Genomic DNA, 72,089 nt, shown 5'->3' with positions numbered 1-72,089 from the left:
CTGTCTTTTGGGAAGAGATGGTGATTTCCTTTTCTGAACAACCTTCATAACAGTGGTCTTTACAAAGCATACACTGCAATGATTGCTTACCAATGTCATGTCTGCTCTGCAACGTGGGACCAGAAGAAAAAATCCAACACTGTGCTCCAAGAATCAAAAGAAAAAAAGAATAGCCTGGAAATATTAGGCTGCTCTATTTTTATTTTTATGTGGGGTGGACTAGGATTTATTTGCCAGACACTTCTACCTGCCTGTAGTTTTGTCCTGGTTTGGGCCAGGATAAAGGTGGTTTTCTGTGTCTGTACTTTTGCTTTTAGCTAAGTCCCTTGTAAGTAGTCTCTCTGAAATTAACAGCAAGTTTCTCATGCAGTGTGTGTGCTTTTAGGATTGATAACACTTGATGTTTATAGTTACTGCTAGAGACTGGTATGCAGGCCAAGGACACTGCTCAGCTCTGCATGAAAACATCTTACCGTCCAGGAGGACACAGAGGCCCCACCTGAACCCTCCTTTAGGGAGGAACGGACAAGATAGATGCCAGAATTGACCAAACAGAGTATTCCATCCCATATACGTCACACTCAGTATAAATTTGAGGCATCACGTGGGCCGAGCCTGATCTTTTCCTGATTTCCTGCTTCCCTTCCTTCACCCGGCATCCTGGAAGGATCCTGTCTGTTCATCTGCCTGTGGTCCTGATCCGTGCCAGCCCATATCTGTGTGTTCCTGCCTCCAGTTCCCGACTGCTGCCGACTCCAGGAGTCCAGCCTGGACTTTCCCAGGGCTGCCCTACAGCCTCGGTGGTGACGTGAGAGTTATTGGGGGAAAGGGGGGAGGAATGTGGTTTCCATTTTCCTGTATATTTGTATATATTTAGTAATTTTTCCCTATTTACCATTACTGTTTCATTAAAGTTGTGTAGTTTAGTTTCCAACTCATAAGTCTCTCTCCCTTATTCTCTCTCCTTTCTTCATCGAGGGGAGAGAGAGATTAAAGAGAGCGTCTGTTATTCGGTTTAATTGCCGGGTCAGTGTTAAACCGTGACAAGTTTGGAAAAGGGTACGAAGATACTGCAGTATGGAGATGATGCCAGGACCAGCATAAAGTCTGATAACAGTAGTTTAAAAACCAAAGCTCCCTTGTTATGCAAAGCTGTAAGATCAGACAAGACTCATTGCTCTGCCACATTTCTGGATGGGACTTCTTCTGGGATGAGAATCTGGTCAGATTTGGTTTTCATAGCATCATAGAAAGTCAAGGGTCTAGTCCACCTAGTCCAACCGACCCCTGCCAGAGCAGGGTCACCTACAGCAGGTCACATAGGAACACATTCAGGTGGGTTTTGAATGTTTCCAGGGAAGGAGACTCCATACCCTCCCTGGGCAGCCTGTGCCACTGCCCTGTCACCCTCACAGTGAAAAAATTCTTCCCAATATTTATATGTTACCACCTATGCTCCAGTTTATAACCATTGCCCCTTGTCCTATTGTTAGTCACCCCTGAGAGACGCTTGACTTTTCATTGTAAATTTTTGAAATTTATTGTTTATGATAGACATTTAGTCCTTTTACTCATAACTTATTTTGCTTATGTCAGGGAGGGATGATTCCTTTCTGTGCATTTAAATATTTTTATGCCTAACCAGGTCACTAGACAGAAGCAAATTCTTTCTTGTTCTATGCTTATTCTTCCTTATGGGGAACTGGATGTATACTTGTTCTGTACTCACAGCAGTGACCTCTTCTTCCTATGTGCCCCATGTACAGTCTAGACTTTGAATTATGATAATCTTTGTCTTTATGTCAACATTTAAATAATGCTCTTTTAAAACTGCATAGAATGTTACAGAATACATTGTAAAGCTCTGTGAACTGGTACAGTGAGAGACCTGTCAGGTTTCCCACCACGAAAGCACAGCATTCCAGCAGGGCAACTGGATGGCTTTGTGTGTCATGTGGGGGGCAGTGGTGTCTCATACAAAACTCAGTAACTCTGGTGTTCTGCTTATTGAATGTCTAAGCATTCATAAATAATAGGCCATTATTTATCTATTTATTTATTATTCAAAAATAATAGGGCAATAAGTGACAGGCTGAGGTCACCACAGGTTCCAAGGATTTCAAAAGTTGTTTTAACTCCATTCATGTCACTGCAAACTTTGTGCATGTCTGCAGGGGGTAGAAAATTGCTGGGTTTTTTGTGCATAAAAGTACTCTGTTGTAGCTCCAGCATCAGAAGGAGAGTCACTATGTTTTTCATTTCAGAATAGGTCATTCTAGCCTTTCAAATGCAAAAGGATGCCAGGTGGGACTGTGCTGGTGAAGGACGTCAGTGTGTACCTCACTGTGCTCCCTTTAGGTCTTCTGAAATAGGCATTTGTTCTAATTCTTCACCAGTGATGTCTCTTCTGACATAAGGACTGTCTGCATAGGTATGAAAGTGTAACTGCTAAATGTTTCTGGCTCCCACCTCACTGCCCATCCTTTGTGGTGGTAACATGATCCTTATCAGGCATCCAGCGCCTAGTCATTTATAGGATTAGGGTGTAAATAGAGGAATATTTGGTGAGCTAAAAAGGACTGGATAGCACAGAAGTGGCTGAGAATTCTTAAGGCTGAGGAGAAGAGCAGGAAGGCATCACAACCACACTGATGCAAGGTTGGAAACAAGAAATTTGGCCCTGAAACAAACGGATATTATTGTGTCCTATGATCAACCAATTGTCTTATTTTTTTCTAGCCTTATTTTGATGTAATATAGGGAGAATAAGTGCATAGGGTGAGGACTTCTAGGGCATATTTCTAGGACTTGAACAGGACCTTAAGATTGCACAGGTGCTATGTAATTATTCACTTACCTGGGAAAATCTTAAATGGTAAGGGGCTATGCCATGGATTTCTTCTGGCATGAGAATCACTGCTAGCAAGAATTGATTACACTGTGGATCAGCTGCAGATGTTTGGAAGTAATAATAATTTTACTCAGCATTTTCCTGTACTAAGATGCAATGCAGATGCAAGCAGTTTTTCTTCCTTAAAAAAGTATTTGGAAATGGGCTGATATGCTTTTTGGGCAGATGATTTCCATTAAAAACATTTTGGCCAACATATGGATTAAGTCTTGCAGCTACAGAAGAACCCAGTTCAATTAAAGTAAATGGCAAGCACATTGATTTTAGTTGTGTAGGAACAAACCCAGGATGGTTGATAAAATGGTGACGTTTTAACCATCAGAGAGAACACAAAGATTGGAAACAGATGCTCACATATACAGTGGCCTTGAACTTTAGGATCATGGGTTTTTTTTTAATTTTGTAGGATGATCCTACAAGAAAAGGGTATATAATGATTTTCAATTGTGCCCAAACTCAAATCACTAGCATTTTACAATAGTTGTACCTGGCTATTTTCAACCAAATTTTAATGAAAATTGTAATGCATTTTATCAGTTCCTAGCCTCTTATTTTATTGGAACAGTTCTTAAAACAAAGCTTTTTCTGGCCTCAAAGAAAAGGAGTTAAATCTCTTTATGACTAAAAGTAGTATCGGAGACAGTCCAGGTTCACTAGGTGGCAGCATAGTTAGTAATTTTATGAAAAATCTACTTCATATTCCAGGTATGTTTAGGTATTTTGTCTCCAAGCTGTTAATAAATACTGGTAGAAAAAATAGCCTCTTAGAAAGCTATTATTAATAAAATAAAATTATTGTATTATGATATTATTTCAGAACATGGATTAATTTAAGGCTGTGTTCTATATCTGAGATAAATAAAATACATGTATTATGGTAAAGATTGAGAACAGAACAGAAAGTTGAAATTCCTAAAAAAGGAATAAAATCTGATAAAAGGATTTAATTAAGCCTAAAAAAAATTAAATCTGACTTGCAGCTTCAGAATGGTAAAAAAAAAGAAAGATAATATTCAGCTGTTAAAACGCATTAAAAGTAACCTGAGTTGGCCCTAAGCAAGGGAGAAATTTAGTCAAAATTGCATCTCAGGAGCTCTAATATCTACCAGGGCTTTCCAGAAGTGGATGTTGAGCAAGCAGAATGGAAGCTGAACAGAGAAGGAAGCTTACCTCCATGGCTTACCATTTTCCCAGCTGGACTGATGCTGTGAACTTGCAGCTGAAGTTGCCTGGCTGCATACGAGGCTGAAAATGGATCTTGTCTGGTTGCAAGATCCTCTCTGATTTCATGGTTTTATGGTAAATGACAGCTTTATTTTCTCCTCTTTAGAGGTAAACTAGGTTAAAACCTTCTCAGCAGGGAAAATGGGTATGAAAATACATTGGGAAATGAACTGAAATGATTCAGTCTTCTCAGCTTCAAAGATTAAGATGAACTGATTGTCCCTTCTCGGCTCCACACACACACCTTCCAATTGACAGTCATAAATTCAGAATGGATAATGATGATTTACTAAAATGTTCTGTAAGCAAGTTCTTTCCTGGTACAAATCAAATGTAATTATCCAATAATCTCTTGTTCTGTAATGCTGCTCTCAGCCAGTTCCACTTAATGTGTGTTTGCAAAGCGACTGCTGCCAACTCCTGGGGAGCCCAGCAGCACAGTGCTCAGTCAGACAACCTTTTCTTTGGCTGTCTCTTATCTCCTCATTAGTGACTGTGAGATCAGTTACTTTATATTCCAAACTTTAGGACTAATCCCTATCCTGCTAAATTGAGTCTTTTATCTTACCAGGTTCTCTGCAGTAACTTTGCTGTGTACTTTGGGATTGGGTTTTGTGTTTTTTTGCAACTTTCTTTCTCCTAAGAAAGAATAAGTGTGGTGGATGACAGACAAGCCATGCAGTCCTGAGCTAAATTCCAGTCCTGGTATTTCATCACAGGGACTGGCTACCATTCACAAATTGCTTGAGCTGTGCACTTGCTCTGTAGCATTTCAGCACCATCCTCTGCTGAAATTATAGTTGAGTTCAGTCAGAACTGACTCATGCTTTAAGACTTTTGGCAAGTAGATCTGTGGCTTAGAAACTGTGTGTAACATGTAGATGTTGCTGCTTGTAACAAAATGGAACAGATTTTTTTATGTTTATGGTGCTTGTGTATATTTGAGGGGACAGAAGTAACAAAATATAGTGTATTCAGAGAAACTCTGAAACAGAGTAAGAGTAACAGAGTAATTCAGATCAAAAATAACTAGAATGATTATTTCCTAAGAGCAGTAGAGCAAAGATAAAATAGAACACCTAAATATGAGTACTTATTTTTTATAAACTTTATTTTTTATAAACATGTTAGTGTATACAAACATCTATTAATTTGTTCAATTCCATTTTCTTGGGGAAAATTAGTACCATCTTCAACCTTTCTGCTGAGCATGGACTAGAGGAAGCACTGTCAAAATTTCAGGCCTTGATGATACTCTTACAGAAGTGTGTGGGAGTCTTGCTGCTGTTCCCACACTGGCATAGAGTTTCTCTATCTCTGAGTCTCCCCTCCATCATCAATCAGGAATTAGACACCACCTTGCCTTCTGCATCTCACAAGTTGATATTCTAAGATGTCAGTATTTTAGCCACAGAACTGATGTTTCCTTTCCAGCAAAGGTAACGGGGATTAGGACAGGGCTAGGAGTGCCCTTGTGTCAATCTTTGTTAAGCCAGGCTTGTCCATCAAGGCAGCAAACCCAGAGGGAAGTGGAAACTAGACAGGAACTGTACTGAGGTCTTTTCATAGAATCATAGAATTGGCTGGGTTGGAAGGGACCTCAGAGATCATCGAGTCCAACCCTTGATCCACTACCAGACCATGGCACTGAGTGCCACATTCAGTCTCTTTTTAAATATCTCCAGGGATGGAGAATCCACTACTTCCCTGTGCAGCCCATTCCAATCCCTGACCACCCTCTCGGTAAAGAAATTCTTTCTAATATCCAACTTAAAACTCCCCTGGCACAACTTGTTACTGAGAAGGAAAAAGAAAGGAAACTTCATCCCTCCATCAGCTGTTGAGAAAGCAGAATCACTGCATGGCCTCCACCTTGCAAAAGGCTTGCCAAAAGCTACAGTTCTAAAACTGTATAAACAATTTGGATTAAAAAACATTAAACACATTCACACCTGCTTTCAAGCTCTGAATCTTTAGCTGTGCAAAATGTCATCTATTTGGAAAAAAGCAAATATTTTTCTTTCAGTCAAAATCTGCTTGGAAGCAATGGACTTATTTTTCTGCTATTAACTTTCCCTTCTCCTTTAACCTTTTATCTTCCTATTAGTTGAAATACACATCACTGATTACCACTGCACTATAGCCATAGATGACAATACCAAGTTGTTCCCTTCTTTGCCTTCTCTCCTCTGCCTATAAGCTGAAGATTTTTCAAATAATTCTACATAAAATCACTGAACTTTAAAAAACAAATTAACTGAAAACTTGCAACACTCTTCTACTAAATATTGAGAGCTGGAAATGTATTATTCTGCTTTACTGTGAAATATGAGATTTTCATTTGAAAGCTAAAACTCAATGAAAGACAAATCCCTGTTTAAATTACTTACATGATTTAGAGACCAATGAAAACAATCCACTGGCCAAGAGTATTTGAAGTGAGATTTTATTTCATGATATATTCAGTTAGAGTTGAAGTATTACAGGCTTGTTTTGAATCAAACTATAATTCAGAAGTCTTAAAGATTATGAAAACGGAGTAATTAATTCAAATATTCACAGGAGGAAACTACCAGGTGTTTTGTTTTTTTTTCTAGAGAATGGACAGGGTAGGAAATCCACGAGACATTTAACAGTATAAACGGGTGTTAATATTTGACCCATCTTTCAATTCAAGTAATCTTTCTGAAGTCAAGGGAGTTGTTTGTATAAACAAAGGTACTTGATCATCTCTTTGGTTCTGTATTGTTATATGCAAAGCCATTGGGATTGGAAGCTGTAAGTTAAACCTTTACAAAGCATATTTAATGGAATGTAGAATTTCCCTCTTGAAGTTCCTTTAAAATCATCAGTGGTGTGGGAAGTGCTTGGCAGAGTTTCACAGTGTTCTTACACACACAGGTCTGCAGAAAGCCTGGCTATCACACAGTGAAAGTGGTGTGCAGGTTTTGAAGGAATCTGAGAAATAAAGGCAGAGACCACAGAAGAACAAGATGATATTCAAGTTTAAAAAATACTGGAAAGGCAAATGGGGGTATCAGTAAGGTAGCTCCAGCTGCATTATTATAAATGCAATATATATGGACAAAGTTCACTTAGGGAAGTCGGTGCATTCATTCTGATTACTTGCAATTAACTTCAATTGATATAAAAATGTGCATAGGCCAGTCTGATATCCTTTCTGTCTGGGCCAAGCCAGGATGCTTGAATCCTTCCTTTATCTAGGTCATGACTGCATGTCCTAAGGTAGGGAGCAAGAAATCATAGTCTACCATGTTCTTCCATCCATGTCAGTCCCTGACACCAGAGGATCACAGCCTAACCTCTCAGGGAAAGACACCAAGTTAGGAAACAATAAGAATCATGGCTGGTCAGCATATCTGGCATCAACCTCAGTGCTGTCAAGTGCTTTTAAAGACATCACATACAGCTAAGAGGATTTTAGTTGAATTAAACTGGTTACCAGCAAAGTTAGTAATGGAGCAGATGTTAAATTTTTAAAAATTTAATGCAAATCAGAAGTATTTTTTTTCCACTAAAGATCTGGATTTAAGCTTCCCTTGATGGGAGAAACTCTGGGGGAATACAAAAATGCTTCAGATCCCATGGTAAATGAACTGTACAGATGATGATTAAATGAAATATGGAGGTGCTCACATTTCAGTGAGCATTGTACAGTCATGCTATTTAACAGCTATTTGTGGCAACAGGAGTGCTCTGACAGCTGGAAACTACAGAGGGAATTTAAACTAAAAAAACACAAACAACTAAATATTCATGCTGTAATGTAACTGAGAGACCAAGGTTAACATTGGCAGTTTTCTTGGGATGGAAAAAATACCAGAAAGAGAATGTAATTTACATGATGGCTTTTATTGACAGATAAAATGAAAGTAAGTACTAGGAAATACCTCCTGCCATCCGGTGCACTAAATTCACACTGAAATCAATGAGAATTTGAGTGCAGATGGGTACATAATAAAAACTGTCTGGTTATATCTAAATAACTCTAGCAGATCTGCTCTCCTGAGGAAGATGATATTCAGCTTTGGTCAAGCTGTGAAGAAAAAATATATTTTCAGAAGAGACAGTAAAATAAACAACGAGGTACTGGCAAAAGTTCCTTGTGCTTCACTTCTACACACAGAGTGAATTCTTTGGCAAACTTCGTCAACGGAGGCTCCAAGCCAAGCTGCCTTGCGCTTGTCAGCAGATGTGCTGAGGCAATTAGCAACATGCTAAGGTAGTCAAGCTCATCCGACAGAGCATTTTGTTCCTGAGTATCTCCTTTGACTTAAATATGTTTGGAATATTGCTTTAAAATACCTTGAAAAACGACAGCTCTCCTGAAGCATTTTTCTCCTCAAAGCTGGTTAATGTTTCGACATGACCTCTTTCCGTCTTCAGCACTTCAGTGAAAGCACCAACACTTGTCTGAAAAGAATTCCCATGTATTTCAGATTTTTATATAATAAAGCCAGGGAGAAATAATAAATAACAGATTCCTCTTTATCCTCGTGTATGTTAGTTACCATTTAAGCAAATCTAATACTAATAAATAACTGTTCGTTCATATCCCATTCATAAATGAGAACTGAGACAAGTCTGTGATAAAATACACTGAATGATAGATTGATATGATTGTTATATAACTACTAATAATGGAAATTTTAGACATTAATTAATTACTCTTTTATTTTTCTGCATTGGCTCCTTAAGCATCTTTTATCAATAATTTACTGGAAATAAGCAACAGATTTTATATTCGTATCTAAATCATCCCTAACAAGCTTTTAGAATTGTTAAGCAAAACAGAGACAATTACCAAAAATATAAAATCCTTCAAAGGGTGTTTTGTATAGATGTTTGTCCTATCCCTCAATTTTTCCTTTTATTTTTAGCATAGAAGTTACCTCCACAGTCCCTTCTGAGAAAATTTTCTGACATAAAATGTGATCTAGGCTACTAGTTCAGAAACAAAAGTGTTGTTTATGGGCTTCACACTCATGATTACAAAGATGATAGGCAGTAGAATGCACTTTGTCTCAATTTTTTATTTATACTTTTTTCTGGAAAATCTTTCAGTTTTACTTGCTTTAGTATACAATCCTCTAAAAGTAATGTGTCTCCCAGTATACCACAGTCTTACTATGTTCTCACAGGAAACTTAATTCCCAAAGCAATGGAATTTTTTTGTGGAAGGAGGGAAACCTGAATGTAATATATTTTTCTGAAGAAATAATTATAATTTATACTTAATAAATGTTGGTATATATGTATAAAAATTTAAATATTTATAAGTACAAGTTCCATATCGGAAAGCAAACAAAACCTTTTCTCAGAGGTATGGAAAAAGAAGGATGTTATTACAGCATATTACCATGAATGTTGTTCATCGGGCATGTGAGTACAAAAATATCTGTAATGCAGATCCAAATGAAAAAGGTGTGAAGTCACTCTTTCATCTTTCCCTCAGGGCTCACAGTATTTCTCTACTGGTTCAGAGCACTTCCTGAGGAGAACAGGCAGAATACCTGGAGACCTCACTGCTGAACTAAATTCTGAAAATTACAACATAGTGATTTTTACCTAATACACATATTTTAGTATGACTTTAATATGAAGTAAGACTCCAATGTTATTATTTTTAAGCAAAGAAGACTCCGTAATGATCACTGAGTCCATTTAGAAGGACACAGAGAACACTGTTCAACAGTAGCATATGGGGGTTTTAGGTGCATTATTAATGGTTTAAGTTAAATTTGTATTGAAATTATCTATTTTATAGTGGCAGAATACTCTGCATCTTGAGGATGCTCAGGCTACACTTCAGTAAAAAAAATACCTGGGGTACTGAATTTAAAGAGAGTATTGCTATCAGTTGCAACAGAAACAGGATTATTCCCTTAAAGTTTACTGTATTTACTCTTAGTTTTACCCTGTTTCCTCAGTTTTAATCAACCCACATTACTCTCTGACTCCATACTCTAGCTTAACACCCCTGAAAAGTGAAAACCAAAACCAGAGCAATTCCTCTTCCACAGAAATCTGCCTTAAGATTTAAGCAGTAAGCTGTCAATCTCTTCTTAAATCTTCACTGGAATGAAAAAAAAAAAAAGCCAAATAACAGAGGGTGTTGACTAAAACTGGATGACAAGAGCACTGCCATGACAAAATCTTTTATATAGGATTATACATTTTTTAATATATACAGGGATTAATCTTTTATAGATTTAAGTCCTCAAAATACCTGGTAACGCAGACTATAAGTTTGTGTTTTGTTGAAACCAGAACACTGAGTTAGACACAAACACCATTTTGATAATTATTCTCATAGTAAATATTACTTTCCTGATGTCATCAATTAATCTACTTTAATTGCTACGTTTTTAGTCTTTGGTACCAGAGTTATTCAGCATTTGCCTCTTAGAAATAGGTATAAAAAGGAAAATAACACCAAATCACAATCTGTTTTTCATAAAGCTCAGAAATGATGACTGACATTTTGCAGTACATTTCCATGAAGACCTAATGCTGAAGATTTTGCACACCTTCTTAGATTATTTGAATAAAAGCCAACTTCTGTCTAGACTCTCAGCAGGACTCAGTTATTTGGGGACTTTAATAATTATGTCACACAGCAAGACCCTCACAATATCAGATTTGACATAATATAAATGCATTTTTTCCCTCCAGAATATGTTCTAGCACTCCACTATTATGCAGCAACCTAAAAATCCATTTTGACAATCTTTAAGTATGATGGGAGTGTATAAAGATGATTTTGTCCCAGATTTCTATGCTGAAGGTGTTTTACCTATTTTCCCCAGAACATCAATATTTTTCTTAAGTATTTCTATAATTTAAGCATTAAGATCTGGCTCATTAATTAAGGATATGTAGTAAGAGCACATGGAGGTGCACTTTTTTTTGAGACACCTGTAACTTTGCAAAATTCATTCTTTAGCAAGACATGAGTATCTCTTCATATTGCAGGAGTCTTTTAGAACCCTCATGATTTCTTTAGCAAGCTGTTGTTCAGTTCTAGATTCTTTTTTTTTTTCTAGAAACAATAATATTTAGGAAGCTCATGGGTACCACTTGTAAGTAATTAATTAAATGTTTTAATAATAAGACTGAATTTTAGAGATGGACGTGTCTTTTTTTTCTACATAAGTTGGCAACTGAAGGAATAATTGTTATTTCCCTTAATGATGCATTTTAATAGGAATATATGTAGTCAAATAATCTATTCCCTTTTCCGGGTGCTTCATAGTTGTTTTTTTTCCACAATGAACACAAAATTACTGAATTGTTGTGGTTGGAAAGGACCTCTGAGACCACAAGAGTCCAACCATACACAGACACAACAAGCAAATAACCAAACCCCCTACAATCTCTGCCACCAGAGCATACCCTGAAGTTCTTAAATACTTTCACGGATGGTGACTAAAACATCTCTCTGGGCAGGCTGTTCCAGTGCCTGACCACTCTTTCAGTAAAGAAATCCTTCCTAGTATCTAATCTAAACCTCCCCTGACACAGCTTCAAGCCATTTCCACCGTTCCTGTCATAATTCACTTGGGAGAAGAGGCCAACACACCCTTCCCTACAACATCTCCTTTCAGGTAGCTGTAGAGGGCAATGAGGTCTCCACTCAGACTTCTCCAAACTAAACATGCTCAGTTCCCTCAGCTGCTCCCTCTATGACTTCTTCTCTAGCCCCTCACCAGCTTGGTAGCTCTGCTCTGGACATGTCCCACCACCTCGATGACCTTCTTGTAGTGAGGGGCCCAGAACTGAATACAGATAGTGATAAGAATTTGAGATAGCATGGAATGACATGAAGTCTCAACTCATCACCACAATTGCAATGATCACGCATAATTACCATGTGCCATGTAAAATACTTGTGACACTGATCAAAATTGTGAAAAAAATATTTTTTTCTCCATTATTTAGATTTTTATTCAGAAGAGCAACAATACTTTTCTCAAAGACAGTTCTGCTTCACTGGCTCCTAATTTCCTATAAGTCCCCTGTGGTATTTTATACAGAGACAGTATGACTACTGCTCACGACAGCACTTGCATGGGAAGCTTGTTACAAAACTAGCACATTAAATCACACAGCATGTTGCTTTTTGTTATCTTCCTGGAATCGTATGATGAAAAGATGGCCAGTTTCTGTAAGCCATCTTCCCTTTTTTCTGGCACTACTGTTGGCATTTAAAATGCAGAGACAAGTTCTTACACAAAAAAAGGAAATATGCTACCTGCAGTTATAGCATCCCACCTACCTGTCTAGAAACAACCCAAACAGAAGAGCTGTGGCTTTTGATTAATGATGGAGCATTAGGAAACCCAACCTGCAGAGAAGAAAAAGTGTCTGCTGCAAACAATTCAGTATCCTGAGAAAATATTACATTTTATATATATTTGTTCATTAAAAAAAAATTCCACTAGTATCTTATTTATTGAGGGCTTCTGCTATACTCAACATGAAAGATACATATTATTTTACAGGTTCTTTTCAAAATGGTGCTGCTATTTAAAGATGCCAGCTCAAGGAAGTCTGTTAGACATTGGCCAAAGCTCTTAAATTAAATAATAAAATGAGAGGAACAAGACATCCCTTTCTGGAAAAATTTTGCTTTATTATCATATGCATTAAACAGGAGTTTCAGTTCATACACACTTAACTTCCTTTACTTATATCAGTGTATTGATCAGAGTCTCTTGACCTAGGTGAGGATTTATGTGGCTTTTATTAAATACCAACACTATACATTCCTAAATATCCAGGGATTCCTAACATACAACACTTTCTTCAGACAAAAATCTCAAATAAAAGCACACTAAAAAGCATTCTCAAGAAAGCCTGATTTCTTAAACTACTTCAAGACAGACTGAAACCCACTAAACTCAAACACGTGTTTGCGTGGCAGTTGTTAATAAGAGAATAGATATTTCAGCCAGTTCTTTATATACAAAAAGCCATATATACACTCAATGCTGAGCAGAGAGAAGTAGACTTTTTATTTACAGAAACTACCAACACCTAATTTTCAAAGGATTATTTTTAATATATATATATATATACACACACACGTTTTCATCATACTTGGAGAGCTTAGTACCTATTGCTTTTTAAAAACTTAGATATAGGAAAGTATGAAAGGAATAAGTTAAATCAGCATGTTAAGTATTGTTGGCAGCTTGCAAATCATTTGGAAGCAGGCATTTTTATCTCTATTCTCACTGGCTTCAGAAACTGCTCAAAGTAAAGCTCAAGCCAATAAATGGTAAATTACACAGTATTCCACGGTGTTTAACCATTGTTAAGATAGACAGTGACACATACCAGGATCCTTTTATACGAGTCTGACATTTTCTTGGCCCTGTATCTCTTGGCTTACTTTGCTGTTACCAAATATTTGCACTAGAAATCTGCTGAACAGGATCTCACTGATCACTCCTGGTGGCGTACAGATGCAAAGCAAAAAGATTCTATCTGCCACGAAAAGCATCCAGCTGAGCAAAGACAGTGTGTAACAGATAAATAGCAAAAACTAAACTGGTCAGCTGAAAGTCAGTAATTTCTGCATTGCAGCAGCCTAACAGCTTTCAAGATTTTTCTAGGTGAGTTTCACACTGGTATAATAAGGAGACCAGTGAACTAGCTCTATTGAAACTTATTATGAGCTCCCTGGTACTACTAATATCCCAGGCACCATAGAAAAAAGAATTAATTGCTCGTTAAACATCATGGCAGTTAGCTAATGGATGCTGGCATAAGTAGGTAGGAGCTGACCTATCAATATAGCATGGGATAAGAACAGAAGGTAAAGGCACTTGTAGTCCTCTGATGGTGAGGAAAGGTGGCTTTGTTTGAAGGGACAGTGGGAGGCAGCAACACTCACAAATTAGAACTCCCTTGGTGACATCATTTCTCTCTAATAACAACTTCAGGGTCAGTGCAAGGGAAAATGAAGTACAGCATACAAGGCCATTATGTGTGCTTTGGAAGTATATTATAGAACTACCTACAATACTAACACCATTCCCTGCTGGAAAACATTAGGGTATTTCAGCCCTTTTATGACTGAATTTTGGTTATTAGCTTGTACCTCCTGATTGTATGTAACAGGCTTGTGATTTTATACTTAGACACTATTTAGGCCTTTGATTGCTTATGCACTTTCACCTGTACAGATTAAAGATCTCCAATTTTGTACTTTTAGGGGCAGAAAACAGCCATTAGGACAGAGACCTAGCCTTATTTTGCAGTAACACATTTATGATTTATTGACTAACACATAATTTATTACCATCAAGAAACTCTTGATACTCTTATTCACTCCTTATGGAGACCAAACTCAAACTGATTATGCTGTAAAAAGATTGAGTATGAACAAATCAATATGAACAAATGACAGTTGAAGATTTATGTCTTAATCAGAATTAAAGGGATAACAGCTTTAGGTATGATTTTCAGTTTAATATGTGGAAAGTAAGCTATGAAAGATAAGAGATTCACAGTACTTAATTCACATTAAGTCTTAGCAAAAATAAAGAAGTGGGGTTTATTCTCACTGTAATGGTCTGGATTTGGCTACAGCTCTTCATCTCTAGTGGGGATCCTTTAAACCTTCAATTTAATTTGTGTTCCAAATTCACAATATTTCACCTTTATTTTCCAATAGCACAGGACAGGTAAGAGTCAAAAATTCTAGCCAGATTCTAGCCAAAGTCAATGTAGAACTTAGTCTGGATCTTATAATTTTCTGTCTAAAGGCAAAAACTTAAAAAATGCCAGTCTTCTTTTTCATTGCATTAAATTTGCAGAAGATATGTTTATAGTTTAATCCACCCATTGCCTTGCTTATTACAGCCAATGAATGACTTTTCTAGCTCCAACTGAAAGGCTGGAAGGCAAACTAACATACTGCTAACATCCTAACTTAGTACACCATGCCTCACTTTTAAACAAATTGAAATGGAGTATCTCACTCATGAGGCTAATTACTGCTTCTTCCTATACTCTCAGAGGCCACCACCTTCATAATTAATGCATTAAAATGTTTGTTTTACTTGGCATTAGCAGTATCAGTGTTGACTTTTAAAGCCTGGAATATTGGTGTTGACACTGGCTGACTCTCCAGAGAGGTGAGGATGACTGAAATGTGAAGAGACTCAGGGCCTTATTCTTTTCTTTCTTTTCTACTGTGGACCAGGAGTAAATTCCTTAGTCAGTGGTCTTAAGAGAAGTATAAAACTGTTGTAAGTTGGAAAAGAAGCAGGCACTACCCTTCTTTAAGGGATAGAATTTTAGAAGAATCCAGGCAACACAGGTAAGAAGAAAAGCCAAAGGTTACCTCCTTGCAAGACATTTCTCCCAAATATGTCACTAGGATGGGAAGCTCTTGGGCTATAGTCCATAGCATTTTCCCACAAATTGTGTTTTCCACAGTCACTTAAACTGACTGCTGCATTTTCCTACATATGAGCCATGTGTAAAAACAATCCTGTGGTTCAGTAGCAGTGTGACTTTAACACCTTCAGCAAATGTAAGGGAAGGCTCTCATTTTCACCTAGCTGCACCACTGCAATTAGTCCTCCAAGATGGAAGACTCACTTACTGTCTCTTACTGTCACCTACTTAGGATCCTTTTTATGGGGGGCCTGTTTAAAAGCATAAATCACCTAAGGGTTTATATTAAATGGAAACACTTACAAAGATACAAAAGGTATCTGAGAAACAATTTATGGCATGGAAATATGAATCGAGAAGAAAGATATGGTGATACTGTACCTGGTCCAGTGTTGGAGGGAAAACAGAAGTTACTTGAAAGAACTAATCAGATCATTTGCCTGGTACATTGCAATCTCCAGCCCTTCCAGAGAGTACAAGAGCAGTGCTGAAACCACTGCTGGTTCGCATCACACCCTTGGTCCACATTTAATCATCTACTGACAGTACACAAGGGTGAAATTTCTGCATCTCTCCCACATCAACATTTTCCAACAAAATTCTGCAAATTTTATTTGTAGATACATTGCAATCTAGAAGGGATTTGGTGGGCATATATAATCCTTTCATTCACTGCCTCTGTAATGCACAGCTGGGTCTCAGAATTTGAGGTCTCTGAAGTATGCACCTGCTTGCAAACCTGTCTTTTCAATAGTTGACATAAAATATGTTACATTATGCACAAACCAAACGATAGCTCTAGTAATGTCTGAATGAACAGACAAAAATCTGACACTTCACAGTGATTCTTTGCTTCTTAAATCAAAACACACTGAACAACTGGAAATGCAATGTTTCAAACTTATGTGGAATATTACTCTTCTCTTTGCTAGTCCAGAGTTGCTGGCATGTGTGTCTCCTTGCTAGAATAAGTTGATAATGGAGGATATATTTAATGTGGAAGGCATTGCATCCACAAGACAGGAGTATAATCATTATCAAGCGTACACTGAGACCTGACAACACACTGAACAACCACAAGGAAAGTGTACACACTTGGGATTTGAATATTTGAAGCCCTATTGCAAGGTGTATGGAAGTTCCTAATACACTACCTGTCTTTAGAAAGCACTGCCTTAGTTGAATACAGGTGTGCTTATGCCAGGTTCAGCATTTTTCCCTCTTTTTGGGAGATGCGTTAGGTAGAATTATGGTAAATCTCATAATAGGCAACAGCAACGTTGCGATTAGTTTTTGAAAAGGAAATGAAACCAGCTATCAACTCAAAACAAGTAAACAAGTACAAATGTTATGTTTATCTAGGAGTCTCCCTCTCCCCAAAACCTATCTGCCTGGTTACCTGGCCTGACTAGAAGGTGTGAGCAGCAGGCAGCTCAATTCTGCCGTCCCTGGCTGGACACAAGGAGTGGGCGAGCCGGAACATTAAAAAAAGGAGCTGAATCACAAAAACGCAATTGCCTTTGAGGTGAAAAAAAACCCCCAACAACCAAAATCACATTCCGGAATGCCTCCTTGCTCCCACGGTTCCCGTCCGGCTCCCATCCCACACGGAGGCAGGGAGTGCTGGTCCCCAGACCCTCATCCCGACTCCCCCGCCGCCCTCTGACCCGAGGGGGAGTCTCCTCCGGGCTCCGCACGCCGGCACTTCCCTCCCCTTCTGACTCCCTGACTCCCCCGGCCACCCCCGCCGATGACTCCTCCCTCGCGGTCGCGGCCCCTCAGCCCTCCGGGGCGGAACCGGGCACCCTACAAATCCGCCGCTCCAGCGGGGCCACCGGCAGAGCGGGGCGATCCTGTGGCAGGGTGCTCCATCGGCGGGCGCTGCCGGTGGGACGCGGCTCCCGGCGACTCGCCGCGCCCTCCCCTGGGGAGCGGGGAAACTTTCCCGGGAGGCAGGGAAGGAGCCGCTTCCCCATCCCGCTGTTCCTCCTGCCTCTTCCCCCGGCTGCCGTCCCGTCCCGGGCTTCCCCGTCCCGGGCTGCCGCCTGCAGCTAGACCTGCCTAGCGCCCGCCTGGTCCTGCCGGGCTCCTCCAGGCAGCTCCTCAGGGCTTTGGTTGCTGCCTCCGCATCCGCCCCGCGGACGAGGAAGCCGCCCCGGCTGCCGCCCGCTGCCCTCCTTCTCCTCCTCTTCCTCCTCCTCTTCTGGGGTCCCGTGGGGAGCGGCGGGAAATGGGGGGGGCGTTTCCATGGAGACGGGGCCGCAGCCGGGAGGTTTCGGAGTGAAAGTTTGCCGCGGGTGGGCGGTGAGGACCGGGCGCGGGACGGCGACAGCCCTGAGCGCTGAGGGGAGTGGGCGGGCCGGTGGGGCCACCGTGAGGGCCGGGGTCGCGCCCGGGGCGGCACCGGGGACGAGCGGCGCCCGAGAACCTCACTGAGAAGCCGGGAAAGTTTGGAGCCGAGGAGCCACCGCCCACCCACGCCCCCCTCGGCGGCTCCGGGCGGTCGTTCCCCCTCCGCAGCTCCCGGCGGCCCGCGGAGCCGCTGCCATGGCATCCGCCCGTCGCCGCGGGGCGAGCAGGGGGCGGCCGCCTCCGGGTGTCCGTGTGGCGGCGGGGGGGCGCGCAGTCCCCGGTCGGCGGGCGTCCTCCTCCGGCCGGCAGTGACCGCCCCGGCCGCGCTCCCTGCCTGCTCGCCATGCCTCCTCTCGCCTGCGTCTCGCCGAGGACAGTGCCGGTGAAGGGCGAGGGGAGCCGCCGCCCTGTCACTCCCTGAGCCAGCCGCCGCCTCACCGGAGAAGCCCCATGTCCTCCGGGAGCCGCGCAGCCCCGCAGCTCGCTGCGCTGTGAGGGCGGACGACGCCTCGCACCTCCCCACAGGTAAGCGGTGGAGCAGAGGGGGTGCGTGTGGCGGGAGGGTCTCCCTTTCGCCCCCAAACTTCAAGGCGCCTGCAGCCGATACACCTCCCCGGGAGCGGCCGGGCCGTGGCCGCTCCGCTCGGCGGGGGGACTTGCTCCTGCCCTGGGCATTGAGAGGCAGGATGGGAGCGGGGACGGAGGTGGGGTTTTTTTTTTCCTGCTAGAAATGGACTTTCTGCCCGCCGAGGGAAGCGGGGTGGCGCGCCGGCGACCGCAGCTCCGTGCGGCTGCTACACACCCTCTTTTGTCTGCTCTCCGGTCCGAAATACTTTACGTGCTGCCATCGCCTGCCCCGCCGGTCGGGAGCCCAGCCCTGCCCTGCTGAGCGGCTCTACCCGGGCTTCGCTCCCCTCGCCGCTCCCGCCCCGGCAAGTTTCCCCTTTGCCTTTATTTTTACAGAAGTTGGGTTTTCCTTAACCTTTGTTTGAGGGAAAAAATGGTGGTGTGCTGGTTATCTGGAAAGATGAGAGGGAGATGGGGACGACAAGGGGATTGCCCTGTTCCCCTGCCTGCAAACAGAACTCGCTGCTTAAATAAAATCCCTCATCGGGTAGACGTATGATTACCGGCGAGGTAGACTTTGAAACAAAAGTACTGCAGACGGCTTGGGTGCGTGGTAGATATTCCTCATATTTTATTAACATAACCATTGTTGGTGTCTGCGCTTGCATTCAGTACGCGTGCAGCTGTTCTGCAGATCTGGAATTGCAATCGCTGGATCTCCTGTATCTACTTGGCACTTAAGACTAGTTGTCATTAATCACTGCTAGTCTATTGTAGGCGGAGGTTATGAAAAATAAAACGGGTTTTACCGTTTAAAGGCAAAAGTATTCAGGCAAAAGTATCCTGTGTAACTTGAACTACAAAATAACCTGTAGCAAGGTAGTGGAATTGCTGTTCTTAATGCTTTTGGGACATGAGGACTATATTGCTGAATACAATTCTGCCAGCAAAGGTTTTATCTTCTCTGGTGTACCCTGGTTCTAGATCAAAATCACTAGCAACTGTTCTGTTATTTTCCTATAAGCAGATGATGTTTCCAGTCTCTGTAATAGAAACTAAGTAAATGTCTTGATAGAAAAAAATGTATTTTTTTCCTTTCTTTGTTTCTGTGCTGCTTTGTAGAAAGTGGGGAAAACCAGCCCATTTAAAATGGAAAATTATATCCACTGAATGTGACTTAAATTACTTGATAATGAAGCCAAGGGGTCTTTCAAGTTTGGAACATTTTAACATACTTTTCATGTTGACAGTAAATGTACTTCTAGCAAAATACTTGTTAGGAGATCATTATAAGATAATTTTTAGTAATTTGGTACATGAGTTGCAATTAGATTTTTGTCCTGAGCACAGAAAAACACCCTAGTGGAGAAATATGCAGTGGTTAAACAGTAATTTGGAAAGCATCTTTCCTTTGTTGCTTCTTTGTTGAATGACAACAAAGATGCAGATTAAAGTTGGAGAAGGAGTACTGATGCAAAAGGTCACTCTACTTGAATTATTTTGTTCTGTGTATAGAAATGGTTTTGCCCAATACAATCACGCTGGAAGTGGATCAGAGCTTAGTTTTTATAGTAACTCTGTAATCAGATTATAAAAAGTGGGCTGTCAGAATTTAATCCTCCTGAAGTATGGACTAAGCAAGCCCTGCTCTTACCAAGCACTGAGATGTATGCTGACCCTCCAGCATGTAAGTAGTTCCAACCTCCATCCTTAATGATCACCCATGGTCTGAAGTCATTGCACACAGCAATAGGTCCAGTAACTTCAACAAAACTGTTCACTGCTTTAGCTGCATTGCTCGACCATTCCTGGACCACACACTCTGTCTTTGTGTTCTGCTTCCACCTCCTTGAATGCTGGGCATGGGATACAAAATACCTGTACCATACACAAGTGCTCCCATCTCTCCACACCACATCTCACAGGTTCTGTATTCTTTATTGACTTACACCTGTCGGAAAAAGGGAAAGGGAAAATTGAAAATTGGTTAAGAAGTGAAGTATGTGTATGGAACAGCAGGAGGAGACTGCTACTTCTTGTGCCTTGTTTAGTGTATTTTAGGAGCCAAAAATTTGAAATGCTGAAAATCTCTGAGAACACCCACAAAATTTCTGGAAGTAGCCTAAGTTATGATAAAAAACCAAGGAAACCCAAAAGCTATTGTCATAAATAATTTCCTAAATTAATTCTTGCTCTTCTTCTTGCTCTTCTTGCTCTTCTTTCCCTCTTTGTCTCTCCTTTTTTTTAAAAAAAAAAAAAACAAAAACCAAACCAAAAAAACCCCCAGAAGAATTCTGCCAGTTTTGTCTCTGCTAGTGGTAGAGAATGTAATGGAAATAAGAGGAACTTGATATTCTTGCTAGTGATGATGCCTTCCTCCGTTTGATTTGGTGTCATTATTCTTTATAAACAGGTCAATTATTTGTGGTGTTATGGAATCAGAAAGGTTAGGGTTGGAAGGGACTTGAGATCACCAAGATCCAACCCTCCTACATGGTTAGAGACACCTCCCACTAGACCAGGCTGCACAAGGATTCATCCAGCCTGGCCTTAAACAGTTCCAGGGATGGGGCATCAACAGCCTCCCTAGGCAACCCATTCCAGTGTCTTATTACCCTCATCTTGAAGATTTTTTTTCCTAATATCTAACCTAAATCTACCCTCTTTCAATTTCAAACCATTACCCCTTGTCCTGACACTATCCTCTCTGGTGAAAAGCCCCATCCCAGCTTTCCTGCAGGCCCCCTTCATGTACTGGAAGGCTGCTATAAGGTCTCCCTGGAGCTTTCTCTTCTCCAGGCTGAATAGCCCCAGCTCTCCCAGCCTGTCTTCATACAGGAGTACTTCAGCCCTTTGATAATCTTTATGGCCCTTCTCTGGACCCTCTTGAACAGGTCTGTGTCTTTCCTGTGCTGGGACCTCTGAAGCTGTATGCAGTATTCCAGGTGGGGGTCTCACAAGAGCAGAGTAGAGGGGCAGAATCACCTCCCTCATCCTGCCCTTCTTCTGATGCAGCCCAGAATGCAGTTGGCCCTCTGGGCTGCAAGTGTGCACTGGTGGCTCATATTCAGCTTCTCATCTACTACAGCCCTCAAGTCCTCAGGGTTGCTCTCCTCCTGGCCTGTATTTGTGCCTGGGGTTGTGCCAACCCAGGTGCAGAACCTTGCACATGGCCACAATAAATTCATTAGGTTGACATGGGCTCGTGTGTTGGCTCTTGTTACATTGGAACAAAGGAGAAATTGCAAATAATTTTCTAGCATGCAAGACTGGGGATTTAAAGTAGGATTAATTTTGTGAAAACATTGTCATTTTATGGCAGTTTAGACACCCTTACGTGCTTCAGACCTCTGTATGAGGCTGGCAATCAGTGCTTAAGGAGAGGTTAAACACTTCTAGAAAGGCAGCTGAAGGCCAAGTGCAATAAATATCCTAATAGTTGATTATGCTTGTACTACAGTTCTACATGAAAGCCTTTAAAAAGGACTTGAATCTGTTATCAGAAATCCTTATTATGATTTCTGATGCTGCAGGTGATAGATGTGGGAAAACATCCCCCAAATCACCTTACTATCAGGATTTAGAGAGATTCATTCTGGATACCCATTTATCAGCATAATTCTTCTCCTACTTTGTGTGCTGCAACTGGTGACTGCAAGCTATTCAGAGATACTAATCAATAATTTAAGAATTAGGAATGTTCTTAGAGAAGTTTGATACATATTTTAAAAGAGCTGTGTACACTCCTCAAGCCCACTAGAAAGAAAATGTAATTTGAGACTAGTGCATTAGTTTTAGCTAGTACTTTAGTTTTAACATAAACTGTAAGGAAGAGTTTCTGGTTTTCTTCTTCACTGGGTAACACATCACCCACACAATCTCTGCGTAGTTAACTTTTTAATAAGCAGACTGTAGATTGCATGGACAGGTGAGATGTTGGCAACACCAGTGAATTAAGCTACTGAATGGATGTTTTGCATAGCTTTTATCCTACCCACCAGTTTTACTAGCTGCTGGTTGTCCACCTTTTGTGTGGAGCTTTTAAAAATAAGTGCTGTTCTATGATTTCCCGTGTTGGGACTTCAGTCTGACTGTATAGCAAGAAATCATTACTCTGTTCCACCATTAATCATTGCCACACAACACAATTCAGTACTGGGTGTATAGATGTAACTGCTTTTCATATAGGTGAATCTTGCCGGGAGCAGCTGAAGTAGACCTGATGACTGAACTTAGTACTGAAATACTCAGATTTTACTGGTCTCTTAGTATAAATGTAATTACCTTCTCTTTCTAGAAATTTATTACAGCATCAATGACTTTAAACTTCATGATTTCACTTGGGTGCCTTTTCTTTAAAAAAAAAAAATCAAGGTTTTCTTTTTTGCACAGCTAGCCAATTGGGATGGATATCCTGTAGAAAGAAGCTACTTGAATGCTTTTATATGTAACATTAGAAGAATGTTTGTACTGCTCTGTATTCTTAGTCTGGTCTTTTGGTGACAGAAATATTGCAAAGAGCAGTTGTTTTTTTTTGAAAATTAAGTGGCTAGAAGACTTAAGAAAGAAGGTTTTTTCTCATTTGTCTTCTCTGTTCTTCTGTTTTTCATGTTGGGAAAGGTTATTGTTCTTTTTTTCTCCATGTTTCAGTACTTAAAAAAGAGTGACAGAGAGCTGCGGAGCCACCTAAGCAAAACTGGGCGTCTGAGGAACACTGTCAATCAGATGTAATGATGTAGCAGAGATTTCAGGAAAGGTATTATCAAACCAGGCTTTTGGAAAATGAAGCAGTTAAACACCTTCTTGTGCATAAAGTCTCTGAAAAGCCTTATGCGGACTGTAGGACAGTTGACTTGTCATTCTCTTGTGTCCATTTATATCAACTACTTTTTATTATTTATACCCCCTGGAATTTTAGTCAATTGTTTCTTTTATTGGAAGTGCGACCATTTTCATCCAATTAAAATTAGTAGAAACAAAGGACATGTTTGTCTACAGGGTTTTTAAATTCTACCCCACTGAGCTAAATTATGAAACTTACTGAATCAGAGATGCTATGATTTTGTCACTTCAACAAAGTATGCTTCACATACATACAATTTTTAAAATTACAAGAGATGTAAAATATAATGTAGGTTACTTTTCATACTGGCTTAAAGAAAAAGAACTAGATAAGAACAGAAGATGTATTTTAAAATGAATTTGTTTTTTCTTCTTTGCTGTTTCATAATGGCAGCTGGACTGAGAATCCCAGTCCTGTGGTTTTAAAAAACATCAATAAAAAGTGCTAAAACTTTATCCTGTAGAAACTGCATATTTCCATAATTCACTCTGGGTGTAAAATGGAAAGCATTTTCAATGCAGCCTTGCTACAGTTAAGTGCTAATTGCCCCTCAGTCCTGGCATCTGGTTAGTGGCACTTAATTCTTTAACTCAAAGAAGTAGGGGTTTGTGCTTTGATGCCTGTGACCTGTGCTGGGATCAGTAACATGAGCTCAGAGAGTGGATGTGAAATCAAAGCAAGCTTTTTTGAGCTTTCCCATGATAGTCACACTACCTTCTTCTAATAAAGTAGAGAATTCTGAAAGTAATTTTAATTTTCGTCTATTTAAACCAGGATCAAAGCAGATTAATGAGGAGAGAGTTAAAAAACTTCACTTACTCTATTAAATTTGGTGTAATAGTGGTAACAGTAATAGAATTTGATTTTTTTTTCACATTAGCTTAATGTGCCTGGGTAAATGGCTCTGCTTATCTGTAGTCTGTTGCCTATTGTTGAAGAAGTTTATATCTAATTAATTTTATCACTTACATTTTTGCCATGTATTAAATTAAAAAAAAGTACTTTTATGTGTACTATAACTTGTCTGTCCACCTAGTTGCTGGTGTAAAATTGCATCTCAGTGACTGGAGTTTTCTTTCTCCTTTGTGTAACTCAAAGTAACAAAGGCATATCACATATATGAAATATACTAAAAAGTATGGTGTAAATAAAAACGGTTTCAGTTACTCAATTTTTGTTTGCCATTACTGAAAAGCCTCTTCTTATGCTTTGTTAAGATTCAGTCTGTGAGAAACTACAGATCAGTGAATAGCTCTCAGAGGTGTTAGGATATTAAAAGAGTTTGCTATGTACTTGAAAACTCATAATCAAGAGCCACATTGTATCAGTACTGCTTGCCCTTTTTTGTAAAGAGTTGTCAGGATTGTCAATGAAGCATAATCTAGCCTAGGAAGCAACTTGATTCCATTACTTATATTTTTAGATACATTCCTCTCTCTACATGTGTACATGCACAGGACAAGATCTATTTCTCTTGCTCAAATATGAAATTTGGCATGTATTGATATTGCAATGAGATACGTGTTTAACATCTGTCTTAATGAAGAGAGCTGAGACCAGGATTCTGCAACAGAAAACAAGTTTTCCTAAAGAAGAGTTCCTTGGAGCTGCTGTAGCTTCTCTCTTTTGTGTGATCTTGTGCTTGCTACACTTGGCATACAAGTTGTGAGGCAACCTGCTGAACCCAGGAAAGAAGATGCAGCATGGAACTCAGCTGTTCTGGTGATCTGGGTGTCAGAGTAGGGTTGATGGAGGTCAACTGAATAAACCTGATATAGTGTGAGAGGCTCAACAACTATGTACTTCTTGCTGTAAATTACTGTATATTTAACAGCTGGCTTGTTTCACCTGAGGTGAATGATTGTATTTCTGTAGGAAGGAGAAGTTAAGTGGCAGATAACAGGCAAAACAAGAAGAAGGGGAGAAGGGAAGTGGAAAAAAGAGCTATTGACAAAAGAGAATAATGAAGAAAGAAAAAAATGAAGTCAGAGAAAGGACGAGATATAGTAAGTTGCATATTTAAAGAGGAATGATGCTACATTCAGTTTTATAAACTGAAATAAAGAATGAATAGAATAGTAAGACCAGATGATGCAGTGTTTTTCTATTGAAGCATTCCCACCTTTTCACTCTAGAAAATGAGGAGATTAATTCTTGTCTCCCTAGGACATATTTTAAATCATTTGTCTTTGTTGTGTATCAAAGTAATATGCTCTGCAAAAAGGATGTTAAACACTTCTTACAGAAGGTAAACTGTAAGCAAGTAATTTCAAACAGACATGAAAGGGTACCATGGAGTATATGTAGTTTGCTTATGAAGATAGAAACTTCATTTTGAAATATCTGCAGTTTAGGTGAACTGCTGTTTCTTTTGCAGACTAATATTCTGGACCACTGTACAGATTTATGTAACCTGTCATTATCTCAGAAGTCTAGTAAGCACAATAAGCACAATGGAGACTTCCTTGGGTGGGTAATTAAATTGTATTTATTAAATTAATAGTTAGCCACCATAGGAGCACAGATTTTTCTTTCTGGTAAGATTTTGATATGTCTATGTTAGGAAATCAATGAGGCAAAGGCCTGGTTGGTGGCCATGAGATCAGCCAGAGTGGCCTGGCAATGCACCTGGCTGGAAGGAGCTTCTGGCCTGAACTTTGCTAAATATCTGAGAAGGTTCTAGCTGGTCTCAAGCACAAATGCCCCTGGCACTCTTTTGGTAGACTAAAAGAGACATGGGCACAACATACAGCAGTCCTAACATACATGGATTGGAAAGAGAAGCAAGATATTTAAAGTTACTTTAGAGGCTAATTACATTAAAAAAAAAATTGCAGTCAGTGTGCTATATCAGTAGTAACTAATAGTATGGAAACTGGAATTTGGAACATTATGCTTATGTACACAAACTATGTGGAGCTGTTGGAACATACTGGGACACTGTACTCCTAAATGGGTTACAAGTGGTTACCAAACAAGTGTGGATTTACACACATAATAAATCTCTAGCTGCTAGTTCCTTAATGTCACAATTATTGGCCTGGTAATAATAGCCTGACATAAAAATGGCTAGCAAATATTAATAATAAACACCCAGATGCCTAACAGATGCTTCTTGGGAAGCAATGGCTTGTCTGTTAAAACTGTTTATAGACTAAAGAGCAGTAGAATCACTTTGCATTAATTCAGTACCACAATGCTTTCCACAAACCCTTCTTATGATCCCTACAAAATATTTTCTTTGATCTTTGCCAGGAAGAAATTTTTTTTCAAATTATTTGCAGATGCCTGTTCTGAATCTATTGCCATTCTTTTTCTAATTCAATTTCAGTCTCCTTGGACACGGCCTCATTAACTGTTGTCCATGGTGGAATATCTGCAAGGTCCTACATATGTTGCTGGAACATAGTCCAATAATCTATATTATATTAGAAAGACACAAATCTGTGTTTTTCAATCCAAGCTTGCAGGCAATACACAAACCATTTACTGACTAAGGACAAGCAATGTTGTGTTTTGCAGAACTCTTGTTTGTAGTTTTTCATTGTCCCATTGACTGTAGAGTTGTAATGATAATGGGAAATAGGTTATAGCTGAGACTGTTATCTTTTATTATAGTTCTTGTGTTGTGTTGGTTTTTTTTTTTTATTCCATTAGATTTTGTTTTTCTGTGGAATTTAGAGATTACGACTAGACGGCATTGCATTTGTTATGTAAGTCCTGTAAAAGAAAATTATCAGAGTCAGAATTAAACTATGAGATGGTGAGCCCAGATGTAGTGTCTCTTTTTTTAATATTTTCTAGATAATTTTACCAGTTCTTATTAGATTATTGTGCTGCCTTAATAGCATAGAAATGCATTGTTACTGTGCTTTGAAACGTGATTTCATAATGTGTGAAGTTAATTGTTATTCCTGCTGTCTCTGAAGCATTTTGGGAGAACTTAATTCTTGCTTTTACAACCATTTTTCTCAGTGTACATGTTACTAGGTATTTACCCTGTGTTGGGGAAGGCAAAGTCCGAAGAGAGAACCAGTAGAAAGTGAGATTTGTGATTCTTCAGTTTCTATAGGTAGTGCTTTCCTCTAGAGTTTAGACCTAGTCCCAGGGAAAATTCTGTCTCTAGTACAGAATACCTTCATTTGATTCAATTGCACACATTCAGTATTTCTGAGCTGCAGAGAAAACTTAAAGAAGCTCTGACAGCTTATTACGCTTAAAAAATTGTAGGTGAACACAATTCACTCCTTGACAACTGCTGGACTGTGGGTACAATGATACTATGAAGGCAGGGTATAGATGGAGATGTAGGTAGGTCAGTAGTACAGCAGCAACCACAGACTGATTATTTTGTAGGAGCAAGTCTATTTTTTTGCAAATGCCATCTTAGACTTTGTCGGGAGACTTGAATAATTGGAAATATGAGAGAAGTGGGAAGTATGAGAGAGCAACTAAAAATAATGTGCAGCATTAATACCGTAACACTGTTCCTTCTTGTCTTTCAGTAAATCCACAAGAAATGATGAGGCCAAGTGCTAGCATTTGCCATGGTTAGCAATCTTGAAAAGACATGGTAGGGATAACTCTTGGGTCTTCAGCAGTGGCAGCAGAGACTGGCAAAAGTGGATCTGATCTGCTTTTGTTCTACTATTCTCTCCAAAAGCGTGTGGCCTTTGAAGTCTTTGTTAAAACTTTTCTAGCAACAACTGTATTGCACTGAAAGATTGCCCTTAGTTTGGTCATATAGGTGTGTGTAATGCTTCTTGTCTGGCTGCTGACCATACTTCTGCCTTTTAAACAATGCTGTATTTGGTGATGTGCTATGGATCACTGTCCTGGGAGTATATGCCAGCCAAGCTCCAGCCTCTATATGGTGCTTCACAGTATGGAAGGTAGACACAGGAGGAAGGGGTATTAGCAGAGGTTGTTGAGATGACCACAGAAAATATGAGCCACAGCAGAGATCTGAAAAACAGCCAGGGAAACCATTCTGGATTTCATCAAAGACCAAAAGATTATACAGCTAGATGCCATGGCTTTGGCAGAATGATAAAATTGAAGCTGATGTATGGTTTGTGTTAATTATTTTATATTTGGCTTGCATTTCAGTTTTCAGGATAATTTATTGTCAAACTTTTATTGCCCATTCTTAGTATGAATTTTGTTTATTTTACTGAGGCAAGCTCTGTGTATTTATAGCATAGCAACTTTCTCTATTCTGTCCAGATAGTTCATGAAGAAGGAACACAAAAAAAAGCATAGCTATGTAGCCAAGCTAGTAGTGCATTATTTGAATGGTTATCTGAATCTACTGTGGTTCTGGCTGATCTGACAGTAATTCCTGTTCTTTTGTATCAAACCATCTTTTTTCATGTATCCCTCTCTATGTGTTTATATGTAATCTTGGGAGGGGAATGGGGAGTTTATGAAACTATTTCCTCCTTTTTTATAAAAGAAAAAAAAAAATAATAATCAGGTAGCTGATTTGCCACATATGCTTGTAGGCTTGAGTTTTGTTGAGTGCTTCGGAGAATGGCAGTAAAAGCCCCTTAATTTTGTAGCCCTAATTTGTGATGTAAACCCAAGCCACCCCTATATTGTATCAATGTAGACAAGATACCAGAGTGTATTACAACATATAAGAATCTCATGGACGTGATACTGTGTGAAGGGTTTGATAACAGCTGATTTACTCTGGTCCTTTCTTAAATAGTCCTTTAAATCTTTCAGGTTTCTGTGTCCCTGCAATGCTCCCTTTTCTGTTGTGGGAGAGCCATTTGTTCCTCCTTGTTTCACTTCTCCCTTTTTGCTTTTTCCCTTTTATTAAAGCAGCAAATGCTTCAGGAAGCAAACATTACTTAGATTTTACTTATATCTAGGGAACTGCATTCTGGGCCACTGAATACCTCCTGAAAATTAATTTCTAGTGTTGTATAAATTACACAGGTTGGCAGAGGCAATAATTTGGATTCTCTGCTATCATTACTCACATTTTACTTCAATATAAATCCTTGATTTTAATGGAAGTTTTAGTGTCTGTTACAAAACTGATGGAGGGCTAGATATTGCAGACTGAGACTTGGTTGGGGCAAGTAAAAAATTGTCTTTTCCTGCTGTGCTCTCAAGAACACTGCATAAAGACTGAATGGTTCTTGTTTGCTTACTGTTGCACTCGTTGTGTGATGAGATCCTGACCATGTGAAATCAAAGGAAGAATTTCTAAGTATTTCAACAAGGTTGGGGCTTCATTCAGTGTGTTAGCTAGTCCCGCACCTGGTGTTGGTTCTCACATTGATCAAAAATGTCAGATATTTTCTGTGAAACATGCCTTTATGACACAAGCCAGCCAAAACATTTCTCAGGAGCTAGAAGGCTTTTAGTTCAAAGCCATGACAATCAGTTTCAGCTAATAAGCTGGCATCCTGCAAAGCCCCAAAGCCTTCCAGAATGTGTGTTCTGCAAAGATGACTTTCTAGTTTCTCTAAGCTGAGTTAAGGTGGTATTTTGTTATTACTTGAATGTCCCTGAACATAGGCTTTTATAAGCTGAATTTTAAAGTGGCTATCTTCTAAATTTCTAAATGATTTATCCAACATACCTGAGGAGAATGAGCTTTGGAAGTGGGAGATATTTTTTCCATCTAATTTCTTTGATTGTAATAGAATATTATGAAAGCATATTAAATAAGCTACTAATCAAGATATGGAGCAGGTGTTTGGTTTTCTTATTAGTGATATTCAGACTGTTAAATGGAAGCATAGTGGGGAAGGTATTTCTTCCAGTTTAGGATAAATACCTTTTAAAGAACTTTTAGAAATGCCTAAACAGATATGAAAGACTTTCTGAGGCCAGTAAATCCCAGGTCAGGTGTCATTCTGCAAAGAGCTGGCTGTTCATGAATAGCCATATCCCTCACTTCAAAAATAGTAGGGAAGACTCAGTAGCCTTTGCAGCCCAGTGTGCTTGAGCTATAAGCTTGGAGATGTCAGAAAAGCTATATAAATGTGCTGAGAATTTACTTGTTTCTGCTTCTTCAATCCCATCTGGGGGAATTGAATGATGGGATGGGAAACACTAGTTTTAGGTCCCATATTGTGATCTGACCTGCTGCCTTGCATGACATGAGGCTGTGAGAGTAAGAGGTCTGTGCCTGAGAAGGCTCCTCAACATATGCTCTGATAGTTATTAGCTGCATTTTGTAGTAAACCTATTAATTTCTTTCATCAGTGATGTTCTTTGACTCTGAAAAAAAACCTTCTTCCCAGCTTCAGATATGAAAAGAAGTGACTAAGCTTGCACACTTCCACTGGCACAGCATCACTGGGGACCAGTCTGCCAGGCTGACGTCTTCATTGCCTCTGCCATGGGTCAGAGTTTCAGCAGCTGCCAAGGTGAAGTTGGGCTTGCTGTGATTATTGGTGTTCTTGATTCATTAAACAGAAAGTGTCCTGTTTTATGAAACAGGGTGAGAACAGTCAGTTGCTTAAGCAGTGTAAAAACTTGCATTCCTGTGCTGGAGAGTTTGTACCGTTACTGTAATTGAAACATCAGTATTAAATTTTAAGTGCATTTCTCAGCTGTTTTAAATGCAGAATTGTACGTGTAACCTTCAACAGTATCTGGAAATAATGTATTCAGATCATAATGATTTTGTGATAGAAGCACAGCCATAAGAATCTGATGATAAGGGCTTTGTTCTTGGCTTTGCTAGAGGTAGTCTGTGACTTTAGAGAGCTTTTCTAATTCTGCCTTCCCAGAAATGCATAGATACCTTGTTCGTATGTTATTTTCACCCCTGTGGAGAATATGATCTTTAGTGTCTTTTCTTCTAGTTTGACTATCTGCAAAATAGGGATATTTCTATAGGAGCCTTAACACTCATAAATACTCATGAAGGTTTTTTGAGATATTTGAATGAAAGATGCTATGCAAAATCAAATCAGTATTATATACCTTGACTGAAAAGAGCTCTAGGACTATTGATGCTTGAGCATAATTATTAATGGTAGAAGGCATCTTGATGCAGCAAAATACATTGGAAATTAAAATGCTGAAACTGAAAATAACAATTGAAATTGGAAACATTTCTAACAGGGAGAAGAATGGATTCTTAAAGTACCTTTAAGAGCTGAGTAGTCTTTCTTTCTGAAATATCTAACTCTAGGATAAGTTATAGGCTTGATACAGAAATCAGAGGTAATTTTCCTTGGTTATGTATGCAGCATGCAGATGACAGCAATCTTTTCTGGCCTATAATATCTATGAATAGATATTTCTTTAGTGGAACAGTTATATGTTTGTGGTTAAATACTGTTTTTTCTCTAGGGGGATTTAAATTCCATCAAAGCTATTACTTTGAAATGTATAATATGAAATTGTTACTTAGACAAACATAATGACCTTGGTGCTTGTTTTAGGCAACTCTTCTCCGGCTTTATTGATAGATACAGTTGGAGAGATTTGATGTGGTTCTCCAGCACGCAGCTCCCTGGATAAAGTTTAGATTGCACATGGTCAGTGTACTGAATGGAACAAAGGTGTTTAGGTAGGATTCTGTTCTGCTAACAGAACCATGCCTTTAGTTGTTGTGTGTGGCAACAGAAGGTTTGAAACCGGAGCTACTGCAGACACCAGACACGGAATGGCTATTACATGTGTGCTCTAGATGAGGTGCTCTGGTCTCTAGGTAGGACTGAATGATTTACACAAAACCTGTGAGTCCAGGAGAAATTGTCATGCTATGAGTTGTATTGGGCAAGGTTTAATGTGCCATACTGCATACAAGCAATTTGGTAATGATTTTGATGGCTTGAAAAAAGATTTGAATCAAGTCTCATATGGCACATGACTTGATCATTTCAACACTTTCTGAACTCTTTCTGAATTGAAACATCAGTCTTTATTTTGTCTCCCTTTGCAGCCTGTAGGGAAACTAACATGAATTGCTTGCTTTGCTAACTTTGGAGTTAGTGATGAAAGTCTCTTGAATCTGTGATTCAAGAATAAGTGGGTTTGATTTTTATGCATGTAGGAATGAATCTGCAAACTTCAGGGCTGTGTAGTTGGGCAGATATATGTGTAGTTGGAGCCATTCCAAATATGTAGGAGTCTATAAACACCCTTACTGGCTGGAGATGAGGTCCACTGTCTGTATCACAGTTCTGTGAGGATTATGACTTCTGCCTGAATTTCTGATTATGGTCTGGCTCAGCTTTCATCAGGAAAGACTGAGTCTTGCTTCTTCTGGGAGTTGAGGGAACAGTAGCCAAAAGGTGGGCACTCATTTTGTATCTTAAAACCACTTGTTAGTGGAGTATGATTTTTTTCATGCCCAGTGTTACCTAACATTGCAAGAAGTCCATCAAGGCTACCCTTCTGATATATTTTTCACAGATGGAGCATCATGTGTGGTCTTTTATTAATTCCATATCCTGGCTTGACTTCTGACTATCAAGAGACGTCTGCCAGTAAGAGGCAATCGCTAACTGCTTGTCTTTTTTAGAAAAAAGTATTGGTCAGAAAAAACATTTGGTTACTAGTGCTGGGGCCATTGTATGACTAAGTGCCAGGCTACCTTTTAATTGAATAAATTTGTGATGAAATAGTTAAAAGTATATTTTATCATCACACCATCAACAAAAATTCCATAAAAGCCCCAAGGCATTAAGTTCTGGCAAAATCACAAAAAATTTACAAGAAATTACCAGGCATCTGGTTAACATGGCAGCATTTTAAATGGACTTTGGACAAGTAAGTCAGTTCCTTTGCAATGATACAGAATATGATGCATGACAAAAGATCAGACAGGATGGGCCACTGACAATGGTGATTTTGTAATTTCCTGTGATCCTTGGCAGAATCAGCTGGAACTTCTGGACCAGAATAATCTGTCAAGCTGTCATGTCAGATTCTCATACCCAGCACACAGTTAAAACACTGGTGCAGTTTTAAACATTATAAATTGCAGGCTTACTTTATATTTTAAAGCAAAATACTTGAAAATACTTTACACCTACAGATAACTGGTTAGCTCTAAATTTCACCTTCCCTGTAAACCAAAGTTGTCGTTGCAGATTGAGGCACAAGGAAAATACTATCTGTGGTGGATAATCTTGAAAAATATGTCAGCAGGGAGAAGGCAGGAATTGTCAAAGAGTGACACATTTTCATAACTTTATTGCCATGCTCAGGGGGAGGTGAGTTATAACTTGTATGAATTTTTTTTCAGTGAACTGGGGAAGGTTTCATTATACTTACTTCGTCTTTAACTGCAAAAGTTCTTCATCTGGAGTATATCTAACTGTAGTAATCATTATCAATAGTAATATTTTAAATTGTTATCAATAGTAACATTTTAAATTGAGATGCTGATAGAAGAGGAAGCAGGAGATTTTACATAGAGGTCATCAAGCAGTCTTAATATAGAGACTTAACTTCTGCATAATAATTAAAAAATATACAGCTGAGGTCTACATCTCTGTAAGTTTCCTGAAAATCTAAGAATTTATGTTTAATACTCATAATTTAAATATTTTGGCAATTGTATTGTCTAGTCCCTCATTTATCTGTTAGTGAATTACGAGAGTTTGCAGTAAGACGTAGTTTGAATACAGTTTTCTAAAATCTAAGTTAATATAAAATCATTAGAAAGTAGCAAGCAACCTGCAGTGGACCTTGTATAAAGAGCTTCCCCTAAAACTGTTTATTTCATATTCAACTTGATCCTATGTATTCATAAGGAATTAGCTGCTGTCAATCATACAAAGCCATGCTAAAAGATAACTCCCTTGGGATGGATGTGGAGAATCAGAAGCACTGGCTCTTGAAATACGAGGACAGACATAAGGACTGATGTTCTCTTGTGCTTTCTTTAGGATGCAGCTTCCTCATACAAATGGCAAACCTTGATACCCGTGTATGCAGGGCAGGGCTATTAGTTTCCATGAGAGCCCTTCAGATAATAGCTGGCTGTTTAAAGTTGTATCTACACATTGCTAGGTCATAATTTCATTTGTGGGCTTAACCAGCATTATGCCATTGGGAGGAAGAAGAACCTCTGCAAAAAGAAATAGAAAAGTGATACTGCATCGGAGGCAGTAGGATCTGCTTCTCTACATTCAGCACCCAAGCTAGCACTGTGGCACAGTGCTTTGTTTTGGATCTTGTTAGCTGTAGCTCAGAGTTCAGTTCACTTCATTGCATGGTGTAAGTTTGCCCAGTGGCTGGAATTCTGGCTGCTAAGAAAAGTGGAAAAACTCTTTATGATGTGTGCAGAAGATCCTGCATCTCTGTTCAAAGGGCAGATAACAAAGAGTATCTGATAATTGTTTTAAAAGTGCCATTTATGTTGTGAAACGAAATATTTTGTAGTATATGTTGGCTTTATCTATAAGGCTTATGGTTTTATCTGAAAGTAATAATTTAGTATATTTATGTATTTATTAAGATCTCCACACCCACTGAATATTAATACATTTGTACTAATGTACACACTATACATTAGTGCATGTATACTAAGCATGAAGTACATTTATTTCCACATTCCACTATACCAAGCATATATTAATTCAATGTAATTAATTCATGTCTTCTTTATGATTTAAAGGTACTGGTGATTATGATTTATCTTTACCAAAAAAAATCTGTTCAGTGCTACACTGAGTGAAACTCTTAAGGTCTTAGGACAGATGAGTTGTGAAGTAACAGACAAAGAGAAGCAGGGAGGGAGGGCTAAGGAGAACAGTGAGAATCCAAGGAGAACAGTGAGAATCCAATGTGAGCTGGTATTTTTATTAAGTCCTGGTTCTTCCTGTAGTGTAATCTCCTTTTATTCAGTCCTTTTTTTTTTTCATGTTATCTACTTTATACTGCACACATGTAGTAGACTTCAGTGGTTGCTTTTGCCTGTGGTTGCTTTTGCCTATGGTTCCTTTGAATGAATACTATTGTCACCCTGAAACAGTGTTTTTGAAGGAAGAGGCTATGGTCAACATTCACTGGAAATATCAGAATAGCATCATAATAGTTGGTGTTTTAGGGTGATTTTGGTAAAAAACTAGTACATGAGTTTTCATGGTTCCTCCATAGAAGCAAGAAAATAACCATGCATGCTAACATATTGACAAGTAATCTATCAAAGAGAAACCAGGCTTTGTTTCAGGAGAGACCTGGGAGCAAGCCAAAATAAAGCTTTGATTGTACAGAAGTACATGACAAACCTAGATTACAAAGATATTCAGAGACAATATTTTCTCTGTGGTTAAACCATATTTAACTTCAGTCAGCTTGCTGAGCATAAAAATATGCTGCTGAATGCACCTATCAATTAATGTTCATATTATAAAGAATTTCTCAAGATAGTTGATTCACTATAGTAGAAAGTGAAAATCTAGAGGGAGTTCAGGGGAGCTACAGTAATATTATATTTGGTGGAAGCATATACACAGAAATGCTTTCAGCAGGGAAGGGGCTTATTCTCTGCAGTCACCAGTTAGGTGAGGTAAAGGCAATGGGGAAGTCATAATATTTTTATTTTTTTTTTTAAATCCACCTTTCTTAGGAAAATAAAAAGTGTAAAGATGTGAAGAAAATTAATGCATTTAGGGTGAAAGAAACAAATAGTTCTCTTTGAGACACGGACTACTGCTGTGTTTTATTTTTATAGCACGTACTGCTGAAAGGTCTTGTTTGGTGAAAGAACTTATAGGTGTGGTTGTTACTGTATATGACTTGGTGCTAATAACTTAAAAGCTGAAGTATTTTTGTAAGTTAAAAAAAGAAGAAACTTACAAAGCAGGGCTACTTTTGAAAATAGTATTTCAACTTTTTTTGCCATATGTCTCCTATTAGTTAATTCTGATTGGCTGTCAATCCTGCAAATTAAACTAAAATACAAGCTTAGAAAAATGAAGCAGCTAATGTATTTTGCTGATAAGCAAAACCGTATGAAATTATACATGTGATTAAGGTCTGCCAATTTCTGTGGAATGACTGAATTTTTCCCCACCTGCCAAACACCAGAGTGAAAAGCTGTTATACTTTAGCCTCAGCTCTACAAATTCTTGCCAGTTCTAGCAGCCATTAGTCACATGAAAAATCACACTGACTTTAATAGAGGGAATTCCAGGATTTTGTTGCACTAAAGGCATTTTCTTTCTGAACAAATTCCGCATTCAACTTGAATGATTATAATGTTATTTCACATACATGGTGAATAACTCTGAAGAATTTTCTGTAAAAGTTTTATGACTTTCAAATGAAGAAGAAAGTTATGACAAACCAGGCTGCCTGTGGAAGTTAATGCTAAATTTTTAAACATTAGGCATACTTTTGCCACTATAGAAATAATTATTTAAGTTCCCATAATTACTGCGAGTACATTAAAATAAGCCTTTTTCTTTTTAGGGTTATGAAAAGATCAGCATTTTTAAGTTCACAATAATTATCATTATGTTGTTTAATAAGCCAGTACAATACTGAAGCATGAATGCTTAAGAATAAATAACAAGATCAGATCTCTTAAGATTTGAGATGGACAGCCTCCAAAGACTCCTAAGCATATAAATAATAAACCATAGAAGTAATTATTTTTAAAAGGCAGAAAGGCACACATCAAGAATTACTGAGAAGGAAAAAATAATTCTGAATCACATATAACATTCTGATCCTATTTAAACTGATGGAGAACTCCTGTTGCTTGAACCTGAGTTTTAACCTTTTGTCTTGTTATGTGCTTTCAAAGCACATATGTGAACATTCAGATATTTAAGACAAATTACTTGAAAATTATGCAGAGCTGGCTTCCATCCCTCTTCCTCACTAAGATTTTTTTTCTCAGCTGAAGATTGATGCATGTAATTGTCTATGACTAGAAGGCTAAACAAAGTGTGGACTTATTAAAGGTATGCCATAAAGATGAAGATTACTGCTGTTTTTCTGCTTGGATGGATGAAATTAATTGCTTTTGTATTCTATTCCAAAATCCTCAGCAGTCTTCCAGGAGCACTGAGCTAAGGCCTATCGGCATGGATTAATTTTTATTTTTACAGTCGAGGTTGTATTATGGAGCATGTAAAGAAGACCTTGCTGTTACTTAAGAAATGTTGATATGACTGTAGGAGTGAAGGGAATTTATACATCAATTTCAAGCCAACAGTTAAGGGATCTTTTAAGCAGCTGCTGCCTCCACCAGCTCCAGAGCCTCGCGGTTCCTCCTATGTGGCTTCTGGAGCCCAGCCTAGGGTGCCCTGAAACCTAGAGGTCTCTATCCCAGACTGATGAACATGGTTTCTGCCTTCCTATTTACATATTCACCCAGTAGCAAGGCTAAACTTGTATGCCAGACACACACACAAAAAGGATAGGTACACAGGCTGGCATAGTACATCATACATTTCCCCTGTACTCAGTGCTGGTGAGGCCACACCTCGAGTCCTGTGTCCAGTTCTGGGCCCCTCAGTTCAGGAAGGAGATTGAGGTCCTGGAGCGGGTCCAAAGGAGGGCAACTAGGCTGGTGAAGGGACTCCAGCACAGACCCTATGAGGAGAGGCTGAGGGAGCTGGGGCTGTTCATCCTGGAGAAGAGGAGGCTCAGGGGAGACCTCATCACTCTCTACAACTGAAAGGAGGGTGTAGCCGGGGGGGGTTGGTCTCTTTTCCCGGGCAACTATCAGCAAGATAAGAGAGCACGGTCTCAAGTTGTGCCAGTGGAGGTTTAGGTTGGACATTAGAAAGAATTTCTTTGCAGAGAGGGTGATCAGACATTGCCCAGGTTTGTCCAGGGAGGTGGTGGATTCTCCGTCCCTGGAGATATTTAAAAAGAGACTGGATGTGGCACTCAGTGCCATGGTCTGGTAACCACAGAGGTAGTGGATCAAGGATTGGACTTGATGATCTCTGAGGTCCCTTCCAACCCAGCCAGTTCTATGATTCTATGATTCTATAGGCAAGGAGCTCCCTTCAGCAGCACCCACGTGTAACGCTTCCAGAAGTGACAAAACAGCCAAGTCCACGTCCTGCTGGTTGGTAAGGATTGACCTTGTTTAGTGAAAGCACACACACATCTGTGGATTCTCCCAAGCACTGGTTTACCCCTTGAGCCCCTCCAAACCTCTGCCTGAATCCCTGAACCCTTTACTTGTCCCGTGGGTCCCCCATGCCTGCTGGTCCAACTCAGCACCTTCTGCAAACAAACACAGGTACTCACACACTTGTCCCACAGGCACGCTGGACTCAGGGGTTCCCCCAGACACCAGCATGAACCCTCTGCCCACCTGGTACTTGGACCCCACTACTTACTGGCTAGTGCAGCTTGAGCTTAGTGAGTGAATATTCAGGAACACCTTCTGCATGCCCTGTTAGTTTCTTAAGGACTCATCTAGCAACTGGAGGTCTTTGGCATTGTTGCTGTTTGTCTCTTGCCTATCAGTTTGTATGCTTCTGTTTCTCGCTTCTCTCTTTTCTTATTATCCCCTTCTGTATTTAAAAGGTCCTTGATTGGATAAAGAGCAGATACTCTCACCTTCCAAACGCCCTTACACTAACAGGCTTTGGCATTGGTAGGGGTGACAGATGGAGCTCAGTAACCCATACTCCACCTACCTCAAGACTGTACAGGTATCAGGCTGGTTAGACAATGCTTCTGGCCTCTGACCCCAGTTCAGTGGCAGGTTTAGCTGTGGTGGTTTAAGGTATTACTCCTGCAACTGTCCATCCCTGTGCTTATCAAAGGCTTCTTCCATGGCCAAACAGCAGATGTGAATAGGTGGCAATACATCAGGATATTAGCATGAGTCACTAATAAGATTAACAAAATGTTTGTATATTCTATTGTTACTTGCAGTAACTTTGGTCCTGGCACATGTGATTCTGCTGTTTTGCAAGGGCATTTACTACAAAACTGAGCTGCAATTTTCAGAGGTTGGATGCAGCAGGGGAAAGCACTTGATCCATAAGAATTTTGTCCATGAGCTGAAGGTGTCTGGGTTTAATTGATAACAAATACAGCCACTAGTTTTAGTAGCCTTCTAAATACACCCTGTGTGTATATTGTTCAGTCTTCATTAGAGCTTCATCTTGCTAAATTTTGATTTTTGTTAAATGTTGTTGTCTTGTTTCCCAAATCTCCGCTTGCCCATTGTGCATGGATCAGAGTGTGGTAAACATTACAGTAGAGTAAAGGGCTGGCTGGCGCCAGTTCCCTAGTATTTTTTGTGTAGCAGATCTCTATCTCAGATTTTACAATCCTTCCAGTAAAACTGACATCCTGAAGGGTTCCTCTAAACAGGAAAAAAAAAGGGGGACAGTTGAATAAAATTAATGAAGAAAGCATGCAGCGCAGATAGGATGGAGAAGAGCTGGAGACACACAGATCAACATACAGAGATTTATGGGGAAAATGGGAGAGGTGTAGACCTCCAGCTCTCCTGCAAGGGGAGAGCAAGGAAGCAATATTATTGGAGGGGTGCTTGGTGTCCCAGAGAGGGACAGTCGTGTCCTGCCTGAGGAAGCAGAGAGGTGTTGGCAGGTCCTAATGAGAAACTGACACATAGGAAAGTTTAGGACTGGGAATGGAGTAAGTATAGAAGGCATCTGCAGAAGCACCAAAATGCATGCAAAGGAAACATTGGAAATTTGCTAGTTGTATGACCTATTCTTAAGTCTCCTCAAGGATTTCATAATCTGCATTATTAGTAGTAATAACATGTATTAATAAGTACATGTTTCTTAAGAAATGTAAAGGCTCAGCTCTTGCATCTGCACCATCAGTAAATAAAATCTTACTCAAATGAGTAGCCCCAGATGGTTCCACTTGGACTGTTTGTAACATAAGAAGTAAGGTATACTATTTGACATCTGTAATGGCCCCAAAATGCTTTCTGTGAGCTACTGTAATACTCCCACGTTGAACAGACTGTAGATCACAGCAGGATTTCTCCTGTGGTGTGGTGATATCCCAGATGAGTCACAGCAACAGCATTTGGCCCCAGCCAGCAAACTACTGGTCGTGGCAAGAATGGCTTTAAATGTAGGCAGCAAATCTCTATCGTGTGTTCAAGAATATGGCTGAATTTCAGCTCTGTGTTGATGCTGTTAATATATTTATTACAGGGAGAAGATTTTTAAGCCCCTCTTTCTTTTTTGTGTTCGGGTTCATTTCCCCCATCTCAGCAGGTATCCTGAGAGAATGTGTGTGGTCTGTAATGCAGCTGTGGGTTTTTATAACAACAGGATGGCAGATGTTCTGTATTTGTGTTCATGTGCAGATGTTACTGCTTTGATAAACAGCATTCAGGGACTTTTTACTTTGTTGCCTAAGTGTTTTTCCATTCAGCATTTGCAGGGTGGAAAACTGATTTCTGAGACTACTGAAAATGATGATTCGGTTATGACAGATTAATCACCAACACAAATGAATTGAGTAATATGTGACCAATGTGAGGATTTGTGCAAAAGTAACTGTATATTCATATATTTCAAAAATTCCATGAGCACCAGGAAAATAAGTTTTTTTAGAATCAGACATCTATTTTTTCCTACTCTTTAGGGCTAATCCAAGGCTAATGCATAGATGCTTTCTTCCTATGAGTAAAAAGTTGAACACAGCTTTTTGTTTCTTCTAATTTCTTTTCTCATCTTCTTATTGGGTATACTTACTGTTATATTGCAGAAATCGTACTTAATTTGTCATGGTGTTCTCCACATTTACATGTCCACGAAACACCTTCTGACTGAGGGGTATCAGCTACCTCAGAAACTGCTGAAGTTTCCCTAGCAGGGCGTATAGAGAGCACATGATTCAGTCAGAGTCAGCACCAAGGACCTAGATCTATCCCTGTGGAAGATCTTCATAGCACATAGGTTCCTGTTGAAGACATCTGGCTGTTAAAATAACAGTGTGCCATTAAAATTTAAAGAGTTAACATGGTGGAGACATCACAGGCATGGAGAGGGAGATTTGATCACTCCTCAGTTCTGCCATCTGTAAGTCAAATAGCACAAGACTTGGCCATTGGTTTTCAGTAGCAGTCCATTAGGGACCTGAGTGATTTGGAGATCTGAACAAGGATTTGGAGACCTGAACTGATTTGGAGACCTGAACAAGGATTTGGGAAGTTAGAAAGGCAAGAAGTTCGCTGTGATATCTGGACACCTCTATGGAATCGTTTTGACCTATGAAACAGAAACTTGTTTTGTTTTATTTTGTTCCCTGTAATTTTGGCTCACAAATTTGTCTTCTAAAGCTGCAATTACAGGTGCTAAAGCTTATCCTGTTCTTTGCTTTTAGCCTTTCTTAGGCATTTTGGTTCTGGAAACTGCAATTTGTTATTTGCCTTTTGGCTGCCAGTATCCTGGAGCTATTTTGAAGCCTTTTCCTGGAAGACATACTCATTTTATTTTTCATTGCCATTTTTTGTGGCTGGGTGCTAGGACTGGTACAAATAAAGTACTTCTAGCTTAAATGTGTTTTATCTGTGTATTAAAGAATATTAAAGAAAACAACATGCATTAGAAATTAGTACCTAATATGAGTTTCCAATGCTAGACTTCTGAGTGCTCCTAGAAATTTTAAGGTTTTGTTTTCTGTTATCTATATTGCCATGTAAAAAACTTACAAGTACCTGTCTAAGTGACCACACAAGAAAGAGAAGCTAGCTGTTATAAAATACTGTCAAATACACAAAACTAAGAAAAGGTAAAAAATGTCCTTTTTCCAGTTGCTCTCAACTGTTCTGCAACAAGTAAAACAATTAGTAGATAATATTTTGGTTTTATTTTAATTAGCTATGTTTAAATTTTGAGAGTGGAGTCAAGGCCTCATCAGGGCCTTGTCCTTTGTCTAAACTGGAGGATTCCTGTGTGGGTCTGAGGATGCAGCATAAACCAGCTTCCTCTCCTGGTGATGTGTCTCAGGCTAAAAAAGTTATTTCAGAGCACTTAGAGCCAGAGTGCTCAATACTTTGCAGTATTGATTCATGGTAACTTTTAGACTGATCTGCACCAAAGATTATAGGAATTTTGCTAGTGCATTCAGTTGCATGTATTTAAATACAGTATTTATCCAGTGACTATTAGAGACAGCTACACACACGATACTTTATGCACATTGAGTCAAAGTCATTTTAATGTTGAAGTTAATCATGTAGCTGGATATTTTAACTGGTGTCAAAGTTGGGAAATGGGACTGCCTGAAAGTTAGCAGTTGCAGCTGGGGTGGGTACAGAGGATTGGTGCCAAAGGGTATTTGTGACAATTTGTGAGGTGGAGGTGGCTGAGGGAAAGCTAAGAGTTGTGTGATCATGAATTTAACCATGGCCTTTTTCACCTGTGTGGAGAGGGGACATCTGTTACCACCATCTGTTCTCTCTACTTATCTTCCCAAGTGGGATACTGGGCTGGGAGCCCAAAGAAAGGGGACAAAGGGGACACTTTAAGGGAAGTTGGGTCAATGCTGCTCTGAAGTCCCCAGACAGCAATCAGAGCTTCTGTGGATGCCTATGGTCTTCTGCGTAGCAGAGAGGAAGATGTAGAGAAACAAGATAAACCAAGTGCCTCGAGTTGCCAGTGAGTGGGTGTGAGTCCACCTGTGCCTGGTTAGGGCAGGCCCCCCTCTTACCAGGGGGCCAATAAAGGTGGGACACACACCCACAGAGAGGAAGCTCTCTCTGGTGCAAGGCAATGGAGAAGCCAGCAGCTCGTCGAGCCTCAGGAGCAAGAAAGGCTCCTCCCGCTACAGGAAGATGCAGCAGGGCTGCCACAAACATGATTTACGTCCTGTGAGGAAGTTTTCCTGACAAAGCTTCCATTTAGGATAAGGAGTATTATGTCTGACAAAAAATTATAGTGAAAATAAAGTTCAGAAAGTCAACCATCCTTAAAGGGTATCCTTTTGGTGGAACTTTCTGATTTAAAGTAGCTCTGGAGCTACTGTTTAAAAGTCCATTCTTCATGAAACACAGCAAGCTGGAACATGTGAAAAATTGGGCAGCCAACAGTAGCTTTCATCATAAGAACAATGGGATATATTAAGGAAAAATAAGTGTTGGTTGTCATAAACATCTTCAGGACTTCTAAAAATCTTCTATATTTGGGCAGCAACTTTTCAGCTCTTGGCAAGCTTGTATGATGTTCCATAGCAAACACAAGAATTTTGAAAACCTCAGAGGGCTGGCCTGGCTGCAATCTGTGATAGCTGGTAAGGTATTAGTCTGCAAACGGTGTGCATTTTTATAAGTTTCTTAAGAGCAGCATGAATTGTGGAGATCAAAATCACATTTCCTAAAAACAGAATTTTTTTTAACCAGATGAATGTCAGTTCTATGTGAAGTGTTTCTTTTGACAGAAGTTATGAGATTTATAATATGACTCATTCTGTACATGCAATATTTTGGTTAAAAAAAATCACTTTTATTTGAGAAACATTTTACTCCGACTCAGTGTTGACAATAATATGAAAGAAGAGCTGCTGTGAAGTTTTTTTTCAAGATTTTTTTTATTTAATCGTTGTCAAAACTTTGAAATAGGATGGAGCTAAAATTGATGATACACTGTATGTCTATCAGAACAGCATTTTTGCTAATTAAATCTCATTGCTAAGATTCAGTATGGATAAAAAACCAACAAACAAACCCTGTGTAGGCATCCCTGCTACATTCAGCAGGTAGTTTTGTCTTAAAATAATAGCAACTGAAACCAAAAGTTGAAGCAGACAAAATACTTTTTGAGTATTTTGAAAGTAAGACCTTTTTTTCCTCTCAAAGAGATGTGTTTAGTCAAAATTCACTCTGAAAATAGCAATTTTTAACCACTAATGACACAAAGAAAAAAAGTATTGTTTGACTCAGAAGTACTCTTGCTTGACTAAGCTTTTGCTAAGAAGGCTAAAAGTTATTTATGTTCACATTCAAACAATTTTCCATATAGTTTCATTTTTAGGTTCACTATAGGGGTACTGGGCCCAATATATCCCAGCATATGGGCAACTAAAAATTCAAAATGCTGAGTTGGAATATGCTATTCCATATCATCTAGAAAAAAAAATGTTTTTGAAAAACCGGTGCTATTACCAAACTTTGATTCTTGCATGATATATTTTATCATTTCCTGTGTGGTGATGTCCATGTTAGTGTAGCTTCCAAATCATGATAGTGTGTGTGCAAGGAGTTGTTTGAAATATCTACAAAATACACTTCTGAATAAACTACTGAAAAATAAACTTCTAATTCACAAGTGATTGTCTCTCCTTGTGTAAGTCAGTGCACATTTGGCAACTGATGTTAATAATTAGGATTTCATCCAGCCATCTTTATTCTTGTGACTCAGTCATCTTAACCTGATTTATTGTTTTTCAATAATGTCTCAAAATTCAAGATTATATGAATGTTTGAGAAGTTTCTGAATTACCTCTAAACCACTTAGAAATTGGACTAAAACACCTACCTTTGTTCTGTATTGAGAGGGCACATTTGTAAATTTGTGTTTACAAAAGTCAAGAGATCTTATCCAGTGTCTTTTGATCGTGCTGTGCTTACTTGGTATTTGTAATTCTATTTTGTGCTAGAGGAGCAACTTAATATCCTGTAATATAATTTTGTATTCCTTGTGCATTCAATATTTCCATGAAAGCCAAGCATAATTTTATATGCTCTCAGAAAAGTAGGACCAGGCCTGCAAATGTAGATGATTTTTTTTTTTTTTTCTAATTTAGTTTACATAAATTATACTAAGCATAGTCCAAACAGACATTTCCAGTTCAAATTTTATTTGCCTTGTGGATGCAAAGTTCCCATTGAGAATTGCAAACCAATAAGAGTAGCATTTACTTAACCATAAATCTTTGAAAATTTTTTGGATACACAGCATGTAGTTGCAGAGATAAACAGAAAAAGAGAGAGAGAAAAATTGTGTCTATTACTCTGCCTTCTACTTGGAGTTAATTAAGTTCAAAGGTTCTGAAGAAACCTGGACTATGTTACTGTGTGTCCTCCACAACAGAAAATGAAATTAATCAGCCATATTAAGTGAAAAGGCATTAGCTGCAAGCAAAACACTGTGCTTTCATTAGTCATTTCAAGATGCAAATGCAAAGATACATTCACATAAATGATCACAGATAAAATAATTAAATTCGCTGTTGCCATACAACAGATATTCTCTGAAGTATATGATATTTTGTTTATGATAGTACACAGTAGGTTCTTTATCTATATTATTTCTATGATGATTAGGAGAATTGAGTTTTTGTTAATCTGGGGTGCTTGGATTCAGGCACTGACTCAAGAAAACATCTGTGTTTATGCTTAGTACAAGCAATCCATCTAAATCTCCCTGGCTACAAGTTTATCTTGGTTATAATAATGTTTCCCTGAGGTATATAGTACACTCTGTGATCTCATAATTTTATCAATATCTGCCAGCATGGTTCCAGTGAGGCAACTTTTGTCCAATAGGGATGTAGAACTGAAACAAAAGTTTTGGTTTATATTTTTTCAAAGGATTTCACTTATTGGTGTCAAAGCAAACTTCATTCTGAGGATTTAATCTTGGAAATGTTTCTAAGCAAAACAAACCCACTTAAAACTCATCTGTTTCAAAATGTAGTTGACTTAGGTTTTTGATACTGACTTGAGGGAATGCAAAGTGGGAAGGGGTGCCCTGGCACATCTGAGTGGAAGCAATGCCCACAGCCTGCTGTGCATTGGTGTGAACTCCTGCACAGCTTGAAAAACAAAAAAGAATGATGTTCCACGTGTCTACCCCATAGTTTACAGTCTAAAATGTACATCTTCAGCTATTCTTCTTTCATGTTGATGGATGGCAGTTGGGAGTGGAAGACCATAGAAGACTCTGAGGAACAGGATTTTAAGTTCAATGTGGCAGTGGGACAACTTTCATACCTGTTCTCATAAAGGACAAAATTCTTGTGAGATACTAGACTGAAAGGATTTGGCCTCAGATAAAGGACATACAATGGGACACATGGTGAAGGTGTACAAATCAATGAGTAAAAGGAAAAAAGACAGCATATTTGAAATCAAAAGCTTTGTAAGCTTCAAAAGATTAGATACATACAGAGCATATTTCTGGCACTACTAGTTAAAATTAAAATAACTTCTTGGTATAAGAAAACTAATTAGGGAAGAATTTGTTTTCTATAGTTGGTACACCTTTCAACTAACAGTACAAGGCTTTTTGCACATGTTCCTAGACACAGAGATGCCAGAAACAAGTCACCAGTATGGTTTTTACAAATAAAGTTTAGGGAAATTATCAAGATTCTGTTTGCTTTATAGTAAAGTTCTGTATTTACTTCTGGCTTCACTGTTACAACTGGAAATTTGTTCTGTATCTAGATTTTTAAACTATTTTCATAAAGTTTTCATCATGTTATCAACTGATAGTTTGCAATATAAAATGTTGCATATTCTTTAATACTAAGAAATCAACAATATATTCTCCCTCCAACTTACATTAGCTATGTCTTCAGGATCTGGGAAACATGTTCTACATTTAAAAAAAAATATATTTTCCTTCACAGTTGTCAAAACATATTAGTTTTGAATAGCTCAAGAAAAACAGTTCAGGTGACAGTGAGGAAAACAGAACAAGAGCAGGGAAAAAAAAAAAGTATAATCAAACCCCCAAACAGCTTAGAAACAAGCAAAGGAAAAAAAGGTATGAGAAATGTAACCCCTCTTTAATTGTATGTTGCAGGATCAATAACCTGGATTTGCACAACTGTCTTTATACAGATTAAAGTCTCTTGTCAGTAAAAAAAGTAAATTGCAGATCCTTCTGAAACAGCTAGTAAGTCAAAAGGCTGTAACAGCTGAACCTGTAGAAATACTAAAGCCTGAAGTCCATTTGAAAGAACCACCCTGATCCAACAGCTCTTATTTAAGCTCCTCAGCACCTCTGTGTGAACTTTATACATAAAGATTTCAGCAGGATTACAGCTCAGAAAAAAATGCAGGAACAGGAAGGTGTTATGACCTAGTCCAGTTTGTGAAACTGAGAAACATCCACCACTTTGCAATGCTAAGTGTTTCATCCTGCATTTGTTTGTCACAACTTCAGTTTCCATGTTTCCTAGCAGTGGCTGACGGTACAAAGGTTACAGCTCACATTTGTACCCATTAATATGATTATTTCAGAAAGGGGTAAGCCTTGGTTTAGAATCTGGGTAAACAGGAGAAGGAAGAGGTAGCATGAGACTTGAATATTTTATTTTTATTTTATCAGTTTGAAAATAAGAGTTGAATACTTGAGGTCTGCAGTGTAGAATAGGGCATTTTTCAGGCTGTAATAGTGGACAATGTTTCACAAATATCAATCACTGATATGAGGTAGAGTGCTTTTTCTTTTTAATTTCTAAATAATCAAATACATCATATATGAATATGGTATAAATTGGTAGAATAGTCTTATAGTTATAATCCCAAAGAAATAAGAATGACTACCTTAAGACTACATTAAAAGTGAACAGCAAACCCCCGGAATGTTTTACCTTGGGTTATTCTTTCTTGGCTCACAAGCTTGTCCTCACTGCATCTGCTCATGTACCTTTCTTTTTATTGCCTGCTTCAGATCCTGACCTCCAGCTGCTTTAGCCTCACTCTGCAACTTGTGGAGCATATGGCTTCAGCCCATCAATGCATTGAGCATTTTGGCTTAAAAAATGCAAAGCACACTTACAGTGATGCTGAGGTCAGCTGCAATATTTATATTCTTTAAGTTTGGCATACATTTAAACAAATAGATGGCTCAAACAAGTGCTCTGAGAATGTAAAAAGTATTGAACCTGCCCTGATTAATACTACTGGGAATTCTGGAGGTACCATGACAAGTTATTTAATTAGAGAGAGAAATAGCAATGGGTTGTACCAACAGCAGAGATACAGCTTAACTCAAAAATGTAGTTGACTTCAATTATTTTAGAATACGTGGCAACAAAACCACAAGAGCATGAAGTGAGCATCATCCAGGAATAAAATGGAAAATGGATCTGGAAGCAATTCCTAGACAGGGGGGTAAAGTGGTCCCAGTGGGAAGGTGGGAATAAATACTTAGCTCTTAAAAAGGGGGCAGTATCTTTCTATTGAAAGAGATTATAAATGGATTTTGATTTTAAAGTAATGAACAAGGCATCTTTTCCAGTCCCGAATTTTTAAAACAATATCTAATGCTATCTTTGCCATTACTGAATGGACTAAACTGTTTGTTTTCTCTCTAGATTTTAGTTTGGCTTTAGCCACAGCATTGAAGTGAGAGTATTTTACAATTAAAGAAACATTTTCACCTAATTGGCAAGAGTTTCTGTTTGTAGAATTTTTTCTGAAGGTTAAAAGTGCTCTAGTTGACATGGTATAAAGCATGGGTTTCTTTTTAATTTTGTGTGGAGAAAGAACACAGTTAATGTTTACTGAGTAGTCGAATACTAAATGTAAAATCTGAAGTGATTCTTACGAAAAACTGTGTCTAGGGACCAGTTTCAGTGTTTTACCAGGGCAGCCTGTGTAGGGAAAAATAAAGCCTGGTAGAATTTGTGTATTCCAATGGTATGTTCATTTTCTGTTTGGGTAAACAAATAAAATTCAAATGTGTGGCATATTTAGTAATGTAGCCCTTGTGTAATCATTCAAATAACAATAAGATGCACAATTTTGATTTTACATATGTTGCTGTATTCTTGTTGTTAATATGCTAATAATATTGTTGCTAAGTCCCTAAGCTACATGCTGAACTTTATCTGTATTTTGTCTGTGATGATGGGAGAATTTAATTTTTGTTAATCTGGGGTGCTTGGATTCAGGGACTGACTCAAGAAAACATCTGTGTTTATGCTTAGTGCAAGCAGTCTATCGAAATCTCACTGGCTGCAAGTTTATCTTTGCTGTAATAATGTTTCCCTGAGGGATATAGTACACAATCTGATATCACAGTTTTGCAAGTGTCCTTCAATTTGGTTCCAGTGAGGTCACTTTTTGTCCAGTGATTCAAACTGAAACAAAAAGTGGGGTTTTTTAATCCTTTTCAAAGGATTTCACTTATTGGTGTCAAAGCAAACTTCATTCTGAGGATTTCATTTTGGGAATGTTTCTGAGCAACACAAGCCCACTTAAAACTCACCTGTTACTTCAAAATGTAATTGACTTAGTTTTTTGGTGCTAATTTAAGCGATTACAAAGTGGGAAGGGATACCCTGCCACATTCAAGTGGTAGTGATCTACACAGCCTGCTGGGAGTTGGTGTGAGCTCCTGCTAAGTCCCCAGGTTACATAGTGAATTGACAGCCTTTGAGGAAACTATTGCTACAGTCCTTATGCCATAGTAATATTTTATAATAAATAATATTTCCCATGTGCATCTATGATATATTATTAATTTTCCCCCTCTGCAGTAATTTTCTACAGGAGAACTCTTGGGAAGTTCACTCTTGTGCTCTGGACTGCAAGGAAGCATGTTTTTAAAAAAAGCAAAATTGAAAGATTTTCTAATTAGAAATCTCCTTTCGGCAAAAGAATATTAAATCTTTGATAGTAACTTTGTTAACACCTTCTGAATTGACTAGGATTTTTTTTTAGACACAAAAAGCCACATCCTATGCTTTTTGCTATAGAAAGGTTACTATAATTTCTAGGAGTAATTACTGAATGTGGGCATCAACATATTTTAAATCTTCTTCTTGTTTACCATTCAAAACCTCAAGCAAACTGGACTGCTGAAGTAGAGTGAAAAATGTGAAGACTGTCCACAAGTAATGACAGATACCACTTTTAAAACACATTAGAGAAGTGAACAATATGTCCTGTCTGTTCTTGTTTAAAATGGGTTTCCTCCTTTTCCCACGAGCAGATACCATCAGACAATAAAGCTGGACAAATCTACAGACAGCAAGGTGTGAATTCATCAGTTGAAAGCTTGCCTGAAGTCTTAAAACTCAGTTCTTTGTAAGGGTGACATATGCAGAGAATAGGGCAAGAATGAAGAGGGAATAGCTGTCAAGGGAAAGAGTCACAGCTTAATTATGTGGTGCATAATAAATAGGAATTTGAAGAGGGTGTTGTAGGGTGAGAGAAAAAGAGTCATGGCCTAGGTACTAGATAGAAACCGGGAAGCTCTAATATTGTGGTGCTTAGGGCTAAACCTTTCTATAATTGGAGGTTTAAACCCTGAGTGCAGAAGTGTCAAAAACTTCTAAGTAGGCTGGGAACTCAATTTCCATTTTGAATGAAGATTCCCAGGTAACTTCTGAAAGAAGTTCTGAATCGTGCTTTAAAAATTTTTCCTAAGATTTCTTATGTGTTAGCTGTTCCATGTAGAGGAAGTGGATATTAAACTTTTTACAGAGTTTTAAATTCTGCTGGTGCTAATCTCCTGATGACAAATTTTTTATAGTTATATTGCAGACATCCTTGAATATGACTTTACTGTGATGCTGACTAAGAGTGGGTTCCAGTGTGCTCAAGTCCCAGTTATGGTTGTATAGGCAAGAGATATGAATCAGGACTGCTTAGTTTGAAACAAGATCTATGACAGCCCTTCTGTGAGCCAGTAAACAAGTGTCTGTCATTATCCCACAGCTAGCATCAGTCCTCAAGAGTTGGCACTGGGTGGATTTAATCTACTTACATTACTGGTGAGATAAAGGTTCTTAAATATTGAGCTGTAATACAACCACATGTGCTGTCTAAAGGAAGGTAGGAATAAAGATACAGATTAGTAAAGGTCAGAATAATGTATGCCTATTGCAGCCTATAGAAATTGCAGATTTATGTAATTTCCTCCCTAAAACACATCCCTATCTACCCATCCTTTGCCTTGGTTTTACTGCCCCTGTTCTTTTTTTAAGCAATAGGTTTCTGTAGTAACAAATTGCATGAAGATAATGTGGGGAAGATGGTTAGTCAGTGCTGAATTAGGGGTACAAATGGTAGACAGCATTCAATGTGAAGGAATGGAAATGGATAAATGTAGCCTGAAATACAGAAAATCAGAACAGGATTGGATTAATCAGCACACTGTGTATTAGGAGGAGGCCAATTCAATTGAGTTTCAGCATGTCACAGCTCTCCAAGCCAGAGTGTCAGTAATTAAATTCAAAAAATCAATGTTAATGCTCAGCTGGGTCACACAGTTTAAATCAGAAGATAATCAGGAAGTGCTGGAAAATTAAAGGTTTCATAGGAATATTCTGTTGGCTGTACTGCTGCTATCAATGCTCTTCATTAATGCTTTTTCAGAATGAGTACTACACAGTGGTGCAATACAATTAGGACTGTATGACAGTCTCCAAGGACAGGTGCCACTAAGTTTATTAATGAGTATAACAACAGTAGGTTAGAATAGGGGAGGAGTAGGGTGCTGCATTATATAGGGTTTGTTTCTAAGCTACAAAGAGATGGCACATGGGCAGCTCAGCATTTGGCCACCTGTCAGAGCTAGCAGGACTTGAGGCATGGATGTCCCAGCAGTTCTGAAAGCAGTTTAGGTGACACCATGGTCCTGCTTTAAGAATTGCATGATGTATGTCATATCTCACATGGAAAGAACATTAGAGTCACTTTACATATGCTGATCCACTGTGAGCAAGATCACATGGGATGATATTTATGGCAGTAGGGGATGATAATGTCATTAGCACTTTTTACTGGCATTTCTGTAATGATTTTAGTCTAAATGAGAAAATCTCATCAAGAAAGTTTCTGTGTGTGGACTGCATGTATGGGAGTCTTGTTTGGTAAGACCTATGAGCTGGAGAAGCAGTAATTCCTTCCTAATTTAGGCTTTATTTATGGATCTGTCCCACAGGTCCCAAAGCAGTCCGACTCACCTTTTTCTTGTTTCAGGATCCACTAACACTAAGTTCTTCCCTGGTGCCGTGTAGCACACACAGAGTTTCCTGTTAAATATATATATATATATATATTTTTTTTTTTTTTTGTGATGTGAAGTTTTCTGGTATATTTTGTGGGTCTACCTATGGAAAAGAGTTAGGAAGAGAGTGTAGATTTAAGATTCTGTTTGCAGATTTAAGTCAGCTCAAATAAAGCAGACAAATACAGAACATTAAGGTCCTAATGCTGTGTCCCTGCTTTCAGCATGTCTGTCAGTAGTAAGCTGACAGCTGTACTCTTGTTATGGCACAGGAATGTAGTAACAGCCCTGGGAAACCATCAGGTTCAATATGGTTGCTGACTACTCCTAGGTGTATGGAAGACTCCTTCTGTGTAAGTGGGTCAGAAAGGCTGGCACACATTATCAATAAGCATGTAATAGAAGCCTACTATGCAAGCACCTCTCTGTAACTTAGAAAATGTGACTTTTAACCATGTGGAGGTGGACTGTCCAAGTGAAAAGTCTAACCAGAGCTTTCAGCCAATCTGAAGTGCTGGGGATGTTCATGGTTGCAGACTGCAGCTAGCAAGAAGTCCTTCAAAGATCCTGGATAGAACGTTACAACAAACAGAATTTTTCCAACATGAACAACAATACAAAAATAACAACATGACCTATCCTACTTTCTGATAGCGCAGAAATTATGTTTCCGCTTATGTAGTAGGCATCCTATCTTTGGATCTTTCTCTTCTGAATTTAGCTTTCAAGGGCTACAGTAGAGATGTTGTGAGCACCCTCTGTTCTGACCCGTTCTTTCACCCACTCAGCAATTCAGCCGTGAAGAACTGCAGAAGGCTTGTGCTAAAGCTTTTCTCAAATTCACAGCTATTTGAAAGGCAGAAGCATCAGAGCTGGCTGGAATTTGAAGCGCTCTCAGTTGGGACATGCCTTGCTTAGAACTCCACCCAGGATCGTCAAGGCAGCATGAGGAGCTGATAATAGATAAAAGTAATTTAAATTAATAAATTAAATTAATTAAAAGATAAAAAAGTGACCCAGACCGTGCCAGGGCAATGCAGGCGTGTTTGTAAAGGAGTCAGCTGGTGTGTCTGAGGTGCTTAAGAACTGCTCAGTCCTGAGTTCCCTCTCAGATGGTGGCTGTACTGAATCAGCACAAAGCAGTCCATGACTCGTGTGAGGACAGTAGCAAGTTTTTTCTTGTTTCTTGGTGTCATAGCGATGCTCTAAGGTAAAGAATACCGAAGAGTAAATGAGAAATCTAGATGGGCCTGTGAAGCTAGGTGATGGTTGTCCCTGGTGGTATAGGGGAAAACTAGCCCTGTGATGTGAAAGGAAAAGGAGGTTCTTGTTCTGTAAAATCCTCCAGTTGCATCTGGAGGATGTCATAGAATCATAGAATCATAGAATTAGCCGGGTTGGAAGGGACCTCAGAGATCATCTAGTCCAACCCTTGACAATGTGATCAGTTTCCAAACCTGCCATCAGCTGCAAGTGTAGCTAATTAGTTAACTCCCATAGACCCTTCACATTTCCTACAAATCAATGTGACCTACATAATAAGATGCTTCTTTTACCTTTCCTTTTGGTTTAATTTTCATTTGTCATGTTCTTGAAGAGCTTGCATAAGTCTCTTTGTTGATTTGATTTTTCCTTACCTCCTAACATGGTCTCCTTTGTTATCTTCATTTTCATTTATTTATTTTATTTTGGGGGGAGCATTGGTTAAATAGCATTCTATCTCTGACATTCCAGGCTGTTTGCACATAGTTGCATGATCTGGTTCATCTCTCTGCATGCTTCTCTACCTCTTTATTCACTCTGGGTGGTCCTCAATGTTTGCAGCTCTATCAGTCACTGTTTCAAATCTCAAGCACAGTTCATGTTGTACAGAAATTTTTCATTCTAGTACTTGCTCTGATGATTCTTGGGCACATTTTTAGAAAAAATAACAGTTATACTTTTACTTTCTCATGGATCTAACTTGCTCTGGCATTGCTGCAATGCTTTCATTACCTTGAACAAGTAATAATTACTCATGTGTTAGTTCCATAATGAATTTGAACTCTTGTATATATATACTAATCCAGCTGTCTAGCTTATTTATTTTGCCCGTGGTTTTCTAGAAAGTGCCTTTCCTGCAGAATCAGAGATTTTAGAACCTGTCTTCAGAATTGACCTGTTAGGATTGTACCTCAAAAAACCTAGAGACTGGTTACACTTCAGGCATGCTCTGGTTGGTGTTAATGGCTCTAATCTGGATAGTCCCAAGTATTCCATAATGTCTATTTTATTTTAATGTCTCTTGCCTCTTATTCCATAATTACACTGGCATTCCTGATGTCTTTCCACTGGGAGGAACAAGCATACAAATAGTAGCCTTTAAACACAACTGTGAAAAAAGAGGAATCATAAATAAACATTTGTTAAGAAGTATACTGTATATTTTCTATGAATTTTAGTGAATGCCTTAAACTGTGCATAGACAATTTTCGCTTTGTTTTTGCTTGTCGTTTTAACTGTCTAAATAAATCTACCTCAAGTAATTTGGTAACACATTGCTAGCCTTCTACTGAAAAAATAATTAATTGTATTTCACTCTTTCCCCTACACTCTGAACTGAAAACTTCGTAGTGGACTGCTGGCAGCTTCCTGCAGCTCAACCTGTAACTATATTTTCAATTTATCTACATCTCCCCATTTCTTCATCCTGCTTTTTTTATACAGAGCTGGTAATTTTACAGTAGTTTCTTAATAGGTAAAAAAGTAACCCATACTGTATGTTGGTACTTTGTGGTCTGCTGAGTTTTCTTGACCTTCACTTCCTTCTAATGTAGAACTTGGGCTAGAGGTTTAGACATACCACACTGACTGATACCTACAGATGCTCTGTAATGAGCTGAGAAGACCATAAAGCTGGAAGACATAAATGTAAATTTTGCACTAACTGGAAAAACTTGACTGTATTTTCTGTCTTACTGACTTTTAACTCCTCATTGAAATAGTATTTTAGTTGTTTATTCTAGCTATATCTGCATCACTGATCACCCAACAGTTTTTCACAAGTTGCCTCAAATACCTTCAGTCATGCATTCTCTTTAGTTTAAATGTGCCTTACTTTGTAAGTGCTTGATTCTGAACATTATGCTGGTTTTGTGTCAGTCAGGAGCATATTCATTAAAATAAACTGATATTTATCTTTGTAATTAACAGTGGCCACATCCAAGCTAATGAAAAGTAAATAGAATATTAATAGGATAGGGTGATGTAGAATGGTAATGCAAATGAGGACCCAGAGGAGCTAAAGAAAATAATACTGCAAGTCATTTGTGAATAAAATGCATCCTATGCACACTAATGCAAGTTGACATCTCCTGCTAAAATTAAAATATTGCCTAGTCTCACTCAGTGTTGACATCTGTTGTCATCATATGGGTCAACTCAGATCATGCTATAATTTACACAGGGTAGCACAAGTACATTATAACACATATGTATTGACTTTATGAATGGAGGGCATTGGAATTGAGTATTGCAGTAGGCAAGCTAGCACACTATTGGTACTGCATCCATTAATAGGTCTTTAACTAGAATCACAAAATGGTTTGGGTTGGAAGGGACCTTGGAAATTATCTAGTTCCAACCTCCCTCCCATGGGCAGGGACACCTCCCATGAGATCAGGTTGCTCAAAGCCCCGTCCAACCTGGCTTAACTAAGGCACCACATTTTACCTAGCAGTGCCATTTGTCTCTGGCAGTGCATTTTATCACTGGTATTAGGAGTATTCTCAATATTTTCTCAGACCTGGCAATCTACTGTTTCACAAACTCTGTGAGTTTTTCAAGAACAACTGAATGGAGCTGGTTTTCTGTAAAACATCAGGACAGGCATAATGCTGATTCATAGATGCAAGATGAAGTAATAGCAATGCTGCTGTATTTCAAAAGTTTTGATCCTATAGAAAACCTGGGAATATTTGAAGTGCAGAGCAACAGAACAGAGTGTTGTTGGGACTGAGGTGAGGGATGCAGACCTTTCAAGGATCATGAAATGAAGTTTTGTGGTAGATGTGAAGCCCTTTGTGTGAACAAACACCTGCTCATTCTGTCAGCAAGTAGAAGTGAGTTCATCTGTTCTTCTGCTCTGCTACCAAGGAATTGTTTGTTTTAATGCCCTATGCTATTCACAGATGGTTCATATAAAAGAAAAAAGATATTTACTGAGCAAATCATGTATCTGTTTCTGTGATTTTTCTGACCAAAGCATACAATACAATTCCATAAATGTGACCCACAGTATATCAGTGTGTCTTTCTCTCGGCATCTCACTACTCACAGTTACTTGGCTCTCTCCCTGTGGGTTCTCCCTGTTTGCAGTATCCTTAATTTGAGGTGTTACAGCAAGAAGAGAGTGGTTGTAACACAAGTGATGGTGGAGTTGATTAAAAGTGCAGAAGAAATTGTTTGTGAAGAATAAATTACATAATGGGAATGATCTTAAGCCTTCAGATTGAAATTTATATAGTTTTATACATGTAAAATGTTAATTTGTGTCTTGAAAATGCTGCATTAACTTCTGTTTACTGGCCACAGCCTCAGTAGCAGCGTGCATTCTTACAGGTTCTGCTGATGCCCCCATGTGGAGGTCAGGCTAGATCACTCTTGTATGCAGCTGAGGACATAGTTGAGTTTTACTCCTGTAACATGCATTAATGGGAAAAAATGTTTGTGTGAGACACCAGAAGTATTTTTGAACTATGCCTTCTGTTCTCAATAAAGTAGTGCTTGACTATCCCTTTTTTCTCTCTAGCAATTGAAACCATTGTTGTCATATTGGGAATAGCATCACACTAACCAGTCTCCTTAATTTTGTAAGGATTCCTGAGATCCAAGAAACTTTTCATTCCATTATTAATTCTCTGATAATAGCTATGATACAACAATGGTCTAATTGGTTTGCCAACATAGAATAACCTAAACCTCAGGCACTGATTTTTCTGCCCCTGTGGATGAAAGTAATTGTGTTGTCTGACAGTCTACCTATACCCCCGAGTCACTGAAGGTCAGTGAAGAGATGCTGAAACTCTTTAAATATGACAGCTCAGACACTGTGACCTTGCTGTTTGCTGCAACAGAGACCTTGGGCAGAGCTGATTTGTCTTGATTCTTGGCAGGGTAAGTTAACTTGCACAAAGGTCTTCAGTGTAAAAGACATTTTAGCGCTGACCCATATTTTTTTTAGTGTTCCATAGATCATAGTCATCAGGGAAGATTTCAAAATGCAGTGATGATGAGTTGAGCATAACAATAGCATAAGGCCACAGCTGTGCCAGAGTAGTTGTTCCTATTCCTAGCTGTTGGCTATGTAAACATTCCTACCTGGTCACTGGAGCACTTGGGGAACCCAAAATCCAGTTCCTGTCCCAAAGATCCCTGTTATGGGCTTTTCTAGTTAGATGGAAAAAAGCCTTCTGCTGATGGAGGGGCTTGGCACCCAGGGCAGCCCACTTCCCACACAGGTCTCTCAAGGACTAACGTAAAACTATGCTGCCAGGCTTAATGGACAGAACCAGTGTCAAGTTTGTGGCTTTCACAGTTACTTTTTGGTCCTAGGTTCTTACATTCTGCTAAGTTGGGCACTGCACTTCTTTTTTGTACCTCCATCGTGCACTGAGATTTTCAAAGACAACTACACAGTACAGATAGCTAAGTACTTTTCAGAGTTAGGCTCCTGTATTATTTGAGTGTATTTGAAAAACTGGTCTTTATCTCTGATGCTAAACAGAAAATGATAGCTCCTCCTCCTTTGAGTTTGCACATTTCACAGAGCAAGAAGTATTTTCTAGACAAGAGGGAAAGCTTTGCTCAGACATCTTAGTTGTAGAGCAGATAAATTTGATTTCATATCTAATAGGAAAATTTTGAAACACCTACTTCATTTTTTTTCCTGATACTAGTTGATCTTACAGTCATTGGACTTCATACAGTGGGAAATTACTGTTGCTAGAACCTTCTAATTAACATGATTAGCTGAGCATGTAGTACAGATAAGGACATTTGTTTGGTCTCATGACAGCTGGTCACTGCCTACATTAAGTGTGTGTCTAGGCTGGAGATTGCCTCTGACTAAATCAAGTAACAGATTGCTGGTTAAGCTCGATGATGTGAGTGTTAAGGGCAGCCAAAGCACTCCAGCATTGTTTGTGCTTAGAGACCTCCACACCAAGTGCCTGCTGCTCTTTTACTCATAAGTTGAGATTTTGTGCACAAGAAGTGAAGAACCAGCAGACCTTAGTGCTTGTAAATGAGGGTATTTCTTAACTCTTTCAATCTTGTTTCCTCTGGGGTTTTTTTGTAATAGGAAACTGAATTTACCTGGCAGACTGACCTCTCGAGTGTTCAGTCATGCTTTTCTTTTGGAATAGATGTCAAAGAAATCACAGAGTGTTAATGGTTAGAAGGGACCTCAAGAGATCATCGAGTCCAGCCCCCATGCCAAGAGCAGGAAAATTCCTTTTACTTTTCTTTTACACATTCAATCTTTCAGAAACATCTAGAGACCCTTTATAAAATTTGTTTCATGGCTTGTGGTTGACAGCTGATCATTAAATACTCTGATCCTCATTGTGTGAGCTTGCTTCGCAAGTTCTGTGCATTTTGGATTTCAGTTCTAGGGTTGCCCAGCTGTATATAGTAATACCTCACAGTAGGCATTCCACAAATAGGTCCAGTGCCTGAGACCTTGTGTTTCTTTAGTCTGTCATTTAGGACCTGAGCTAAGCTGGTACAGCTACAGAGAGCAGGACAGCTGGGAATTCAGGATATCACATGTGATAATGGTGGGGCTATGATGCATGGGACAGATGTTCTGGTGGCCTGAGAACATGTTCAGTTCTATGTATGATGACTGAGAATCTGTTCTAGACACAAGAGGCCTGGTGCCAGCCTCATGTTACAAGAGTTTTACGTTGGTAAAATCCATGAACCTCTGTAGACTCACACCTGATTTACCACCATGTGCCAGTAGATGTAGATAAGAAAGGAACAAATTTAGAAGTGAGTGCAGCTGGGCCAGGCAAAAGCTTGTAGACCAAATCTAGGCCAAGTCACACAGCAGTGCCTTGAAAGCAAAATACAGAAACTCAGGTTCCTTCTCTCTGTCTTTGATGTGTGCTCTGTGCTTTTGAGAGTGGCTAACGAGCTCTGTGTAATGCTGACAATATATAATGTTGCTGATTTTGCACAGTATTACAATATACGACCCACTGAAAGGATCAGGATGAAGAAGAAATAATAGCAAAGAGGATAAGCAGCTCAGGCATTCATCTTTGTGCAGTGTTGCTGGGTGTTCACCTTACTTTTGACCTTGGCATAATAGTCAATGTAATACAGTCACGGCATTCCCTGAATCTGGCTAAGAGGCATCCTCTTCTTAGCTTGCAATTATATTTATCAGTATTTCTGAGTTTGTAATTTTTAGTTCAACTTCCATCGTTATCTGTTGATCATTTCAAGTTAGTTTAGAGCCCAGTAAAGTCCCAAATAAAGTGATTTCAAAAAAAGGAATTTCACATTAGTAAAATGTGAAGAAAGACATTTCCAGATTGGAACAAGTTCAGTGTGGGGCCCCTAGAGAAGCTGGGGACAGAAGCTCTTGTCCTGCAAATACACGGAGCAAATGGAGCTGGTTCAGCCCTAAAGAGACAGCTCTGAGAGGACCCAGCAACAGCCCTTCCAGTACCTATAGGGAGATATCAGGAAGATAAAGCCAAGCTCTTCACAGTGCCATATGGTGATAAGACAGGATACAAGACCATGTTGCAACCAGAGAGGTTCAGACTGAATGTAAGGATGAACTTTGTCCTTGTGGGGCAGTGGTGCAGGCTGCTCATAGAAACTGTGCTGGTTCTGTCATGGAGGACTTTGGAACTAGACTGGGCACAGACATGAGCAATCTGGTGTGACCATGCTGGCCCTGCTGAGCAAGAGATTGGTCTAGAAGACCTCTTGAGATTCTGCTTAGTTTGGATTATCCAATGATGTATAATCCCATATCCACAAATCGTGTGTGTGTGAACGAGGGCTCTGACCTGCTGAGTCAGCTGTCTTGGACAGTACATCCCAAATTTTCATCTGAAAAATAAAATGGAGCTCTTAAAGCTCTCTCTGTGTGTTTTTTAAGGGAAGGAAGATTGCATTACTGGCAACACAAATATCTGTGGATGCTTGTGTATTGATCTGTTGTATCTTTGTAACCAAGTTCAGTAACCTTTGTAACTTTGTCCAGTTTAAATGTTTACATAATAGTAATGAAGTGTAATTTTACAGGACTAGTTTGTCAGGTTTGGGGGGTTCTTTCTGGATTGGGGTGTTATTTCCCCCCTCCCCTCCAAATAATAGTAGAAAGTTAAAGGTTTTTCATTGTAATTTTTTTGTGAAGGGGGTAATTTTATAACCGTTCCACTGAATCATTATGAAGACACTTGGAAGGCTAGATGAGGAATCTTGGGTTACTCACAGTCATGGTTGGGCTTTCCCAGCTGCGACAGACCTGCACACAAGGCAGTGCTCAGTCATAAAGGTCAGCAGAAGGAATGGCATGGCCCAGGCTTGCTAAGGAAACAGGGTCAATGTGGGTCCAAGTGGAGATTTGATATCTTCAGCATGGATACAGCAAACATGTTCAAACAATTACTCAGTACTGGTTTTGCCACTGGTACGTGCATGCTTTAAGTAAAAGAGGGAAGCTTCAACTACTTGCCATACCTGAAGGCTGCGTTAAAGTTGTTTTGATAAAAGGTGGCTCTTTGTGCATATTTCAAACCAATGTCATATGATATAGCTGCAGAACTATGTATAAAAATTAGATCTGTTAACTTAGGTAACTGATTAAAGGCTTTTTTAAAAAATTCATTTCCCCTTGGTTTGTTTCAGTATCCAACTTTTCCTAGTAGAACAGTGAGCTGTTTCCCTTTTGTTCCCTGGGTGAGCCCAGTGCATCCTCTAGATCCACACAAAATCACTGCATTTTTATCCTTCACAGTCTGTAGACCCTCTAGATTCCTTAAAGCAATAAACATTGTAATTTTAATTTGAAAATTCTGATGTGCCATGCCTAGTTATCTCTTACAGATTTTGTAGAGGCAACTGCTGGACCTCTGAGGTCTTATTTGGTACAGTGCAGATCAGAAAAACACTTCCAGATCTTTCTTTTTTTAATTAATGGATCATGTTTGGACCACAAATTTCCATACAGATTTTGGTGTGTCTCGAATACCAGGCTTTCATTTTCCACTTATAAGTGGAAAGATGTTACTATTTGACATGTTACTATTGTAAAGCAAATACAGGCTATTTTATACAGCTTCATGGTCTACCAATATTCTGGTTTTAGACTCAGCTATGGACCTTCTCCCTGCTGCTGCCACTAGGACACCTTGGTGCTCTTGCATTGCCTGACCTGAATGCAATTTCCTTTTTCGTCTTTATGCTGTGAAACTGCTTGCACAATTTGGCCAGCTTCACTAATCTGACTAGCAACCAGGAGGTTAAAAGGATATGATTATCCCTAAGCTTATCCTTTTACAGCCTAAAAGAGGGACCATTAAAGGGCATTTGAATCCAGAGGGTTTGCTTCAGCTTGAAATTTCAAAGCTTTAATGTTTTAAATAGGCATGCAATTTCCTATCTGTAGCTTTTGCTAGCATGACTTTAAAATCCCAGCTGAAGTTATAAAGATTTTTAGTACCACATTTCACATACTTTCTTCTCACCTGATGCTAAAGTACACTTAAAACAACCCATTATCATAAATACAAAGGATGACTTTTGCTTGCTTGCTTTTGTTTTTTAAGTCTGTTCAATCAGTTGATTTTTTTGAGGAATGGGTATGAGGAGAGAGATGTATCATAAGGTAGTCCCATTGGTGTAGTAGGCACTTGGAGGGGGCTGCTTGTTAAATTGCTAAATAAAAAAGTAATTTGGAATGATTTTTCTGCTTCTTGTGAACTACCCTCCGTTTGGTTGTTGCTGTATTATGTCTACCAGAATGATTAATCCCTTTGGGCCTATAAAATTACATATTTTTACCTTTGAAATAGAATAGATCGTACCAGATCACAACCTCAGTGCACAGATAACATATGTATATGTGTATATACATATGTATATAATATGCATCAGGAGAAAAGTATAGATGAATTAAATACAAATTAATGTTGATCTGTAATGTTTAATTCTTTGCTGAAATGCAAGGTTGATACATTACAGAAAGTTTTACATAAAACTAAACTGCAGGGAAATAGTGTGTACAATTCTGATGGTTTCCCATAATTAGGATTCAATATTCCAAAACAGTAAAAGAGAGGAAAAAAAAGAAGTATTTTTGCAAACAGCAAAGATAGTAAGTGGTAAGAAGCACTGAGATGTATCTGGAGTAAAACAACATTGAAGAAACACAAAGCATTCTTTAGTTTGCTTCTCATCTTTACTGCTAGTCTGCAAGATGTAATATCTTGTAAGATCTTAGCACAATTCAGATGACTACGTATGTATTAAAAAGACTTAAATATAGGCATAAATAATAATTTTTATAGTACTCTTACTGTTTCAAGTTAGCTCGTGAAATGCAGAGACTACTTTTAGGAAGGAAAAATGTTGCAGGTTCATGCAGAGCTGTGGGTACTCAGTGGACTCCCAATAAACCAAACACGCCTATCTCATAATACAGGGCTTCGTTTATACATCAAAAGCTGCAAATTTATCTTATTTCCCAAGTATACCAATGTAACTGTATAAATATCTGCCAAGTTCTTTTGTGAGAAGGGGGTTGTTCCCAGTAAGCCTAACTACTTGTCACGGTTTAACACTGGCCTGGCAATTAAACCGAGTAACAGATGCTCTCTATTAACCTCTATTATCTTTTCCTTGATAAAGAAAGGAGAGAGAACAAGGGAGAGAGATTTATGGGTTGGAAACTAAACTACACAACTTTAATGAAACAGTAATGATAAATAGGAAAAATTACTAAATGTATACAAATATACAGGAAAATGGATGCCACGTTCCTCCCCCCTTTTCCCCCAATAACTCTCACGTCACCACCGAGGCTGCAGGGCAGCCCTGGGAAAGTCCAGGCTGGACTCCTGGAGTCAGCAGCAGTCAGGAGCTGGAGGCAGGAACACACAGACATGGGCTGGCATGGATCAGGACCACAGGCAGATGAATGGACGGAATCCTTCCAGGATGCCGGGTGAAGGAAGGGAAGCAGGAAGGGCAGGCAGCTGGAAGCTGGAAGCAGGAAATCAGGAAATCATGGCTTGGCCCTTGTGATGCCTCAAATTTATACTGAGTGTGACGTATATGGGATGGAATACTCTGTTTGGTCAATTCTGGCATCTATCTTGTCCGTTCCTCCCCAAAGGAGGGCTCAGGTGGGACCTCTTTACTCCTTCTGGAGGGTAAAAGTTTTCCTCAGAGCTGAGAAGTGTCCTTGGCTCTGCACACCAGTCTCTAGCAGTAAATATAAACATGGAGTGTTATCAGTCCTAGAAGCAGACACTGTCTGAGAAACTTGCTGCTAATTTCAGCAAGTGCAGCTACTTACAAGAGACTTAGCTAAAAGCAAAAGTACAAGACAGAAAATCACCTTTATCCTGGCCCAAACCAGGACACTACTCACTCTTCTCTGGGGTGCCTGTGACACCCACCTCCTGTGGCTACAGACAGCACCCCTTTAGTTTAACTGCTCATTGTTAGTTGTTACTACAGATGATACCTATCTCTAGTGGCAACAGACATTCATATTAAGACAAGCTCAGGAACCATCCCTGCCCCAGCCATGCTGGCCTGTCCTTTCTAGCATCATTTCCCCTCTTTGAGATTTGGCTAGTGGTATTTATTTTATATAAGTCTCACTTTTGCATCAAGTACATCAAGTTGATGGCTGAATGCTGGGCAACACTTACAGGTGCATTGTAGAAGTACAAATAAATATATAGAAGCTAACAAGGGTTTTGTCAATAAGATCAAATGGTTCTTGAGCCACAGACTTAAATCAGGGAACTGGAAATGTAACCATTTCCAAACCTCTTCAATTCCTAGAGATGTATCATCCTCTTTTACTTCATGTAAGATTTTAGTTTGTTGCTAAATTTCGTTTAAATTTGTAGGAGTACTAAACCAGTTTAAAAATTAGATTAACTTTCAGGCACTTAAAATAGAAGCCCCAAGCTTTAAAGCTTACTACAAGCTGAGAACCATTGCTCAGAATTTAATTAGATTTTTAAAACTTAGGCCATCTCTGATAAAAGATTATTTAACAGCAGTACAGTTAAAGTGTTGCTAGTCATTAAGGAGGACAGAGGGGTATTAAAATGGCGACCACTTAGGTAAAAGAGAGAAATAAAGTTAATTGTTTGTGGAACCAGGAGAAGTTAGTTGGAACCCCACTAGAACATGCTATGAAGTCAATTCCTGTCACGGAGTCTGTGCTCTTGCACACACATCTTTCAGATTTTCATGGGCTGCCTAGCTTTAGAGCCATTGTCTAAATAGCAGCTCTTGCCTCAGTTGCTGTTAAAATAGAAATATGCAGTCTGTAATAGGGTCTTGCAGTTGACACATCTCCTCTATCTGGGATAATCAATCAGTGAGTCAACTGGGCTCAAATCCCATCAAATCCTATCCCACCCATTTTGTCATTTGCTTAGATTCTAAGGGATAACAGAGTATTTATTACTTGTGTAGACAGCTCCTGGCTTCTGAAGGACTTTTGAGTCACACATCTCACCTGCCATAGCTCGCCATCCAGGCTGGTCAGGCTGCTCAGTGCTCTGCAGCTACTCTAGTGGGTCCCCAGGACATCAGCCTCCTTGCCTCCTTTCCTTTCTCTAGCCTGGGTAAAGCAGATATGGAAAATGGTAGTGGCATAAATGTGCTATATTTCTGTCTGATCATCAGTGATAGCCTGGGGTAATGATAGAACAGAGGGATCCACATCCACCTGTGCTAAATTACAGTTTTCCATGATATTTTGTCTGTGTCATACCTTCGTATCACAGAGTGAATCTGCTGTTTCTTTGTTGGTTTGAGTTGTTTGACCTCCTGCCTTGGTTAGGAAACAATTCATTCTTTGCTTGATTCTTTGCAAGTCTAGTGGTTACTCACAACAGACCATTTGGTGACAGCTGTTTTAACCTTCCTTCTTAAGTTTCCTTTGTGACAGCCTTTCCTGGGGCATCTGAGAAACCTTTCTCCATATGGAGAGATAATAAAGGACAATCCCTTCTAGCCTCTCTGGCAGCCTTGGCTTACTGCTGGTGTAATGTAAGGAAGAAGATGTCACTCCACATCCTAGGAAGTTGCTTCTTTTGTCATTACCCATTTCACATCACATCTGAAAACCTTTCCTTCATTAATTTATTCCTCTGGCTCTAGTATTGTCCTTTTGGATGGGCTGCAACTCCTCTCAAGGCTGCTTACCCACCCTGTGCCAGAAGTACAGGACTGGACTTAGCCTGTAGCCTGCATGAAGAGTGGCCATTGACTCAGACTCTTGACATTTCAGTTCAAACCTCTTCGTGCTCCTCTGTGAACAATGCAAAGAGGGAGAAGGAACTGCTTTTTCGGATATCTACCAAGACAGGCATCTCTTGGGTTATCTTTGAGTGGCTGACTGGGCTGGTGTCAGGGACACTCTGTACCAACAGCACAATACAAAGCAAGGCTAAACATACAAGTAAATCTGGGCCACAGTTTCTTTCAAGTCTAAAACACTAAGCTGTCCAGGTGTTTGGACATGATGTTCTCACTGAAGATGAAACAAAACACAGCAGCTACAAGGTTAGAGAGTCACTTGACATTTGTTCTTCAAGAAGAGCTTGGCAGCAGTGGTGGTCCTGTATCAGAGAGATGGTTGTGTTTTATAAAATTAATTTCAGCCCTACTTTTTTTTGTGTGTTCTGTATTCCACATCCATTTTGTCATTCTTCAACATGCTTTAGATCAAGCTTTTGTTTTTACAGAGCCACCAAAGAGATGCTGTCTGAGCTTTTAATGTAATATTTACCACTGAGTCAGTCTTCTAGACTAAGGTTTTCTTGTTCAGAGGTTTGAATTAAAACTTCATCATAAAGCTAATTGTAACCACTGTAACACTGTAGAGAAGCATAATTTGTCACTGGTGTACATAATAGCTGTTACAGTGAAACTGAACAGATTTGCAGAATAAATCAAATACATCTAAATATAATATTTTCTGAAAAAAAAGTTTCTATCTTAAGTAGTTTATAAGCCTTACCAACACTGTGGCTTGTTACAAGTCGTTATTTACAAACCTGGTTGTTATTTTTTCCATGAAAGAGGATTTAATAATAATAATGATGTGAACTCAAGAAATCAGTAGTAAATACATTTGTCCCTTAATGCAGCAAGACTTTCTCTCTACTGAACCCAAGTTCTGATATAGGTAAAATGAACAGAGGAACAACGTGTTCCCATGAAATGCTGGGAGGAAGCCAGCCATGTGGCATGAGAGATCTCACTTTATCTCTCACTTGTACTTTAAGAGATCTCAATTTCTGTCTGTTCTTCAAGTTACTGGGGACGAATTAATATGAAATTGAGGTGTGGTTTTCCTGCAATCTCTCTGTTAATGAAACAGAGGCTCTGAGAAGCCAAGGAAGAGTGCCACACCTCGAGTACTGTGTCTAGTTCTGGGCCCCTCAGTTTAGGAAGGATATGGAGGTCCTGGAGCGGGTCCAAAGGAGGGCAACCAGGCTGGTGAAGGGACTCCAGCACAGACCCTATGAGGAGAGGCTGAGGGAGCTGGGGGTGTTCAGCCTGGAAAAGAGGAGGCTCAGGGGAGACCTCATCACTCTCTACAACTACCTGAAAGGAGGGTGTAGCTGGGTGGGGGTTGGTCTCTTTTCCCAGACGACTTTCAACAAGACAAGGGCATTCAGTAAAGATATGCCATAATTAGTTTGTTTCACAGAAAAAGCTGATTACATTTAATTGAGTCATGATAAAACCTAGCATCTTTTTTAATTAATAAATCCTATTTTTTTACCTCTAGAGAGTCAAAGCATTGGTTTACAGAATAACGATATTTTGTTTTGGCAGAAAAACTTCTAACACACAGACATATAAGAAAGTATTATTTTACTTTTAAAAAGATATTAACATCTAATAACTTTATTTGATGGATTTAAAAATTATTACATCGAAAAGAAAGAAGCTTTTCATGAAGCATTCAAGAATTTTTTTTTTGCATTGAACTATTGAAATTGTCCAGGTAGCATAAAAATGGAAGTGAATTGCTAAGGGTGAGAATTTCCAGAGAGATTAGGAACATAAAATCAGACACTACAAGTATTGCTGAGATTTTTTGAACAATGCTATGCATTTCTCTTTCAGAAATTAAAAAAAAAACCCTAGGCCTACTATCAGGTCTTTACTTCATAAAAAAAAGGCTTTTCAAAGAGACAGGGGAAGCATTAAATTCTTTAATAATGATGATGCTGGGAGGTTGCTTCTGTGTCTGTCGTCTGAATTGCTGCTTAACAGATAATCAGGAACATTTGACATGTTTTTTTTTCTGGATTAGTCCTTCCACTTGATCAACTATCTCAAATTCCCTATTACTTTCATAATCAAGTCTGTAATTGGTAGGTTGGACCAATTTCTGTTTATAGATATTCTTACACTTATGTGACACATCCTCACAGCATTGGAAATCTATGATAGTGTCCAAGTACAGAGGCTGTCTGCTTGTTTCTCATACTGTGATAATTTTTTTTTCCCATGGGTGCACTGCTAGTTGAGACTCAGTTGATCTGAATAGGTTTAATAAAAGCTTATTTAAATGAGTATTAATATATGCTGAAATCTGTAAGAAAAGATCTGTTAAAGGGGATATGTAGAATGATCTGTATTCATAGTCACTGTGTGTCATAGAAGTTTTAAAAAGAACTACTAGCTAAAGTGCTAGAATGATCTTATCCACATAGAAGGTAATATATTACTGACTTCGCTGCAGTCCAGTCCGAAGATAAATCATCTATTAAGACTTCTGAATATTTTAATCTTTAATCCTGATATATCATCACTAAGAGCAGTAGCTTTCTGCTACTGCCTCTATCAATGATGGAAGTTTTATTACCTATATTTACAGTGATGACAGACTTCTGGAATTTTTTTTAGGATGCCGTGTAAATCTAAAAACTGTTACTATGTTATACTTGGATAGTTTTTAAAACTAAGATACTTAGATAGTTTTTAAAAAGTCATTAATATGATTTAGTAATGTACTATTTATATTTGCAGACACAAAACCTTTCCTTGCCTCAATATTTCAGCTTTTTTTTTCCCTTTTTTTTTTTTTCCAGGGCACCATATACAACTATGATAGCAACTGGAGGAGTCATAACAGGACTGGCTGCCTTAAAAAGGCAAGACTCTGCCAGATCTCAGCAACATGTAAATCTTGCCACAGCACCAGTTTCTGAGGAGAAGAAGCCAGTTAAACGGCGGCCCAGAGCAGATGTAGTAATTGTCAGGGGCAAAATCCGGCTGTATTCTCCATCTGGATTCTTCCTTGTTTTAGGGGTGCTTATCGCATTCTTGGGAATTGCAATGGCCATCCTTGGATACTGGCCTCAAAAGGAACAGCTTTTAGAAACTGAAGGTAATCTCTCTGTTAATGAAACACAGGCTCTGAGAAGCCAAGGAAGCGTTTTACTTCGTTTCTTTGAACAGCACATGCACTCAGATAAGATGAAAATGCTGGGCCCTTTTACTATGGGCATCGGAATCTTCATTTTTATTTGCGCAAATGCCATTTTGCATGAAAACCGGGACAAGGAGACAAAAATCATACACATGAGGGACATATACTCCACTGTAATAGATATCCACACCCTGAGGATCATGGAACAAAAGCAGCTCAGCAGTGCTTTCACTGGCTTGTTGGGAGAGGGAGAACTTGGGCACAGTGGGAGCTCGTGTGCGTCACGGCTGGCTGCCAACACGGTTGCTCCTTTCTCTGGCTTCAAGAGTAATTTTAGAATGGATAGTTCTGCTGAAGAAGATGAGATTACCCTACATGAAGATAGCACCACTGGTAGCCTCCTGCCACCTCTGCTGACTGAGCGATCGGGTTCAGTCTTTGGACTTTATCCTCACTCCAGCAAGGCTTCGGATGACAAAAGCATTAGCTCTATAAAGTGTGAAACAAAATCCATTGTATCTTCATCCATCAGTGCTTTCACACTGCCAGTAATTAAACTGAATAACTGTGTTATTGATGAACCCAGTATAGACAACATAACTGAGGACTCGGAGATCACCAGGAGTAGGTCTAGAAATCTGTCAATGGATTCTCTGGCCATCCCACTAACTGATACCAATGAATCCTACAGACCAGCCCCTGCTCTGCTGCCACGACACAATTCAATTGTGGACACTCCATCTGATCAGTTCAAATCTTCTATTACTCTTGGACCAAGCACAGGAAAGCTTTTGTCTCCTGGTGCTGCCAGGAAGCAGTTTGGGTCCAACACATCTTTGCATCTTCTGTCTTCACATTCGAAGTCCCTGGACTTGGACAGAGGTCCATCCACACTCACTGTCCAAGCTGAACAAAGGAAACACCCCAGCTGGCCCAGACTGGATCGGAGCAACAGTAAAGGATATATGAAACTAGAAAACAAAGAGGACCCAATGGATAGGTTACTTGTGCCACAGGCAGCTGTCAAGAAAGACTTTACTAATAAGGAAAAGCTTCTTATGATATCAAGATCTCATAATAATTTGAGTTTTGAACATGATGAGTTTTTGAGCAACAACCTGAAGCGAGGAACTTCAGAAACAAAATTTTAATACTAAAATTGCAATTTAGAAGATATCATACAGTATTTTTAAAAAGAACAAACATTTTGTCGAGTGTTTCCTTTTCAGTGAGACTAACACGAGCCTGTTTTTAACTAAATGCTTAATAACCCATTAAACTTGGCTTGTGTGAACAGATATCTTCATCTTTGTAATGCCAAGAGGTTTTTGTCTTAGTAGCACACAACTGCAATACTGTACATTATCATTGCTTAGAGAGTTTTGGTGCAACTGATTCCAGTTGTTCTCAAGTCATTCTTTTGTTCTATATAAGCATGTTGCTTTTTATCACTTGGACACCAGAAGCCTGCATTAGAAAAAAAGTTCCATTTGCCTGTAAGCTCTGTTTATTTAATGATTGCAAGAGTCTAAAAATGGTACATGTGGTTTTGAATGAGAGGTGAGCAGGAGCACATGGAGGAATAGTCAAATCCAGGCCATTATCCTAGGTGTTGTCTTTCACATATGCTACATCTCGGTAACTGCAGCCTTGCCATTGTCATTGTGAGAAATTTATTCACATATTGGGGTGGGTGGATAGAAAAAAGGGGGTATAATTAAAACCATTTTTGTAAACTCTTTGTAATTGGTCAAGTTGAATACCAGTGTTGTGAATTATTAATTATGCTTTGTACAACAGTCTTTCTACATCCATTGTAATTTAATCCTGTAATTTCAGCAAAACGTATATAAAGTAAGAAAGCTGAAAATTCCTCCAGGGCTAGTTCCCTAAACCAGTTTGATTGGCAGTAGTTTTAAAATCAAAGCACCCAGATTCAATTACAATCAAGGGAACATGATGAACGCCAACAGGATTTTAGAAACGTGGTGTATAGTAAGATGATACTGTGACATGAATTTGAAGAGAAAAATGGAAAATTAATATATTGTCTCTCATTACAATAGCAAAAAGCTAAGTAACCAGATCTCTATGTTTAAAATACTGATACAAAGCATACAATTCAAGATGTATACTAACATAGTATGAAAGCCCCTTGCAAAATTTTGATTTATATATTTCGTATAATGGCATGATGGTTCACTGGAGATTTAGCTGTGGTAATTTGCATTACAAGATTTTGTAAAAGGAAGTGACATTTAAAACAATGTTTTTCTCAGCAAAGCAAGCCTCACAGTTGTAGGCTATTGCTAAAAAAAAAAAATGATAATTTGAATGTGCATACCAGAAAGTTTTCATGTATATCATTAAAGTATTTAGGCCATGATCCTGCCATGACAGCCATGCCAGAAAATGTCACTTCAAGCTGCAAGGCTCACCTAACAGGATGTTGGTTTTAATTGGTAATTTTTGATACATTCACTTAAACAAAATACTCAGGAATTCTTTTTAATGGCTTTTCCCCAAAAGAATCAAACCTGTTAAAATGCTGATATTCCTCAGTTACTTTGATTATGAAAGATCAGAGGTGAAAATACCCTCTTTTTTTTTTTTAGCATTCAGCTTCGTATTTCAACTGCGCCATGTTTGTGTATCAGGAGCATTATTTGCTCAGTGAATTGAGGCATAGTGTTAACTGTTAGAACCTCAAGCCTATATATTGTAACAGAGTTGGCTAAATATTTTGCTATGAAGCTTTTAATAACTTTCTGGTTTGTGTTCTTAAGACATTTGCTATTTTTTTGAAATAAAATGTCTATCTACATATATCCATTGTAAGACCTTTTTCCTCTATGATCTCAAATCTTCCATATCAAAGTATAATTAAGTATTATAACTTTGTATATAACATTCTACCATTGTACTTAATATATTAGTCTGCTAGTAGATTCTTGACTATGACTAATTGATTTCAATTGTATCCCTACACATGTAAAGGATGCCTATTTTTTTCCATGTAATGTATAATGTATTCAAAGTGGTTTTCATATAAGGAATTTTTTTTATAAAAAGAACATCTTTTTACTGTGGCTGTAAGTATTCTTTTAAAAATGGAAAACACTACGAAGACATGAGGCTTTATTTCCCTGATAGCCACATTAAATCATAGCTTAAAGG

General features: G+C 38.9%; 1 protein-coding gene across 1 annotated transcript; it reads left to right on the top strand.

Moving 5' to 3' along the window:
• The first annotated feature begins 18,208 nt into the window (after positions 1–18,208).
• Positions 18,209–70,063, top strand: TMEM200A (transmembrane protein 200A). Its single transcript, XM_030447755.1, has 2 exons — positions 18,209–18,445; positions 68,572–70,063. Exon 2 carries the CDS (start codon positions 68,588–68,590, stop codon positions 70,061–70,063), a length of 1,476 nt encoding a protein of 491 aa, XP_030303615.1. The 5' UTR covers positions 18,209–18,445; positions 68,572–68,587.
• Positions 70,064–72,089: the final 2,026 nt, after the last annotated feature.

The sequence above is a fragment of the Calypte anna genome, chromosome 3 (genome assembly GCF_003957555.1).
Source record: "Calypte anna isolate BGI_N300 chromosome 3, bCalAnn1_v1.p, whole genome shotgun sequence".
Lineage (NCBI taxonomy): Eukaryota > Metazoa > Chordata > Aves > Apodiformes > Trochilidae > Calypte > Calypte anna.
This window is presented reverse-complemented; position numbering and strand designations above follow the sequence as displayed.

Coding starts and splice junctions, on each gene's coding strand:
- TMEM200A (XM_030447755.1), top strand. CDS start 68,588: ATGATAGCAACTGGAGGAGTCATAACAGGACTGGCTGCCTTAAAAAGG.